Consider the following 72,089-nt stretch of genomic DNA (forward strand, 5'->3'; position numbering starts at 1 on the left):
GTCACAGCCAAGGAAAGGACAAGGACTTGGAATGAACAGCAAGAAGACCCAAGTCCAGTGAAGAGCTCAGAGGCAGCTAGGGGGCAGTGGATAGAGTGCTGGGTCTGAATTCGAGAAGACTCCTCTTCCTGAGTTCAAATGTGACCTCACACACTTACTAGCAGTGTGACCCTGGGCAAGGCACCCAACCCCATTTGCCTCAGTTTCCTCATCTGTAAAATGAGCTGGAGAAAGAAATAGCAAACCACTCACTCCAGTCTCTTTGCCATGAAAACTCCCAAAGGATTGGACATGACTGAAAACAATAGAACTCATGGAGGGGAATAAAACGTAAAAAGACTGGAATGGACCTTCAACAGGTAATGAGTTTCCCATCACTGGAACTGCTAAAGAAGAGGCTGGATGACCACTGAGGAGGATGCTCTCAACTGTCAAAGAGATAATTGTTTATGAGTTGTACCAGACAACTTCTGAGGTACTTTTCAACTGTCCGATTTTGTGAAATAATGAATATTTAATGAAAACTGAGGAGATATATGTGTCTTCCAACGTAGGTGGTTTGTTTAGGGTTTAGGAAACAATCACATTTGGGTTTGGTATTAGCTAAATCACAATTCTTTTTTTTTTTTTTTTTTTGTATTAATAAAAAAGACAGAAACCGCTCAGACATTTAAAAGGAATTGACAGGAGAAACAGTAAACGCAACGCGTCCCTCTGCCATTTGACTGCAACAGGACACCGTGAAGCCCTGAAAGAGCCTGGTGGCGCGTTGCTTCTCGGGAGTTGTAGTGCAGCACTGTCCCTGGGCTCAGCGCACTTTGGGCGGGGGAGACTCACTTTCCCAGCAGGCCGTGCGCGGCGGCCAAGCGGCGGGACCGAGGCTGTTGCGCTGGCGCGAGAGGCGGTGGTGGTCGCTGTGGCTTTGCCGGGGAATTGGGGTCTGGCATCCTGAGTGAAACGATGTCTTCGTTTGTGACCGAAGTGTTGGCGCACTCAGGACGACTGGAGAAGGAGGATCTGGGTACCCGGATCGGTCGCTTGACCCGGAGGGTGGAGGAGATCAAGGTGAGGACCGGGCGTGGGCGGGGGGAGGGGGACGGAGGACTGGCCAGGCTGGGGCTGGGGGTGGTGAGGCCTGACCAGGTGGGAGGGGGTACGGAGGGGGAAAGTGGGGATTAGGCGGGGGAATATAATAAATATAAGGCTGGAAGTAGGTGAAGGGGGAGGGGGAACACAGCAAATGTCAAGTCAACCTAATGAGCATTTGTTAAGCACTTACTGTGCTGGTCCTGTTTGCGTGGTGTGTTCCCCATTAGGTCCCTTTGAGGGCAGGGACATTCCCAGCGCTTAGCGCAGTGCCTGGCATATGTTGGACTTGTCACTACCCCATTTGGGGTTTTCCTGGCAAAGATACTGGAGTGGTTTGCCTTTTCCTTCTCCAGCTCATTTTATAGATGAGGAAACTGAGGCAAACAGGATTAAGCCCAGGGTCACACAGCTGGTAAGTGTCTGAGGCTGGATTTGAACTCAGGCAGATGAGTCTTCCTGACTCCAGGTGTGGCACTCTGTCCATTATCCCATTCAGCTACTCTAATAGGCACTTTAAACAGATATTTATTGACTGATTGGAGGTTTCTAAAAATAAGTTTTCCTTATAGTCAGATAAACATGCTTCTCAGCAGCCTCTACTCACTTCTTCTAATCTTGCCCTCTGGAGCCAATCAAAATAAACCTCATTCCCCTTTCACACGACAGCCCCTCAGATATTTGGAGACAACTATCTGAACCTCCATCCCTTTTCTCCTTTTTTTTTTTTAGGCTAAACGTTCTCTATTCTTTCAGTGGGTCTTTGTATGGCATGGCCTTTCTATCCAGTCCCCTCATCGTTCTAGTTTCCTTTCTCTGAACCTTTGCTCCAATTTTGGTTAGTATTTCTATAGTTCTTCCTGTGTGCCAGGCACTGGGTTAGTGTATGACAGGAATGTCAGTCTTACTCGTTCTGGTCAGTGCACCTCTCCCCACCCCAAGATGCAGCTTAAATTTGTGTTAACTTTTGGAGGCAGTCATGCTGCAGTGTTGACTCATCTGAATCTAATGACCATTTAAATACCCAGATGTTCTTCTTGTGTCCAGCTGTGCCTCTCCCATCTTGTACTCAGAAAGCTGGTTTTTTGAATCAAAGTGTAGAACTTTATCTTATCTCTGGGACTTATGATTTCATTGGTATAGGAAACTTCTACCAGTGATTATAAATACCTTTCAGCAACTTCTAGTCAGAGAGTTGCCTGAAGCACTGAAAAGTTAAGTGATTGGCCCAGAGTCACACAGCCAGTATGTGGCAGAGGTGGGATTTGATCCCATGCCTTCTTCACTCAGGGGCCAGCTGTGTATCTACTCTAGCACACTGTCTCTCTCTGTCTTAACTTTAATTTTATTAGATATGACCTATGCTTCTAGCATGCTGGAGATTTTTTTTAGATTTTGACTCTCAGTTATCCCTCCCATCTTTGTGTCATCTGCAAATTTTACATATAACCACCCATGCCATCATCTGAGTCATTCGTAACAACATCAAACTAAACAGATCTCTATTAAGTTCTACTAGAAACTTCTGCCCAAGTCGACATTGACTCTTTAATAACTATTCCAGTTATTTCACCAGTTCTAAACTAGACCACATATCTCTTCCTTTTGCCTATAAGGTTAGAATGTGAGGTATTGTTACATGCTGGGCCCATACCTATTATCTACCTACCAGTTTAGTAACCAATCAAAAAGAGGAAATGAGGTTAATTTAGCATGACAGGTACTTAATGAAACCATACTACGTCTTTATGATCACTGTTTCCCATTGTAAATGCTCACTAATCACACCTTTAATAATGTATTCAAGAGTTTTGTCAGGAATTGAAGACAAGCTCACTAGCTTATATTTTGGAGATTCTACCCGCTCTTGTGTTTAAAAAGAAAATGGGACATTTAATTATCTCCAGTCCTTTGGTACCTCTCCTGTTTGCCCTGATATTAAAAAAAAATCATTGACAGGCTCAGCAATCACATCTAATCATTTCTTTTTTAAAATTAATTAATTTTTAGTTTTCAACAATCACTTCCATAAACTTTTGAGTTTTAAATTTTCTCCCCCTTCCTGCCCCAATCTGTTTGCAATCTGATATAGGCTCTACATATACATTCCTATTAAACATATTTTCACATTAGTCATGTTGTAAAGAAGAATTAGAACCAATAGGAGGAACCACAAGAAAGAAGAAACAAAACAAAACAGAAGAAAAAAAAAGAGCAAATAATATGCTTCAATCTGCATTCAAATTCCGTAGTTCTTTGTCTGGATGTGGATAGCATTTTCCATCATGAGACTTTTGGAGATGTCTTAGATCCTTGCACTTCTGAGAAGAGCTAAGTCTATCAAAGTTAGTCATTGCACAATGTTGCTGTTACTGTGTACAGTGTTCTGGTTCTGCTCACTTCACTCAGCATCAGTCCATACAAGTCTTTCCAGGTTTTTCTGAAGTCTGACTGCTCATCATATCTTACAGCACAGTAATATTCCATTTCATTCATATACCACAACTTGTTCAGCCAATCCCCAATTGATGAGCATCACCTCAATTTCTAATTCCTGGCCACCACAAAAAGAGCTGCTATAAATATTTTTGTACATGTGAGTCCTTTGCCCATTTGTATGATCTCTTTAGGATACAAACATAGAAATGGTATTGCTGGGTCAAAGGGTATGCACAGTTTTATAGCCCTTTGGGCATAGTTCTAAATTGCTCTCCAGAATGGTTTGGATCGGTTTACATCTCCACCAGCAATGCATTAGTGTTCCAATTTTCCCATATCTTCTCCAGCATTTATTATTTTCCTGTTTTGTCATGTTGGCCAATCTGGTAAGTGTGATGTGGTACCTCAGAGTTGTTTTAATTTTCATTTCTCTAATCAGTAGTGATTTAGAGCATTTTTTCATATGATCATAGATAGCTTTAATTTCTTCATCTGAAAACTGCCTTGTCATATCCTTTGACCATTTATCAATTGGGGAATGACTTGTATTCTTATAAATTTGACTCAGTTCTCTATATATTCTGAAAACACTGGCTGTAAAAATTGTTTCCCAGCTTTCTGTTTCCCTTCTAATCTTGGTTGCATTGGCTTTGTTTGTGTAGACACTTTTCAATTTAATGTAATCAAAATTCTCCATTTTGCATTTCATAATATTCTCTATCTTTTGTTTGGTCATAAATTTCTCCCTTCTCCATAAATCTGACAGGTTTTCCTTGCTCTCCTAGTTTGCTTGTAGTATCAGCCTTTATATCTAAATCATGTACTGTACCCATTTTGACTTTATCTTGGTATATGGTGTAAGATGTTGGTCTAGGGCTAGTTTCTGCCATACTATTTTCCAGTTTTCCCAGCAGTTTTTGTTAAATATTTACTAAATAAATATTTGTTAGAATTGAAGAAAACTGAAATTAGAGTCAGGGAAACTCTTAGAATTAGAGTGGAACTCAGAAGTCATTTAATCCAACCTGCAGTAGACTAGAAATTCCTCTTTAGAATGTCACTCAGGAGCTATCATCCAGGTTCCATTTGAAGAGATGGAAACGGACAAGTATTTCTATAGCTCTTCCTGTGTGCCAGGCACTGGGTAAAGCGATATGCAAATTTTGCTACCTTTTGATGACCTCTAGTAATAAGGACTCTTTGTGTCCTGTGACCACCCCTTCCATTTTTGGGAAGATTGAATTTGGGATAGCTTTAGTTATTAGTAAATTTTTTCTTGTATAGACATAAAATATGCCTCTAAACAACTTCATGCTTTTGCAGAGCTTTTATAGAGCAACAAAACTCATACTACTGTTGATGCACATTAATACCCTAATATAACAGAAATATGTGTCTTTGTGGTGTGAAGTTAACTGGACATGACAATACCATCACTTACACAACCACCTTAAAAGGTTTTTTTTCCATTGATAAGGCACGTTGAAGTGTGGCGTTTTTGAATGAGCATTACAACTGATCAGTAATTGTCCCAGGGCCTTTGTAATGTTCATTTAACAGACCATATAAATTGTCTTTTTTTTCTGTGCATTTCTTAGATTAATATTTTAAGTTAGATGAAAGCATGTACAATTTATTATTTTTTAAAAAGCCTCACTACTGTGCTATAAGAAGTGATGAGCTCAGGGATTTTATAAAAACATGGAAAGACTTGCACAAAATAATGAAGAGCGAAATGAGCAAAACCAAGAGAACATTGTATACAATAACAGCAATATTGTTTTAAGAATGACTTTCAGCAAATAAGTCATTTTGTCTATTGTAAATATCCAAATTAACTATAAAGGACATATGAAGAAAGACGCTATCTGCATCCAGAGAAGGAACTGATAAATAGAAGGATATGTAGAATAATTTTACATATATATCTATTTTTGTCTAATGGTAGTCATCTCAAGGCGTGGGAAGGGGAGGGAAGAAAAAAAAGAAATTTACATGATAATTTTGTTGTATATATGAAAGGAATAGTGATAGTAGATTTGCAGTTTCATGTATAATCACATTTTTTATTGTACTATGTACTATGTTATTGTACTATGTAAAACAAGCACGAAATGCTTGTTTTATTCTATAAATTAAACATTTAAAAAAGAAAAGAAAAAAGCCTCATAACTATGTATTTCTTCTTGTATGTTTGATTATGTTTCATAAATAAAGCTTTATACATTTCAGAATATTTTTCTTGTGTGTACTGTAAGATACCCATTGTTTCAAAGAGAAAACTTTAAAACCTTAAAAAAAAACTGTTTAGCCTTATCTCTCACTTATGCAGTTGATTTTTGAACTAGTATAATACTTTACATATTTCCTTTTTGCATGTCATTTTATTAGATTTATCCTAGTTCTAGCTTTTTGAGATCTTTTTGGATCTCAAATCTATCATCAGCATACTAGTTATCCTTCCAACCTATCATCATTTGGGTAGTTGATAAGCATGACATCTATACTTTTGTCCAAGTTGTTGATAAAAAGTATTGAACAGAATAGACCTAGGGACAGAGCCCTGTGACATTTCATCTTCAAGCTGGCCCTGACTCATCAATCAGCACTCTGGGTCTAGTTTTTCAAACAGCTCGAAATCCACCTAACCATTTCCTATCTCCTAGTCCACATCTTTCCATCTTGTACAGAAATATATAAAGAAATCTTGTCAAATGCTGTGCTGAAATCTGAGTATACTTGGTCTACTGCATTCCTTTCATTTTTCAGTCCAGTAGCCTTGTCAGAGAAGGAAATGAGGTTAGTCAGGTGTAACATGTTCCTGATAAATGCATCTTGATGCATCATGTCATTTTCTACATGATCAGAAACCATTCCTTTAGTGATGCATTCCAGAATTTTTCATGGAACTGAAGTTACACTCACTAGCATGTGGTGTGCAGATTCTATTCTCTTTTTTTATTTTTAAGTTGAGACATTTGCTCTTATCCAGTCTGGTGTCCCCTCTTTTTCTGTCACAGTAATTTTTTGCTTCTGTTTTTGTTTTTTGCCTTTTTGGTGAGGCAGTTGGGGTTAAGTGACTTCCCCAGGGTCACACAGCTAGTGTCATGTTCCGTGAAGGCCAAATTTGAACTCAGGTCCTCCTGACTCCAAGGCTGGAGCTGTATCCACTGTGCCACCTAGCTGCCCCTCCCCCACAGTATTTTAAAGATCCTTGATAACAGCTTAGTAATTTCATCTATAAGTTTTCTCAGTATGCTAGGACATAGACAACTGGGAATGGTGAATTGAACTCTTTGGGAACGTCTACTCTACCACTCCTTTTATCTGGTCTTTTCCTTTCAAATGAGGTATACCTTTTACCCTTCTGAGCCTCAGTTTCTTAACCTATAAAATGGGAATAACAATACCTGTGCTGTTTATTTCATGGGGTTGTGAGGCAAACACTGTCTAACATAAGAAAACATAAGAAAATTATTTATGTGTTCCTTTTTACCTGAACACATGCATAACTGAAAATTGGTTTTAATCTGAGCTTGTTTAATTTAAAATGGGGCCATTTAAAATGAGTTCTCTATTTTGCTCCTTCTTCAAGTGTTTAGATAATTTCTGGGCAACATTAGGGGTCAGGGACCCTTTTGGGCAGTAATGAGGTTCAGTGATTCCATCTATCCTGTTAGTTTGTCCTGGAGACTTTAAGTTTGGGAGCGTTAAAAGACCTTGGCCTGAAAAAGAAATGTATAGTTGTTTGTCTGGAAGACTCCAGGCTAAGAGAGACCTTGATAGAGGATAATTCTTATAGGAATCCTAAGTCCACAGTGATCCACAATGATCTTCTCATTTTAAATTACAGGGTGAAGTCTGCAGCATGATCAATAAGAAGTACAATGAATTCTTGCCTAGCATGCAGAGTGCCCAGGACCTGGTAACCCAGGTGGATGAGCTATGTGGTGACATTGATCTGCTGAAATCCAGGGTGGAGAGTGAGGTAAGGACAGTAAGTACACCAACCTGACACTTGGTTATTTGGGAAAGGCAAATTATTCTCACTTAAGGTTTATTGTAGCAATATAATTCACCAAGTTGTGGCCACTTTGTGCCTCAGTTTCTTAATCTGTAACGTGAAAGATTTGCAACAAATGAGCCCTTCCAACTCTAAACTTCTTTTACTGTTCTGTGAAATCCTTGTCAAAAGTGAAAAATCAATGAATGAACAAAAGAAAGCATTTATTAAGTGCTTACTATGTGCCAAGTGTTGGAGACATAGAAAGAAAAGTCAGACAGTCCCCGCTCTCAAGGAGCTCGAATTCTAATGGAGGCAACACATATGGAAGGTTTTAGCTGCAAGTCTGACAGAAAAGTCCCATGGTCCTTGGGGTACAGCAGCAAAGTAGATTATAACACCTCTTCTTTAATTATCGTTTTCACTGATAAAATCACTTCAGTTTCTGATGTTGAACCATTTGATGGGACCAAGGACTTTGGTGGCAAGACGTTTCTTTTCTGAGTCTTCAGTAGCTGGGGCTGCAGCCCGTGTAGGAACAGTGGCCAGGCAGCATTTCTGCAAGGGGCTGATTCCCAGGATGTTGGCTGATGGCACCAGGCAAGGCTTAGGGTTGGAGGGAGATAACTGTTAAGGTGGTGGTGCCCATCTGACCTGCCTGCTACCTGTTGCTTCTTCTCTGTCTTTCAGGGTACCCTGCTAAAAATCCTCAAGTGGTATGCAGAAAAAAACTCGTTCCATTGGGCCAAATAAAAGCCTAGTTTTATTTCTTTCTCTTAGAGCCGTGGATAAAGTACTGGACCCAGGCCATTACTCTAGTCAGGAAGACGAGTTCAGATCAACCTCAGGCACTTCTGAGCTGTATGACCTGAGACAAGTCTCCTTGGTCTACTTCAGTTTCCTGAACTATGAAATGGGGATAATAATAGCACCTACCTCCCAGGGTTGTCATGAGGATCAAATTAGATAATAATTGTAAAGCCCTTAGCACAGTGTCTGGCACACAGAATAGGTGCTTAAATGCTTCTTCCTTAATTTAAGGATAGAAGTGCTTCTTCTGATGCATTCTCAAAACCAGTTTGAAAGTGGAATAAATAATAAAATTTTGTACTTATGTGGTGCTTTTACTTTTCAAAACATGTTTACATGAATTATCTTTGGTTTCAAGAAGAAATAGGCAAAGAGCAAGAAACTAAATAAAGAATCTCTCAGATGTTGATATGTTTTCTGTGGTCAGTACAGATTCATAGAAGCACAGCTCTCTGAGTTGGAAGGGACCTCAGACAAACTCGTGTAGTGTTGAAGAGCAGTGTATCCAGTGAGTGCACAACATTTGCTTGAAGGCCCTTTTCGAGAAGATGCCCACTACTTTCCAAGGCAGTTCATTTTACTTTTGGATAGTTCTGAGGATCAGCAAGTTTTCCTTTCTCACCTTCATCCTTTATTCCTACTTCTGCCCTATTAGGGTGAGCAAAAGAAGCTTAATCTAGTCTAGTACTTTAAGGTAGCTATTATATCCTCCACTAAAGTTTATCTTCTCCAACCCCATTTTTTCCAGTTAATGCTCATAGTAGGATCTTTAGGTCCTTTACCATCCTGGTTGCCTTCTGGATATTCTTTAGCCTTTAAATCAGACAATGTCTTCTAGATGTCATCTGACCAGGGCAGAATACAGTAGGCCCGTTACCTCTCTAGTCCTGGACACTGTTCCTCTTTTAATATAGCCTAAGATCTTAGTAGCTTTTTGGGCTGCCATAGCATAACTGTTGATGCACACTGAGCTTACAGTCCATGAAAACTCCAAGTCTTTTGCAGACAAACTTCTGTGTAGCCATGGGCATTTTGTATTTGTGGAATTTTTTTTTTTGGAACCTAAGGATAAGATTTTATATTCATTCTTTTACATTCCATTTCATTAGACTTGGCTTGGTGTCCTAACCCTCCAGAGCTTGTGGGATTCCGATTCTCCCATCCAACATGTTTGCTACGCCTACCAATTTAATGTTATGTACAAATTTGATAAACATATCCACTTAAGTCTTTATTCAAGGAATTGATAAGTGTTAAATTGGCACTGGACAAGGCCAAGCATAGATCCCTGGGATTTTCATCCAGAGACCCCCTTCCAGGTTGACTAATGATACAGGTTTGGGTGCTTTGAAGGTCAGTTCAGTTAGGTCCTTATGAGGTCTGGGGCGAGAAACTGAAGAACTACAGGACACAGTCAGTCAGTTCTGAATCCCCTTAACTATACTATTGTCTGCCTGACAGCTCCCTTTTTGGTCAACAGGAATAACATGAGACACTTTGTCAAATGGTTAGCAGAAATTTAGGTAAACAGTATTTTCTGTGATCCCTTAACCAGTTGAGTAACAATTTCTAAAAAGGAAATGAGGTTAGTCTGGCATGACCTGTTCTTGATGGAGCTGTGCTGGCTCCTTATTGTAAGTACTTCGTTTGTTTTTTTTTTTAATTTTTGTTTTTTTTGGTTCACTAATGATACTTTTAATGGTATTATTTACTATTTTTTTTTTAACCAGGAATCACAATCAGGTTTATTTGCCTATAGTTTGCAGTTTCTCTTCTCTACTCTTTTTGAAAATTGGGACATTAATCTTCCCTTATTTGAACTGCTTCTGTTCTTCATCATCTTTCAAAGACTATTAGCAGTGGCTAAGGCTTAGCCTCTAAGCAATCACATTTGCCAGTTTTTTTAAGTACCCTCAGAGGTGGTTTTTCTGGGACCAGAGACTTGAACTTATTAAGAGTAGCTAGGTACTTTATCATTATACAGTTAGCAAACATTTATTAAGTGTCTCTGTTGTGCAAGGCTCTGAGCCTGGCTCTGGGGATACAGAGATAGAAGGAAAAAATGGTCCCTGCCTTCAAGGAGCTTATATCCTAAAGTGAGAGACAGAGTGCAAAAACACCTAAGTGTAAGGTGATCTGAGAAGGGAGAGAGCACTCATGATTAGGAGATCGAGGGAGGCCTTGTGTAGAAAGTGGTACCTGAGTTGATTCTTGAAGGGAAGCTCTGGATTCACAAGTGAAAGAAAAGGAGAGGAACCCAGGCCTGGTAGAGAGAGCCTGTGCAGAGGGATGGTGCTGATGTCAGGGGAGAGTAGGGTTTTCCATTCTCTTTTAGAACATAAAAGTTTAACTATAATTTTCAATCCAAACATTTTCCTTGGAAGAGAAAACAGAAGCAACGAGTTGGGTGGTGTTGCCTTCACTCTTATCCTTGATTATTGGATGATCCCTCCACTCGAAGCTGTAGTCCTGTCCCTCCCCTGATCCTCCTCTTTCCCCAGTCCTGTCCCTCCCTTGATCGTCCCCCCCCTTCCCTCAGTCCTGTCCCTCCTTTGATCCTCCCCTTTTCCCAATATCCTTTCCCCAATATCCTTTCCCTACAATCTTTTTGACCTTTAACATTTTCTGACAGCCTTCCCTCCTTCTGTACTTTTGCACTTTCGACACTATTCCTACAGGACAGTACTTTTCTCGTTTGTAGCTTTTGCCTTCAGTTGTCAGTAGTGATAGAAAGCCTCACCTGTGCTCCTAAGTTCTTTAGTTTCTTGCCCCAGACTTTATAATTTTTAGCAATGCTTTCTAGATTCTTTATGATATAATATCATTTTTTTCCCTAGTGAATTACCAGAAGTGGGTAGTAGGTAGTCATCTAGTTTGACAAGTCTTGAAGGATTCTTTGTCACATCTTAGATATATGCCCTGGGAAGACAAGAGGCCCTTTTCTTTTAACAGCTTGACAAGCATCTGCCTTCATACCTCTCAGCTGGAAGACTTCAACCACCAGAACTCATTTGTTTTTCTGACACTTTCTGGATTATGTCTCACTTGACCTCACCTGTGGATCCATATTATCATTCCTCAGAAGACAAAGATCTGCTTTCTCCTCCGAGAGTCCGGGGCCCTCCTCTTCAGGAACATCCTTATAGCTATTACTTAGCTGCAAGAGTTCAGTGCTCCTTTTTCTCTTTTTTTGTGTGACATTTTCCCACCCTCCATCCTCCTGACACAGGTCAGAATCCTGCCTAGCCTCTTCAGATACCTTTTTTCATTTTGATATTGATGTCCTCATTTCATTAAAAAAAATCATTTTCCTTGAAAACCCAAAGAGTAGATGGTAGGTGTTCCTTGAGCTCCTTTACCTTGTTCTCCTAGGAAGGAGACCTAGCTGTATTCTGAGTTTTGATTAGTCGTTTGATTGAGGTAGACATACAAACACTGTAAACTCTGTTTAAGTTGTTCAAAAATTCTTCCTGTTCTCCATCCCTGTTCTCCATAAATAAAGTCTTCAGCCCTTTGTTGTTCTAGCTAGTAGCTCTGCTGAAAGATCTGTGGCAAATTCCTTGTGAAGGTCTTAAGTTGTTTTTCCATTCTAACCTCGTTGACACCTGGACAGCTAAACCTAACTTCCTTTCCCTTGTCTTTTTTTAGCTTCCTCTGAGTTTCCTTCTATTCCTCCTCCTCAAATCCTCTTTTCTTTTTCTTTTATCACGAATCCTTTTCTTTGGCTTCCTATCAGGTCTTCTGGGCAGCTCGATGATGAAGTGGATAGAGTCCTGGGCCTACAATCAGGAAGGCTCATCTTTCTGAGTTCAAATCTAGCCTCAGACATTCACTAGCTGTGTGACCTTGAGCAAGTCACTTAACTTTGACTCAGTTTCCTCTTCTGTAAAATGAGCTGGAGAGGGAAATGGGAGATCACTCCATTTTCTCTGCTGAGAAAACCCCAAACAGGGTCACTAAGAGTCGGACACGATTGAAAACAAATGAACAGCAACAAGTCTTCTACTGGAGTTTTTCTCTCTTCTTTAACTCACATCCTTTTCCAGTCCTTTTATATTTGGTGAAATTTAATAGGCTTAAATATAAAGTCCTTTAGTTTGGATTAATAACAATAACCTTTATGTGGTGCTTTGGGGTTTTCAAAACATTTAACAAATATAATAATAGTCAAAATAATAGCTCACATTTCATAGTGCTTACTGTGTGTCAGATACTGTGATAAGTGCTTCACAATCATTATCTCATTTGATCCTCACAACAACTTTGGGAGGAGGTATTGTTATTATCCTCATTTGAGGAAAATGAGGCAGACAGAGGTTAAGTGACTTGCCCAGGGTTACACAGCTAGTAAATGCCTGAGGCTGGAGTCAGAACTCCGGTCTTCCTGCCTCCAGGGCCACCATTCTATCCACTGTGCCACTCTACACTTTAGCTGCCCTAAAAACAGTAGTACAAGTACCAGATTGGAGAGATGAGGCTAGATAGAAATTAATGTCATATTAGTCTACTTTAATAGAAACATAGTATCCGGAGTGAGGAAGGCAATATATTGTCCCTCTGTGTAGTGTGATGCTGCTTCGACCAATATTGTTCTGGGTAAAAAAAAAATTTTTTAGATAAATTTTATTTTTATTGTGAACTTAGCAAACATCAAATAAAATGGGCATTTCCATTTGCATGGTAGAACAGAAAACGAAGAATGTGCAGGAAGCTGCATATATCTATTAAGTATAGCTTGCTTTCCTTTTAAGTATATAATAAATTCATCTTATAGCTTTCAAAACTGTCCTGCTTGTCTAGGCCTTTTTCCGCCTTTCCTTTTGTTCTTTTCTCTATGTTTTTTTTTAAAAAACATGCCTTAATCATTTTTTCCCTCTTTATTACCCTATCCTTATCTCCCCTTTCCCTCCTACCCCCACTTCTTTTGGCAAAACCAAAACCAAAGCCCTTGAAACAAATATTCACAGTCAAACAAAACAGTCCCACATTCTGTCTAAAAATGTATGGCTTTTTTGCATCTTGAGTCCATCACCTCTCTGTCGAGACAGCACATTTTGAAAGTACATTGATAAGTTGGAGAGTGGCTGGACAAGGGCAGTCAGCTTGGAATAGGACTCAAAATGATGTTTAAGGGGGCTCATTGAAGTACCTGGGGAAGAAGAGAGTTATTGGGGGTTGGGGTGGAGAGGCATGATAGCCATCTTCATGTTTTTGAAAAGTTCTCATTATAAAAGAGGATTTTTTTTTATTTGAAAGCAGAGAGAAGAACTAGGACCGATGGTGGGGATTACTAAAAAATGAATTTTGGCTCAGTATGAGGTAGGACTTCCTGACAGAGTTGTCCAAAACGGAATGGGCTGCCCCCCTCATCCCTAAAGGTGATTAAGAGGAAGCTCGATAGTCAGTTGTCAGGGCTGTTGTAGAAGGGATTCATGCTTCAAGTGGACCTTGGATTAGAGGGCCTCTGAGGTCCTTTCCAAGCTCTAATATTCTATAATTCTGTATTATATAAAGATCATTGATGATGAAAATCATGACCTTGAGATACTAAAGAACATTTAATCCTTTAAGAGATTCGTTATATTATTCTATCTTTTGCAAAGCACGAAATGGGACTAATACATTTTACAAAGATTTTCAACAATATTGGAAACAAATTTATTTTTTGCTGATCAGAAAATTGACTTCACAATACCTTATTCAGCAAACTTTCATCAGTGCTTCCAATTCCAATTCCAATGTGAATTCATGGATGTGAATATTTTCAATGCAATCTACCAGTCTTCCGTGCTTTAATAGACAATTTCATGAATTGCTGTGGCCAAAAATAGTATCTGTCTGTTGGCCGGGTTTCTGATGATTAACTGCTCCAGAGATAGCTGGGAAAGTCCTCTAACTTATGGACATGGAATCCACTGGGCTTCTTGAAGGCTTTCCAATTTGGTAGGGTGAGTAATTGCTTCTGTTCAGCTGACATACCTCCAAGAGCTCAGATTCACCACTGTGCCATCATAAAGCATCAGCATTAGATTTACTGGTTAAAATAAATTTTTAATAAAATGTAGACTTTTCTGTAATCCTGGCACAATTCAGGTAATGTTATTGAAACGCATTTCCCTATACCTACCTTATCAGTTAATAATGTTTGCATTACAGATTAGTTAAGCTGCTTCAAAATATTTCTTGTGCATTATGTTACACTGGACATGTATTTATAACATGTATACATGTTACAAAGGACATGTATTTTTGATATGCTAATTAGGTACAGCAGGACCTTCACGTATCCATTGCGGAATTTACACAACTGAGGCAGCAGCTGGAAAGAGACACAGTCGTCCTGAGCATGCTTAAACAGCTTCAAGAGGTCAGTGCAGTTGTACTGTGAATTTGGAGGGGAGCAGGGGTATTCATTCAGTTAATGAGCCTCATTGTTGAGGGAGGCTTTTTAGTGTTTTGAATCTTTTCCTGCAAAGCCACGGGCCTATATAAGTCACTCATATAAGTCTTTTCTTCTCTCAGTTTTCCACTGCCATTGAAGAATATAATTGTGCCTTATCAGAGAAGAAGTATGTTGCCGCTGCTCAGCACCTGAAAAAGGTACTAAAGGGTTTCTCCCTAAAATGGGTATTAATGTTGTTCTTTTAATTTTGCTTTGTTTTGTCAGCATAGAAAGACTGTTTTAACTTCTGCAGCCAAACTCTCTGTTTAACCACAGTGTCCATTTCACTACCAGGCACAGAATTGCTTGAAGTTGCTGAAATCCAGGAAAGGCTTTGAATTACAGATTTTCAAATCCCTCAGTGTGGAGCTCACGATCCAGAAGCAGAACATGCTCTACCACCTTGGGGAAGAGTGGCAGAAGCTGGCTTCATGGAGACTTGCTACATCCAAAGGTGATGCTCCCCTTCCTGGGTGGCTTTGTTTCCCATTTGCCGTGGAAAGGTGCTCTGTGTTTTTTATATTAAAGGCAGAGAGTTGTTTGCTCCTTCATCCAAGGTGTTGATTGAGTGCGTAGTTTGTTTAGCCCTGATTTTGAGGAGGAGGCCAGAGAGTTCTGGATTGTATTCGGACAGTCTGGATTACAGTCCCAGCTCTGCCATTTGCTAACTGTGTGCCGACGGGCAAGTCATCCCTCCTCCCTGAGCCTCAGGGTGCTCCTCTGCAGGGTATGCGTAGACTGCTCCCTCGTGGTTATCTTCAGGATCAAAGGAGATAAGATAGGTGGAAGAGCTTTGGACTATAAAGCACCCTATAATGTAGGTTGTTATTGTGTGAAAGAAATTGTAACCCTCCATCCTCTACCCACTCCTCTCCCTCACCCTCAAAAGAAGCTTACTGTGGAACTGAGCAGACCAGGAAAAACCATAAGAAAGGGTTAAGTGATAATGCAGAGGCATTTTTGTTGTTGTTCAGTCATTTTAGTCGTTTGGGGTTTTCTTGGCAAAGATATTGAAGTGGTTTGCCATGTCCTTCTCCAGCTCATTTTACAGATGAGGAAACTGAGCCAAACAGGGTTAAGTGATTCACCCAGGACAGCTAGTAAGTGTCTGAGGTCAGATTTGAACTAAGGTCTTCTTGACTCTAGGCCTGGCACTCTATCCACTGTGCCGCCTAACTACCCAGTCAGCAAATTAGTCAGCAAATGTTTAGTGAACAAGGCATTGGTTTAGGCAAAATAGACACAGGTAAAGATCCCTGCTGGTGAGAAGCTTACTGTATAGTTTGGGAGATAATCCAACAGACAATTTAAGAGCCTGAATGGGAAGTACAAAAGTGAGGACAGTAGGAGTCCAGAGGAGGGAGAGATCATGTATGTAAAGTGCATTTAAAACCTTAAAAGTACTATGTAGACATCAATTCCTATTATCATTATAGGTTGGAGTAGTTAATGGAATGTATCTTGGAGGAGGTTGACCTTGAACTGGCCTGTGAAGAATGGAGAGCATATGGGCAGAGTGGAGATGGAATGATAAACCTTCTGGGGGCAATAGTATAAACAAATGCTTACTCAGGGATAAGCATAGGATCATTTGACTGGAGCTGGAAGGGATTTAGATGTCATTTAGCCCACGCCCCACATTTTACAGTTGAGGAAACTGAGGCCTAGAGAGGCTAATTTCATACCCAAGGTCTTGTGAGTAGTTAGTGGGCAAGCTGGGATTGAACTGCTGTGATAATAATAAAATCCTCATCACTTTCCTTTGCAGCGTGCTGTCTCTTGAGGTATTTAGAGACAGTCCTGGTTGTGGTAGAGGGATCATGAACAGCATAGTAAGAAATAAGTTGGATAGAGAGAATCGTGGTAAATTGTGGGGAGCCTTGAATGCCAGGCAGAGGAGGTTTTGAACTGGAGAATGGCAGTAAAATTGACATTTTAGGAAACTGGAGGAGGAGATAACGTGGTATGATAGAACAAGCACTAGATTGGTCACCTCTGTTGATACAACAGGTGTGACCTTGGACAAGTCACCAGACTTCCTTGGCTTGCAGTTTTTTGCTCTGTAAAATAATAGGGTTGGACTAGATGTTCTCTGAGTTCTCTTCAGCTAGAGGTCTATTATCCTTTGATTTAAGGAAAGGAATACTAGAGACAAAGATACTGACAGTAGTTCAGTAGATATTAGGTTCATAGCATGTCATAGGATTTAGAGTTGGAAGGACCCTTAAAGATCTTGTCCAACACCTTTTATAGATGAGAAAACTGAGTCCCAGAGATTCTCAGTGGCTTACCCAGAATCAGGTAGTAAGTAACAGTGCAAGATCTTTATCATTTGTCAAAAAGTAAGTAGGGAATGGAGTCAGGTTGTGAAGTGTTTTCAGTTCACAGCTTTTTAAATAGTACTTGAGCCTTTATGTAAAAACATAAATGAGGCATTATGAAAGGACATTTCATTCTACTGCAACATTTTCTTGCATCTAAATTATTTATATTAAATGAAATCATCATTTTTTAGAGGAAATATCATTGTTTTTCATAACATTACTTATTCCAAAATGTTTCCATTTAGTTTATATCAGATATTTTGAAGGAAGAGTGCCTTGTAGGTTTTTAGGTCTCGTCTGCTGAGCAGACGCAGCTCATCTGAAGATGAGATGACAGCTGGATTGAGTTCTTTGGCAGTTACACACTTTACCCGTACAGTATTGTTTTATAGGCTCTCAATACATGGTAGGGGACAGCATGAAGGAGATAAAGAAAAACTGAGGCTTAGAGTTCCATTTTCGTCATACCTTCAACAACATTTAAAAGCATCTGTTGTATGCATGGCTTCATCTTTCAGCTCTCAGTTAATGTCATAACCTCACTCTGTTTGAAATGATGTCAAAAATTTGAGGCATTCTGATATCACAAGAACAGAATGATCACCCTTGTCTTTCTTACTCTATTTTGTGGCCCCTATTCCTGACAAATCAGTACTGATCCAAAAAGTCAGCATCAGTAGTGGTTCTCCGAGTGTGTAACTTAGGATGTTGTTGCCATTTTGCTGCTAGAAAGGTGCTCAGTGAGCATTTAGTCCAACATGATCAGTTGTTATAGAGAAGGATATTGAAGCCTTGAAGCTAAATATCTTTCCTTGGTCATACAGCTAGTCAGTGGTAAAGCTAGGACCTTCACCCCTTTCCAGTGTTTGTTCCATTATATTGTTCTCCTTTCTGCCTTGTTGTGGTACAAGTTCCTGCTGCAGCTCAGTCTCATATTTACATGGCAAGAAGGAGCCACATTGGTATGTCTTACTCTTCCCTTCTGCGAAATGCAGACTGGAAATATTTGGGAGTTGCATCTGTGTGACAGCTGATGATGTTTTGCTTTTTCCTTTGAAGTTAGCAGCTTGGAATCTGCCCTCCAGACGGAACTTCATTTGTGCACGGAACCATCCCAGAAAGAAGATGAGACCCCTTCCCCACCTATCACTTCTGTACTCTTGGCATTTGCTCTTGTTGGCGAGCTGCACACCAAACTTAAGTCCTTCAGTAAGTGGGTTACCTTGTTTCATGTGAACGAAATTTCAGAAAGCCTTAACAGAAGAAAAAAGATGGTAGAAACTGAAAGAAATTCTCTATGATGGGACTGCCATATAGATGATGGGATTTGGCCCTTGGGTTCGTCCATTTAGAATGGCCCTGTATAGATCATCTCTTTCATTGAGGCAGCCTAGTTCTTTTGTCTTTTGTTCCTGCAAATCGGTTTAGTTGGATATCAAAGAGTTATACTTGAATACTTCGTGTCTGTGATTTCATCAGTGTGGGTAATCCCTCCACTGATGCACACTGCCAGCCTGCCACGCTTTTGTGGACTGTTCAGTGAGTCGTAGGGACCAAAACAATGCATCACCAAGTATCTACCTGGCAGTGAGCTTCTCTGAACCTAACTAGGGTACCCCTTAGATGCTGATGTACAGTTCATCATGAGATCAGGTCGATGTTGGACCTGCCAGTGCTTTGTTAACATAGCCTTTGTGAAATCCTGGTCACCTCCAGGTCACGATGAAACATTGGACCTGGAGTCAGGTAGATCTGAGTTCAAATCTGGCCTCAGACACTTAGTAGCTGTGTGACTTTGGGCAAGTCACTTAAACTTTGTCCCCCTCATTTTTTTCATCTGTAAAATGGCACCTTCCTCAAAAGGTGGCTGAGAAACAAATGAAATAACAAATGAGATACAGTGCATTTCATACCTTAAAGTACTTTGTACATGCTAGCTATTATTATTATGAAATAAAAATCAGTAGATAACCTAGGAAACTCCACTGGGTAGCACCCTGTAATAATAGGGGATTATAGCATATATGTCTTTATATAACTTTAGATCTACCTTTGGTGAAATATTGATTTTTATAGATTTTTTTAGTAATTTAAATATTTTAGTGACTTTTAAAACTTTTTTTTGATTTTTTTTTTTAGGCCAGTTGCTGCTGAAATACATCATCAGGCCGCTGGTATCTTATCCATCGCTCCATGCACTGATTGACACCCGTCCTGATACAGTTGTCTTTCGATTTGAATCTGTGGCAACAGACTTGGAACATTCATCTCCACCTGAGGTTTTCACGAAGATCAGGCTGGTGCTGGAAGTTCTTCAGAAACACCTGCTGGGTATGTAGCCTGGAAATATTGTCTCTTTACTTTGGAACAGTGAGGTGTTGGGTCAGTGGATCGAGCGCCAGACCTGGAGTCAGGAAGACCTGAGTTTAAACCTGGCCTCAGACACTTTCTAGCTTTGTGACACTGGGCAAGTCACTTAACTTGTTTGCTTCAGTTTCCTCATCTATAACATGAGGATAATAACAGAACTTACCTCCCCAGTATTATGTAGCACCTTGCATTATATAAATGCTAGGTATTATTTTTATTATTATTTTTAAAAGATTTCTAATCTCCAAAGTTGGACACATACTAAAAGCCTGAATATACATAGGGACTGAGAATGTGTGTGGGGAAGCGGAGGGATGAAAGGGTAGTGGAGAGGAGGATGGGAATTGTGCCCCTGGAGTAGTACAACTTTGTTTCTCTTCCTGAATCACAGAATTATCAGTACCTAAGATTGTAGGTCTCTAGCAGTGTCTTAGTTGTACGATATGATCATAATCTACTTAATGACATTTATTGGTTCTAGGTAAACATGAAATTAGGTAAAATAGCATTATCATCAATAGACATTAAATGCCTACCCTGTTTTAGGCACTCTGATTACAAAGTAAGTCAGTGTTTTGTAAGAAAAATGTTATAAATGGTCAGTGCAAATGTGAGAGTTTGTTTGCAGCATTATATGTATTTGTTATATTTTTATTTATTGTGCAGTTTTAGGGGAGGGGAAGTGGATATGTCTGATAGTAAATGTGTGAAAATAAATGAAATAGGGGGGAAAAGATGAGACTAAATAGAGAATAAGATTCTCTATGGTAACTCTTCACTCTGGTTCATAGGGTTTGGCCCTGCAGTTCATCAAAGTAGAATTGCCTTGAATTTTTTTACCTCTTTATTGAGCTAGCATCGTTCTTTGATTATTAACTCCTGAAGATTAGCTTAGTTAGTTATCATGGCAAGGTTTGAGTACAATACATTCATGATGTTATTTCTAAACCACATTGGTTGGGGTAATGTTATGTGGAAAATACTATTATATTTGCTATTATCCTTGGATGTTAGGGAGCATTTAACACCCTAAGGCTCTTAATAATTTATCATAGTCAGGGAATCCTGTTTTAACTACAGGGAAAACAGGAAATGAAGTGTCCATAATAATGGTGATGAAAAATGGGGTAAATAAATGGAATGTTTCAATGAGGGAAAGCACTATCACACCAAGAGCTGTGTGCCTAGAACACAGAAAGCCAGTCAGTCTGTAAGCTTGTGTTTCATATTAGCAACATTGGTTTAACACTGATTATGTCTGTAACCCAGATTTCACGTGGTGTGGTTCAGTAGCACACTTGAAACATCTCCTGCTGCTTGACCTGTGTTCTGGTCACTATGCTGCCAAAGTAATCTTTGTTTGGGAGGTTTTGCTTTCTTGCTCTTATCTGATCATCTTTCTTACTTTGCTTTTGTCTTTTTTTTTTTTTAACTTTTCTTTATGTTGTCTTGTTGAATAATCAAACACTTTTAGCTGTGGATTGGAAAGAATTAAAAAACAGGTGATGTACTTAGAATTTGCCTTCTTGGAAGTCATAAACTGGGAATTCTTGTGAAGATAGTATCTACATAGAGCCTGTCCTATAGTTTTGCAAAAGTGCTAAAGGGAAAAAAAAAGGCCAAGACTTTGAGAAATTGCAAGTCAGCCTCTCTGTGAGGTTTCCTTGTCTTCATTGTTGACTCTTAAAAAGAGAAGAGCATACCTTTATCTTTTAAAATGTGAACCACTCTCTTACCATGTGATTCTCTCCTTGCTGGATTTTTTGTGACATTGCTGTTTTTTGGATTTACTCCAATTTGTCTGTTTTACCTCAGTCTCCTTTGCTGTTCTGTCATTCAGATCTCATTTCCTAACTGTGAGTGTGTCCCGGGGCTACGTCCTAGACATTCTTCTCTCTCTTCATTGTAATCAGTTCCCAAGGATTCAGCTGCAGATGACTCCCAAATCCAGCATTTTTTTCCGTATGATTTTTGATAGCTTGCCTTCTGAGAATGCCTAGTCATATGTTTTGATCTAGTTTCTTTTGAGGAATGGAACTTTTTCTAATGTATTTGTATCTATTGCATATATATCATGGATCTCAGACCTTTTTCAGAGAAATTTGCAGCGAAGATTTTTTCCCCCAGTTAATTGTTTCCCTTCTAGTTTTAATTACATTAATTTATTTGTACAAAAACTTTTCAATTTTATGTAATCCCAATTATCTATTTTATGTTGTGATCATTTTGTTTGGTCAAGAACTCTTCCTCATCCATATTATCATCACCATTTTACCGATAAGAAAACTGAGACTCAGGAAGGTTAAATGATTTTTTCAGTGGTTACACAGCTAGTAAGTGTACTCAGTAAATGGTAAAGCTAGAATTTGAGCCCAATCCTAATAACAATAATAACAACAGATATTTACAGAATTCTTTAAAGTTTGATAGCATTTTACATACATCTTTCACTACAACCTTGTGAGCTAGGTGCTAGAAATACTGTTATCTCCATTTTTTCAGATGAGGAAATGGAGCTTCAGAGAAGCTGGAGTGACATGACTAGTCATGCAGCTAGTAGGTGTCAGAGGCAATATTCAGAACTAAGTCTTCTTGACTTGAACCCCCTCTCCATTACACTACAGTGTCTTTCCAGAGGAGTACATAAGAGTTCTTTCCACTACGATCACATGACTGCTGTATTTATAAACAGCTCTTCAGCAATACATCTATTTCAGAGAATGAGGCACCATTATTATTCTTTTTTTTAAATTAAATTTTATTTTGTTTTCAAACAAAGATCCACCTTCTCCCCCTCACATCTCTTAATTGTCTTTCCAGTATTATTGTTACTGTATAAATTGTTTTCTTGGTTCTACCCATCTCACTCTGCATCAGTTCATATGAAGTGTTTCCAGATTTTTCTGAAACTCTCCCTCACATAATTAAAGCACATTAATATTCTATCACATTCATGTACCATAACTTATTCAGCCATTCTCCATTTGATGGGCACCTTCTCTATTTCCAGTTCTTTGCCACCACAAAAATAGCTGCTATAAAAATTTTTGTATATATAAGTCTTTTTCCTCTTTCTTTGGTCTCTTTGGTCTAGTATTTTAATGAATATCATTTAATCCTCACTCATTATTGGTACTGATTCTAAATAACTGAAGTAAATATAAAACCAAATAAAAGTTCATATGGTCTTGTGGTGAAACATGAGGATGAATACCATATTTGCTCCACATTGTTATTTTGAAGCTCTTTCTAAATTTTCGGTATTTAAAACACAGTTCCATAAGCTGTTGAAAATTACTGGAACCATTAAGAATGATGTATAAGTGGATCTCTGAATGGATTAATTCACTCAGCAAACATTTATTAAGTGCTTACTACAAAATCATTTCAGAGATTAATAGAAACTGCAGTTGTTCTTGTTATTATTGCTACTTATGTAGGACGCTGCTAGTTACTAGGTGAGATCCAAAATTTAGCCCAGAGGATCATCATAAGAAATACTGAACAAATGCAGCTCAATACATCTGGTGAAAGGACATGTCAGTGTGATCGATAGGTACAGGCTCAGAAAAGATAAAATTATTGGAGATGTAATGCAGGAGGTGAAACAGAAATATCTAGGTTTACTGTGATTAAGAAGGACTAATCACACAAAAGTTAAAGGAAAGCTTATAAAACCACTCAGTTTTGGCATGAAAGGAATAATAAAAACTAAAATAAGTAGCTGCAACAAGATTAAGGCGAGGAATGTATTTGTAGTTCCAGTTTTTAGTTTCTCGCTATTATGAAGTTATATAAACCGCATGTGACATCAGAGTGTTAATGACCAAGTATTGTTAGGTGCAATAAAAAGGGAATTGTTTTCTTTGTACATCCTCCTCTGCACCCTCCCAGTTTTGAGAAGAAAATCAAAAAAATTAATATCCTATGTATGCTCACCCCCTCTTGGCACACATACCTTTTATTCTACTTCTAAAGAGCAGCTGCTACTTCAGAGTAGGCTACTTTAAGCAAAAAAGACTTTGTTGTAGCCTGGGCAGGATTAAAAGAAAGGAGGCTACTATGGTTAGAAGAATGGTAAAGGTATTCAGTATATTCTTTTCATCACCTCCTTGTTTATCTTTGCCACGTGAATCTTACTAAGGCTAGGAATGTGGGACCTTTGCCCTTCTCTATTACAGTATCTCCTGCAAATCTTCTGATGATTCCACTCTTGTAACATATACATTTGAAAAGAAAGAGCAACTTAAACATAGTCAGTAGTCAATAAACATAAATACCTACTGAGCCAGGCACTGTGCTGAGCGTGGGGGATACAAATACAAAAGAGAAAGATGGTCCCTTCCCTCAGATTATAATCTAGTGGGGGAAGCCAGCATACAAGAAAGCTGAAAAGTGGAGTGGGATGGGTGGGGCAAGCGTAGATATTATGGAAGGTTGTCATGTGGAAGAAGGAATAGATTTGTTTGGTTCTGGAAGATAGTTTAGCTGGTGAATGGAAGTTAGCAGGAGACAGATTTCTGTACAATATAATGAAAAGCATCTTGTTAAAAAGTGGATTGGCCACCTCATGAGGTAGTGAGCCCGCTGTGATTGGATGCCTTCAAACTGGATGGTGGCTTGTTATGAATGTTGTAGAAGACATTCCATGCTTTTTGTAGGGCTTAGAGTTCCGAGGCTCCTTCCAACTCTGATGTATGGTTTCAGCTCCTTTTATGTTCAAATCTTATACCTCTTTGCATTGTGTATAGGAAGTGCTAAACAAATGTTCATTGAGGATTCTCTTAACTTTCTAATTGCTCCTCATCTCTCGAGGCATTCAAAGGGTACTGAGCCATGTGCTAGGGATGTTGTAGAAAACATTGGATATTGGATAGGAGGTTAGATTTAACTTCCAAGGTTATTTCTGACTCTGACTCCCTGATCTCATATGCAGATTATGGAATGATTCATAAGATCATAATCCTCTCATTTTACAGAAGAAACTGATGTTTATTATAAACCTGCCCAAGATCACAAGTAGCAAGTGGGAGAGCTGGGATTTGAACCTAGGTCCTCAGATTTCAAATTTAGCACATTTTCCACTGTACCACATTGCTCCATCCTTCTTTCTTTCTGTCATGCACAACTCCATATAAAACAATGTTTTGCTCTAAAATGAAGAATTGCTGTAGAAGGGGAGAAATATTAGGAGATTTAGGTTATTTTTCCTCCTATTAGTGTAGATCCAGTATTCTTTAGTAAATGAGGATGAAAATCTCAAAGAATAGTGAGGATTGCCAAAGATATTACAAAATTGGGTCCTAGTTGCTCGCATAATGACATTCTCCTCTTCCCTCTCTTTTACTTAGTATTGGAGAAAATTATGTGAATAAATGATAAAATGCATACTTATAATTTTCATTGGGGATTTTCAAACTCCCAAAAGATCACTTCTACAGTGTATCAGGTTGTAAAGTTTGTAAATTAATCATTAAAAACAAACTTTTGTTTTGCTGTTGTAAAATCGTAGCTCGGGATAGTGTAGTGTGTAAGCGGTAGCATATAAACTTGGGATATTATAGTGTGTAACCCAATAGAAAAGGTACTTGTGATCAAAAAGTAAGACTCAGACTGGCAAACAGGTCATGTGGTATCTGTCCACATCATTTTAACCAAATATATTGTCTAATTGATGGCTAATAAGGATTTTTTTTTGCCTGTTTGTTGTAGCAATTTAAAATTGAGTGATTAAATCTTGTCAGCTCTCACCTGGACTATTGCAGCAGTTTCCTATTTGGTGTCCTTGCCTCAAATCTCTTCCTGTTCGAGGCTTCCTCCATGCAGTTGCCAAAGTCATTTATCACTCCCCTACTCAGTAAACGTCAGTGGCTCTCTGTTGCCATTAGGATAAAATGTAAACTTCTCTGGGCTTTAAAGCCTGTCACATCCTGGCCTCAATCTACTTTTTCAACTTCTTCCGTTTACTATTCCCCTTCACGAGTGACATGATCTGGGAACATATGTGTGAGTATCTCATTAAAGACTGTTTGGCTTATTTAATTCCGACAAACAGAACAATATAGATGCCAAAGAAGTTGCAGTAGACTGTTAGTCCCCTTCCCAGGTGCTGATGTTCAGTCAAACTGGCTTTCCATTTCATGTCTTGTACATGACATCCCATGTTATATTTCTGTACCTTTGCTGTGAGTGCCCCCAGTGCCCTTAATCTGCTGCCTTTTCATTTCCTTTTCATAGAATCCCTTGTTTCCTTCAAGACTATGGTTATACACCATACCTTTTATACAGTGTCCTTCCTGATCTGCCCAATTGCTAGTGCCCTCTCTCACCAAACAGTTTTCAATTTATTTTGAATATGTTCTATAGGTACTTCTTCATATGTATTTATTTTCTCCCTGATAGAATATAAACCTCTTAAAGGCAGAAATTATCTCATTTTTATATTTCTATCTCTGGCACAATGCCTGCCACATAGAAGATTGCTTTTAAAATCCTTGTTGATTTATTATCACAATCTACACTATGAGAACTTGATTTACCTTTATAGGTGATGTATGGCATCTAGTAAAACAATAGATCTAGGATCAGGTTTTTTGTTGTTTTTTTTAAGTTCTGAGTAGGGACAAGTAAGAGACTCTTGGCAGGATGAATAAAAAATGGAAATGAGCAGAGTATGAAAAAAAAGACAGAAAAGAAATAGGTACATTTGGTGTAGAGTTGAAAAATTTTATTGATGATTCTTTTAGATATTACAAAGTACCCTGGAACTCATGAAATTTGAAGATGCATTCGTTACTGCCAAGCCCAGTAATGCTCTAAAGATTGTATGTTATACATTAGCCATTTAGCTCCCAAATGTAGATTAAAAGATTAACACTGTAATGCATGTAAGAATGCAAGAATAGTGGAAAATAGCCATTAAAAGAGTTATTGGGACAGAGTTAAAATAGAATGGGTGAACGGATTCTGTTCAATAAACTTGATATTGTGCTTTTGACAAATTAACAAAAATGCAGTACTTGTAGATAACTCCAAGAAACTATTTAGAGGGGTAGATGAGCAACAGCTTTGGCAGAGTTGCTGAAATGGATGTGGAAATTGAGGGACATTTTGGTAAGTAAAATTTATCATCTTAGCAACTGGAGAGCAAATGTCATCAAGTACCTGGGTGTCAGCTTAAATAGCAGCACTTATATACACTTGTGGAACCAAATTACAGTTCATTGGTAGATGATTAAAATGTAGTTGCCTAATGCCTTGTTTTTAGTTATGCTGTTTGAAGAACAGATTTCTCTGAGCAGCAAAAATATAATAATAGTAATTGTGGAGAATTCATTGTCCATCACATTTGGTTTAGATGGTGGTAGAATTGTCTGAACTGTTTCCTTCTACATTCACCCTCCCACCATCTTAACTCAGAAAATTCTAGAAGACTGACAGAGAGGGGATGGAGAGGGAAAAAACCCCAACAACCCAGGAATATGATACAATTTCTTACCTGGAAGTTTGCTTGTAAAGATATACCTTTTTCTTTTGAATTTAGACTTGCCTCTTGGTGATGATTTGGAAGATGAAAAAGTATCTAAGATTGTATTGGCAGAGATTGTGGGTGACATGATCTGGGAAGATATGTCTGAGTGTCTCATTAAAGATTGTTTGGTTTATTCCATTCCAACAAACAGCAGCAAGTTAGAACAGTATGAAGAGGTAAGAACAGAGATGCCAAGAGGTTACAGTAGACTGTTATTTGCTCTAGCTATATTTTCTTTTTTCTTTATAATTTGTTGTAAATTAAGAGGATGTTCAAATGAATTAAATTATTAATTATGAGCAGAGTGAAATTCTTTATGATATTTTCCCCCTATGGTTTTTCCTATTCCTTTTGGACATGTATTTTCCTACTTATAGAGTTATTAATCAAAGCCTTTTAAATACTGATCATTTGTAATGTCTGCCAGTTGTGAAATGCCTATGGATTTCTTTTCATTGTTCCCTGGAATGCCAAAATGCACCCATGCATTTTAAAAGATCTTTGCAACCTTGAAATTACTTAGACATTTCAGTCGATGATGTTCACAAATAGTTTAATTATGGGGAAAAAAGGCTCTAAAATGACCAGGCCTATGAATTCACACATCCTCTCCATGTGCTGGTCATTCCTTTTTGCTGTTTTTGTTCTGAATGAAATTTTTCTTTGTTTTACTTTTTCATTTCTCAGCCTGTCTCTGTTTGTCTTTCTTCTTTTTAGGTGATACAGTCCACTGAAGAATTTGAAAATGCTCTTAAGGGCATGAGATTTTTAAAAGGAGATACTACTGACTTGCTGAAATATGCCCGGAATATCAATTCTCATTTTGCTAACAAGAAGTGCCAAGATGTGATTGTGGCAGCCAGAAACCTAATGACTTCAGAAATTCACAACACTGTAAAGGTCCCAGTGTTAGAATTTTTATGGTATATTTGGGAAGCAGTTAATTGGTGAAAGAATTCAGTTTACAATTTTTAAGTTTTTGCTCAGGCTGGTATGATGTTTAGAAATTTATTTCAGTATACACATGTGACAGATATGCATAGGCCTTACATAGTTATGAAGTCCCATGAATGCAGCATTTTGCAATAAACAAGCTCCATCAGCACTCAGGTTTATGACTGTTCAAAACGAAATTTTTGTGGTTTTTGTATGTAAGGTACTAAAAATGACCCTGAAAGAGTCCTAAAGAATGTAACTTATATTCAAGATCACTTCGCTCCTTTACATCCTGCACATTTTTTTCCTTAAGTTTTAATTTCTTAATCACATATCTGTTGAGTGCCTGTTATGTGCCGGGCTTCTTAAAGCCAATTTTGATAAAACCCAGCTTAGGATAAAGAGGAGTTTCTTTTAGATTCATTTCCATTTGGTTAGTTTTTGTTTCCACTATACACGTGATTGAGGTCTTCTACATGTCTCTGGTGCTTCAGTTTTTCTTACCCACTTTTTTGTTACCACTCTCCCACTGTGTCCATTCTAGCATAAAATATTCAGTAAACTATTTAAATTATTTTACTCCAGTTCAAACTGGAGTAAAATAATTTAAATAGTTTACTGAGTATGGGTATGAATCATAGGAAGAACGGGATAGGTTGCAGGTATGAAATTGTGTTATTCACTTCAGCTTGACTCATGGATTCATGTAGGTCAGGTTTTTAAAGTTGTCTTACTTGGTCACAAAAGATAAAGTCCTTTCTTTTCTGAACCTCAGGTCTACCCTTCTGTCCAAGGTCAGAAGTACTGTCCAGGAAAGGTCCTCTGAGCTCTTCTGAGCCTGGCTTACATTGAACGAGGTTGTCTTTTGTCTGGGGACAAAGCCCATAATTTTAGATCCCCAAAGTGGCTTCCATTGCACTAACTTTTCATCCCTTTTCTACAGACTTCTTTGGTGTTTCCCTCTTTCATGACCTTGCTCTAAAACGCTTTCCCTTTTCTATCTCCAGTTTCCCTGAAAAATGTGTTCAGGGCTCAGCCCCATGCTCATCACCTCCTGGAGTTTCCATTCTCAAATCCCTTCATGAATCCACCTCTATCTTCCCGAGACTCACGTGTTTCAGCTTCATGTCTTCTAATCTAGTTTCTCTCTTCAAACAGGAATTTTTACAACTGAATCGTGTTTCATTTACTCTAGCTCTGATTGTACTTGAGCTTCTCAGACTCCCTATTATTTGAGGATGGAATAGTGCAAATAAGTAATTGCTCAGATGAAATGAGCATACTGTTGAGGAATAGTCTATGTAAATATTTTGGACAATTAATGTGATATTATAAGATAATAATGAATAAAACATTAGGCCAACTGTAGCTTTAATGATTGAGCAGGATGATTCCTGAAGATTATTTCTCATGTATGGATAAACTATCCTTCATGTAAAAGCTAGGTCAGTTTCATAGCTTTACATTCCTAAATCATTACAGACGAGAATGTCTGTATTCTATACTGTAAGTGGGTTTGCTTGTTTTTTAATGACACCTTCTGCCCTATGATTGATACTCATTAAGGCCCACCTGTATTTACTTGATCTAAAAATTGCCCTGTAGGAACCATGACTTTTTTGATAGAGATAACCTGTATGGAACCCTGCCACATTATATGCTTGTTTCTGAATTACTTTGTAGACACTAAATATTTTATGTTTCAATCTTAGATCAGTCCAGAGTCTAAGATAGCTCTGCCAGAGTTGCCAGCTCCTGATGAAGGTAACAAGCTCAAAATGCAAAAAGCGTCCAAAAGTCTGCACAATGAGATGATGAACTTAGACACTGAAAATAAACTGGGTGAGCATTCTTTCTCTTTGCCAACATGCCGGATCAGTGAATCTGTTGAGAAACTGATGGAGCTGGCCTATCAGACTTTACTGGAAGCAACAACTAGCAGTGATCAGTGGTAAGAATTCTGAATTTTTTGCAGAAGTTTTTGACTTGTTCAAAACTGATATCTAAATCAGAAGTGTATTAAAGAGAACGTCAGTCAGAGTTTTGTTCTTGGGGCCAGACAGAAGTCTCTCCCTTACTTAAGGTTAGTTTCCTGGCCCCCCAGCCAGTGACCACATGAACTTTCTTCTCTTTGCCATTGCTTAGGATTTCTGCCCTAAGGGAAATTTTTACTTGCCCCTACCCAGGCCTGTCAATATTCCCAGTCTCCCATCTGTATTTTTTCTCTTGCCCCCTACATCCCAGAGCATCTAGAAGAGAAGAAAGATGGTGGTGACCTCAACCTAGTCATGGCTAGGAAGTGACCCACCCTGGCTAGGGTGTCCACCCCTATGTAGCTACTTACCAAGCAGTTGATGGCACAGTTGGATATGGTGCTGGGCCTAGAATCAGGAAGACCTGAGTTCAAATGTGACCTGAGATACTTAATAGCTTTGTGTCTCTGGGCAAGTCACTTAACCTCTTTGCCTCAGTATCCTCAACTGTAAAATGGGGGTATTAATAGCACATAACTTGCAGGGTTTTTGTGAGGATCACATAAAATATATTTGTAAAATTTCTCAGTGCAATACCTGGCACATTATAGGTGCTTAAGAAATGTTTATTAAATTGAATTGGGATAATGAGTCCATTTCCATTTATATCCTAACTCTGGAGACACAAGGTTGTTTTGGCACATAAACGCAACTATGGTTGTTTCTGAGCTATTAGTTGGTTCACTTTTAAAAGCAGTAAATATTGAGTGATCCGGTTAAAGAGCAGGAGAGACATAAACTTTGTTGTCTAGGACCCATTATTCTCTCTTGAAAGCATCCCAAAATGTGTTCCACATTTACCACAGAATTTCTTAGTTCTTTTTTTTTAACACTTCTAGCTAAGGAAAAGAAATGGTGCCCCTTAGACCAGATTGAATTATAGGCCAAGTTTGCAAAAGCTTTAATCCATGTGTTCTAGTTATTGTTGTTTTGTATGCAAATAGTAAAAATCTATTTTGATTAAGGCTCAGTTTTGATTAGGGTTTGGCTTTATCAGTTTGTTGCTACTCCTGGGCTTCTATATCAGATTCCTTTGTACATTGGCATTCTTTAATCTTGTACTTCTCGAGAATGCACACTCATAGCAAGGTGTAGGCAATTGTCAATGAATTCTGTTCTGCTCCAGTTTGGTAGGTAGGGAAGGGACAGCTGTTCTGTCTACATATCAAAGCATATTTATTAACATTTCTTTAGCTTAATCATGGCTGTGATATCCTTAGATGTCTCTAGAATCCACAGTGTCTGGCTTGTTGGAAGGGAGGGAGGTGTGGAAGTTTGTGTTCTGATCTGGTAACATACACAAAGCTGAACATTGCCCTTTATATGAATTTTAATAGTAGCTTGAAATTGGAAGAGAGAGGATGATTCAGATGCCATATTGGAAATGTTAGTTCATCCTTTTGCATTGTGGAAAGAGGGGGAAAGATGGATGCTGAAAGTCAGACTGTTACTGAAAGAGCCAAATGAATGCCTCTATTGATGCCTTGCCCTTTCCGGTTAGCGTCAGTGGGAAGGTGACGTTTGCTTGAGGCTTAGCTCCATTTGTTACTGAAGAGATACTTTGGGTGCTGGAGGGCACAGAATGATGGAGAGAAAAGAGGCTTTGGATCTTTAATGCATCCATTGAAATTGTTAGCCAGTCGAGGTTAGTTAGCAAGTTATGGCTGGCAATTTATATCCAGCTAGGTTAGCTGTGCTTCCCAGCAGTATGGAGTCAACTGTTCTTTGCAATCGGAGTCTCCCTTGGGCTGATGACTGTTGCTTCAGATATACTTTATTGCATTTTTTTTTTATTTCCGACACATCATTAGCAATGAACAGATTCCATTTTCCCTGAAATGATTGCATTTGGAAAAACTGCCTTTCATTTAAATTAATCTTTTCTCTCTCCAGTGCCATTCAGCTTTTCTACTCAGTGAGGAATATCTTTCATTTGTTTCACGACGTTGTGCCAACATATCACAAGTAAGTACTGAGCAGGAAGAGGAGGATGTGCCGCATGCTGCACCCCAAGTGTACATCTGAAAAGTTTGCTAGAAATCACTTTTTGGCAGGTCCTGTTCTCTCTCTTTCCCTTGACACACATCATTTCAGGTCTGTGTTGTCACGGACAAGATTTTGGTTCTAAGGCTTTATTTAAAAAAAAAAAAATCATACTTAAGAATTCAGCAAACCTTTGAAAGCACACACTTAAAGGAAAAGCACTCAAGCTCAGTACAGGCCTGATAGTTTCAGGCACCATAAATGCATTCTTCAGGCTCTGTACCTCTTCTTCCATTTGTGCCATGCTCACTCCATGGCCATTTCTTGGCTCCTACTGCATGCACTTCTATCAATGGGAGGATGTTGGGAGAAAAGGGAAAACACAGGTCTGAAATACTGCTTGTTTGCCCCTTTGGCAATGGACTTGGGCATGTGATTGAGAAGAATGGAGGAAGAATTCTTAGTTAGTCATCTGGTTCTGCTGCAACTTTTGTTTCTGATGTGTAGCAACAGTCTCCTTTGGCCACGATGCTGCTTCACTTCTGAGGGTCCTCTTGGATGAGCCCAGCTTTGTCTTTTGGGAAGAGGGAGCTCATCCTCATATATATAGCTCTTTGTATTCCTCTAGTGTCGTTTTCTGTAAAGTTCAAAGTATTTTCTGTTTGCACCTGAGAAAGTGCTAACTACTTGGAGAGAGGAACATTATATAAATACTCATTCACGTTTATTGCTATGAATAAGAAGTAATATTTCAGAATGTATTCAGACTTTGAGGAACACTGGCAGGTTATATCCTGCCAATTAAGTTTTACTCTGAGCCTCAGTTTCCTTATCTGTAAAATGTTGGGGTTGGACTGAATGGTTTTCAAGGTCCTTTCTAGTTCTAAATCTGTGTATGGGAGATGTACAAGTTGAGTGAGGCTGGGTAACCACTTTTTAGGAATGTTGTTAGCTAGATTCATGATTTTGGTACAAGGTGAACTAGGTGACCTGTAAAATCCCTTTCTATCTTTTAAAATTCTCTGATTCTGTGATTTAAAAAAAAATAAGATAATACAGTTCTAAAATCTTTTTAGTCCATTGGAGTGAAGCAGCTTGAAGAGGTCAAAGGATAATGTCTATGAAAGCACTTGTTGGCTTGAAGGTTCTCAGTAAACACAAGTTAGGATGTCTGGATGGTAGGGGGAAAAGGGAAAAGAACACTAGCTGTGGAGGCTGAAGACTGGGATTCAGCCCCAGTTCTGACATTTCTTCACTTTGAAGCTACAGGGAAAGCATTTAACTTTTCTGAACCTCAGTTTCCTCATCTGTAGAATGGACATTGCTTGTATGACCTAGCTAACAGATGGGTTGTAGGTGAGGCACTTTGTAAACCTCCAAGCTCTGGTATAAGTGGGGACTCTTGTTATTGTCAACAACAACAGTAATAATTTGGAGGGTTTTTTTTGATGTCTTATTACTCTCATTCCATCCTTCATTTTTTCTTCCCTCAGTCTGTAGAGGGCACCACTTTCTTTCCAGTTCGAATATTCCCAACCTTAGATTCCTCCTTACCTCTTTACCATCTTACTTCCTTACCTTCTTACTTACCTCTTCTTTCTCCTTCAGCCCTCTGTCTCTAATCATGTGCCAGATCTTGTTGATTCTCCCTTGAAATGCCTCTCCCATTGATGCCTTTCATTCCAGTTACACAGCCGTCCCCATAATTCAGGTCCCTGTTGCCTCCTGTCCCAACTCTTGTGATCCCCACCTCATGTCTTCCCCTTCTCCAGTCTGTCTTCCACGTAGCTTTTAGCTTTCCGCCCAGGCCTGATTGCATCGCTTTCCCGATTAAATAGCTTCATAAATACCAATTCCTCTGTTTGTCATTTAAAGCCCTTCACAACCAGGCTTCACCCTTTTCAGACTGATCTGACTGTGTTCCTCCTGTCCTGGCCTACTTAATATTGCTTGATGCCATTCCATCTCTTCTGTCTGTGCACAGACTGCCTCCTGTGCCTCAGTTTCTGTCTCTCAGCATCCACCTCTTGTAATTCTTAACTGCCTTCAAGGCTCTGCTCAGGTGCCACTGCTTACATCAAGTCTCTCCTCTTGTTCCCAATTGGTAGTATTCTCTCCTCCCTAAGTTACTTTACATTTATACACACAAAGAGCTGTAGAGCTGGAAGGGACTGTGGAGGCCATTTAGAACAACATCCTCCCAATTTACAGATGAAACTTAGGCCCTGTAAGTTAAATGACTTGTCCAAGGTTTACGGGAAGTAATCAACAGTGGATTTGAGTCTCAAGTTGTCTGACTATATAAATAGTGATTCCTTTCCTCCTTTCATTCAGCCATGGGGGCAGCCTCAGGTCTCAGCTTTAATCTTGGCCAAGTTGCTGGAGGAGCAGGGTGCTGGTACTTTAAGCTCAGAACCTGTGGGGAGGAACTTGCTGCAGTTTGACAGGAGGCAGGAAGACCATATCTATGTATATTGAATTTATCTACTTGTGTACATGTTGTGTCCTTCCAGGAGAATGTAAGCTCCCTGAGGGTAGGGCCTTCTATTGTCTTTGTGTCCCCAACAAGACACTGATCACATTGCTGTGCTTAAAAACTGCTCATTGGGTTGAATGCTGCCCAATAAATGCATTGCATTTTCCCTTTGAGGATTTTTTTTCCCCACTGTCTTGCAGATTCACTATTTTAAGACCTTTCTTGGAAACTTGCCAGATTTGGCCTCCCACTCTTCACAGTTGTCTCAGTATGTATTTAACTGTTTGTGTAAACAAACCATTCCTGTTTATCTATTTAAAGATTGACCCTTTAGTAAAGTTTTTGTCAGCATAAACTAAAAAAACAAACAAACCAAAAATCTAGCTTTTCAGTCTTCCAGATTTAATGATTTGTGATTTAAAAATCACTACACACTTAAGTCTCAAAGATTCTAAAGATTTGTCAGCTATATGTTTTTAATGACATGTGAATAAAATTACTTGCTCCTTAGAAAGAAGAATCATTTTGTAATATAAAGGATTTGTAAGCTTATATTTCACTAAAAGGGATTGATCTAAAGCAAGCATACCTGTTGTCATCTTACTGCAGAGGAGAAATCTGATTACTTTTAATTTTTGACACACTTGTTGGTTTGAGTTTGAAGTTCACATTGTGTTAGCCACTTAATCATTTGAATGAAAAGATAAGAAAGCCCCTGACTGAGCTAAAAATCACATCCCCAGGTGATTTTATCCAGACATTTGATCTTGGTGGTATTTCTGTGGCCAGGAATATTCTTCACTCTTTAGACGCATCAAATTTCTCTCTCTCTCTCTCTTCTGGCTTTATGATATTGGGAATATTTCCTAGATGGTTGACTACTGACTCTTAAGCTTTTTTGTACTCTAGACTTACAGTCAATTGAGAATTAATTCATTGAGTATTTGCTATTGTGGGAAATGCAGTAAACGTTTAATATTAGTTCCTGCCCTCAGGAAGCCAAAAATTTAGTTGAAGAGACAAGAAACAATTATTGACCAATTAAGTGTTAAGCCCCTGTTAAACTGACTGTAATTGTTAAAGAGTTTAGAGAAGAGAAAAGTCAAGCTTGTGTTGACAACTGCATTCACACTATTAAATTGTAAAGGCCATCATGTACAACTTCATTGCATTTTTTTTAATTTAAATTTTATTTTTTTCAATGAACACAGATCTGCTTTTCCTTCCTATCTTTCCTTTCCCCATTGAAAAAGAAAGAAAAATAAAATCTTTGTAGCAAATATGCATAGTCAAGCAATAAATATTCCTATATTGTCCATGTCCAAAAAATTTATGTCTCAATGTACATCTTGAGTCCATCCCTTCTTTTTCAGGAGGTGGGTAGCATATTAGGATTCCTCTGAAATTGTGGTTAATACTTGTATTGATCAGAGTTGTTAAGTCTTTCAAAGTTGTTTGCTTTTACGATATTGATGTTATATAAATAACTCTGTTCTCCTGGTTCTGCTCATTTTACCTCAGTGCCTACAGATCTTCCTAGGTTTCTCTGATCCATTCATTTCTTATAGCACAGTAGTATTCCATTACATTCATATACCACAACTTGTTCAGACATTCCCCAACTGATGGACGGATCCCCTTAGTTTCCAGTTCCTTGCCATTACACAAAGGGCTGCTGCAAATAAATGAATGAATAAATAAATGTTTTACATATGGGTCCTTTCTTTGATCTCTTTGGGATGCAGTTCTAATAGTATTGCTGGGTCAAAAGGTTTGCACAGTTTAGTATTTTGGGACTTAGTTCCAAATTGCTCCCCAGAATGTCCAAACCAGTTCACAGCTCCACCAACAGTACACTAAAGTACCTGTTTCCCTCCAGATCCTCTAACATTTATCATTTTTCTGTTTTTTTTTAATCAACTGCCATTCCGATGGGTGCGAGATAGAATTTCAGAGTTGCTTTAATTTGCATTTCTCTAATTATTAGTGATTTAGAGCATTTACACTTCCTGTTCATGTCATTTGACCATTTGTCAATTGAAAACTCACTGCACTCTTTGTGCAGAGCAGTCAAGGGATTTGTTTTCCTTATCATTTACCCATATGTGACTAATGGTTGGTTTCTTCCCTCTCTCCATTTCGTTTCACTCAGGGAGAACCTTCAAAAACTTCCCCAGCTGGCTGCCATTCATCACAACAACTGCATGTACATTGCTCATCACTTATTGACTCTTGGGCATCAATTCAAGTTACACCTTGCCCCTGTTCTTTGTGATGGCACCACTACTTTTGTGGATCTTGTACCAGGCTTCAGGAGACTTGGTAATTTAAGCCTTTAATATCATGAAGGCATGATTGATGGCATAGAACCTCAGCTCACCATCTTTGTAAATTATGAATGAGAGGGTTGGAGATGGGGTGGTGGTCTTGAGCTAGATTAGAGAGTGTATGGTGATTTAATTTGCAAGTATGAGTGGTTATTTAATTTTACAAAGTGAAGGCAGCCTTTGTACCGGTGTACTTTTCATGACATGATTTCATGGTACATTAGAGTTCCCAACTGTATTGCAAGCGTGCAGTGAATATACCAGATCAGAGTTATGTCAGCAGAATGACATGTAATGAGATTTGTATTGTGACAATTCCGTTAGCATTGTTGGTAATGGCACTCTAATGTCAGAGCTTGTTCTACTGCGAAACCCAGGAGAGCTTTCCCCTCACCCCCTTAAGCTGTTCTTGAGATTATTAAAAATCAAAGGAAATGAAATGTGGTATAAACTAATATATTTGCTATAATGATAGCCTGACAAAAGCAGAAAATCTATACAGATCACTTAGTCTTTCAATTTCTGACTTTTCCCTTAGGTGGTGTAGAGATACCAGAATAATATATAGCCTCGCCTGCTGTAGAAGGGGGTACTTGAGTAGTGATTTTTCTTTGCTGATTCTGTCTCTGGGCAAACCACTGCAGATGGATTCTTTATTGTATTGGGAGAAAGTGGCTAATGTGTTAGAAGTTAATTTTTGGTGAACTTCTTGGTAGATTTATGATGCTGTCTGGAGTTTGTCTCCAGATACACAGGACAGGTCCCTAGCTTCTCTTCCTTCCCCCTTTGTTTAAAAGCAACGTGCCGTTAAGCAGCTTCCAGTGTCCTCCTTTGTGTCTTCTTTCTTGTCACAGGGACAGAATGTTTTCTGGCCCAGATGAGGGCACAAAAGGGGGAGCTTCTGGAACGACTATCAAGTGCAAGGAACTTTTCAAACATGGACGATGAAGAGAATTATTCTGCAGCAAGCAGAGCAGTTCGGCAGGTGGGAGACTCTGTAACTAGCTGCCTTCTTGCCCTCAGAGGGCCTTTTTTATGTAACAGAGAAGATAGGAAAACCAGCTTTGTTGGTGAATCTTCATGTCCTTTATGACCACATTTAAGGCCTCTCCCTTTATCTTCTTGTCCCATAGGGCCAATGGGATGGGATAATCTGTTCTTATCCAGGAGGGTGATTAATATGTATAAGTTGGTAACAGTGAGTAATTGAAGGTTGGATCAAGGTTTGGGGAAACTAGAATCAATAGCTTCCAATTCTGATCCATCCTCTTCTACCCACTACCTTACTCCAAGGACTTAAGGTTTCTTTTGTAGTTTTCCCATCTGTGATATGGGGCAGAAGTGAATGAAGGTTAAGTATTTAAGAAACATGTGTTTTTGATTACTTCTTCCTCTAGCTATGTGAAAGTATGGCCTTAGAAAGTATTTTAAATTTGGATCTGAAAAAAAAAACCAAAACTGAACTCCAAAGTAAATAAATGTGTCTTGCTACCAGGTACTGCATCAGTTAAAAAGACTTGGAGTTGTGTGGCAAGATGTGCTTCCAGTAAATATATATTGCAAAGCTATGGGGACCTTACTTAACACAGCCATTGCTGAGATCATTGGCAGAATCACTGCCCTAGAGGTAAGTGCCATGCTATGGCTCGCCAGGTGTCCAGCTGGAGTGAGTTCTTTCTCCACACTCATTTTGCCAAGGATAATGAGCAACGTTTCCAGGTTCCATCACTCAGTCAGTAAAACGACTGCGTGTCTTATATCTGCTCACGTAGGTGATCTTTTCCTTTGTTTTAGTTTTAAATTTGACCTTCAACCCCCAAAAGATGCCTGTTCCATACTGTGTACCAGTTTGAATCATGTGTATATATATGTACAGGAAAATTGATTTGGCTCTGCCAGCTGATGCCACTGAAGCATAAATTGCCCAAACCCTTACTTGTGATAATGTTCCCTGCTCTGTAGCAAGCTGTACCACATTCTACTGAAGAAATAGGTTTTTTTCAGGCAGGCAAAATAAATTGCTGACAATCTGTTGAAATGTATTTACATGTCATTCTAACTTAGGAATAGTGTCAGGAAGCTGATGAAACCTGGTGTCTGACATGGTGTGCTAAAACTGGTTGGAATGATGTATTGTTTCAGCTTAACATACTTGGAGAGTGCGCACCAAAGATTCATTAAACCTTTTTCTCCACCTTCAGTGTGACCCACTTGTCTTCTTTCCCTTTCCATTCCCTTTTTGTTCAATGCCAGGACATCTCTACCCAAGATGGCGACAGATTGTACTCTTTGTGCAGAACAATAGTGGAAGAAGGACCCCAGGTGTTTACACCATTACCTGAAGAAAAAGAAAACAAGAAATTTCAAGAAGAGGTTCCTGTCTATGTGCCAAAGTGGATGTCATTCAAAGAGTTGATGCTGCTGCTACAGGCAAGCTTGCAAGAAATTGGGGATCGGTATGTATAACTTTTCTCTGGAGGCACGCACCCCTTTGTATTAACCATTAAGCCATAGTGCTTTGCTTTGCTCCTTGACTTTATCAAGACTTCAAAGCTTTTCCTTTTAAGTAATAGTTGAGTTCTTTCCTTTGGTAAATTGTGTCTGATATCTCCTTACTGCTGCAGCCACTTTTTTAGATTAGGTAACATGCAAACCCCTTTTTAATATTCTTTTGGTCTCTGCTAAATATTTGGGGATCTAACAGGAATAGGCAATGAGCAAGATGTTGACTACAGTCTTCTGAAACTTGAATGAAAATGACAACTCCTTTGAATTAATTACAGGGATTTCTCACTATAATGAATATGAGTTATGTGTGTGCAGTGTGCACGCTGCCTCCCAGAGACTGCTGGACAACTTTTCTGCATGAGGTTCAGTAGCTTTCAAAATTTAAGCACCATATAGATACCCTTCTAGAAAAGGATTCACTGTTTATTTAATACTGAGAAAGGCATTAGCAAAAGACAACTTCCTCTGCTGTTTCCTTTTTACCACCATCGTTTAGTCTTGTTTATGTCCACTGAGTGCATAGATTGTAGTGTATGTTGTTATACAGTAGTTACGGTTCAATTACATAGATGCAAATGCTTTTGCTGTCCTATTGGCAGTCTCTCTCTAGGTATGTGTGTTACATACCTCTATTGCTAGACATCATTTTGATTATCTTCAGAGGCTACTTCTCTGTTGGTTTAGTGGGATGTGTCTTGTGATTTGAGTTGGTCTTAGATTCTTCTCTCTTTGTAACCACCTTGGTGACTCATCTCCTTTGATATGGCTATGGTAAACCAGTGAGCTTAGCTGTATCTGAATTGATTTCCTTAGATTCCCCATCATACAAACATGTAAACGATATTCCTACTTACTGTGTTAAAGTACTTCTGATTCAACACTTACTCAGGAAAAGGTTTTGACCTATAAGCTTCATTTGTTATTTACCAGACCACTGTGAAAGGGAAAGATGACTTGGGGGCAGGAATGCAAGCTCCTGTAGACTTTTAGGGGTGAAAAACCCTTGGACAACATCTGTAAAGCCAGTGTTCTCCTCTAGACCAAAAACAAAGAAGAGTCTCTTGGATATTTTAGAAAAGTCATTGTTATGCTTTTACCAGAAGAGTAGCAAAGATTTTTTTCCCCTCTTGACGGCATTTCTCCTTATTCTTACTATGTTTGTTTTGTTTGTGCAAAATTTTTATCATATAATCAAAATTGTCTGTTTCGTCTTTGCAGTCTCCTCTGTCCTTTAGTTATGCATTCTTCCTCTGACCGTAGTTATTAAGGGTTTATCTCCTCCTATTCTCTTAATTTTTTTTCTGATGTGACCTTTTACTTGTAGGTGATTATCCATTTAGAATTTATTGTGGTATATGGTATATCCTGCTGGTCGAAGTCTACTTTCTGCCATATTGTTTCACACTTTTAGTAATTCTTGTCAAATAGTCCTTCCCTCAGCAGACTGTGTTCTTGAACTTATTAAACACTGAATTACTGCATTCATTTGCTTCTAGGTTTTACGTGTTGCTGGTTTGCTTTTGAAAAATAATAGACTCCTAGCCATGAGAGTTGAGATGTCATAAACAAGTTCAGACAGACTGAGTGATTTCAGAGTAAAGGAAAACAGACTGCTTCAGCTATGTAATTTGTCGGCCTCTGTTCTCTTTCTCTAGTGACATCCTTATTTACTTTATCCCTCTTTGCTTTTGACCCTCCTTAGAAATGGTTAGGAAGATCAATAAATGCCCTTGTTTCTGGTTAAAACATGCCCAAAGCAAAATGAAGAAACCCTTTCCAGTTGTTCCTGTCTTGTGCATCCAGTGGGAAATCATCTGTTGTATCTTTTGTTTTCCAGGTGGGCTGATGGGAAGGGTCCCTTGGCAACTGCCTTCTCCTCTGGTGAGGTGAAGGCTTTAATCCGGGCCTTGTTCCAGAACACAGAAAGAAGAGCAGCTGCCCTTGCTAAAATTAAATAGCCTTGTTTTCCCATGGAAGCCGCACCGTCCTTGTAAGGAATCTTCTTCTGGCATCGTTACTTATGCCATTCTTTGGAAATGCCTATTAATTTTGATGAACTTCCTGCCAGAATATCATGGAGTTTGACTTTATATAAGACTGTCCTACGTTTGTGGCCTGAAGGAGATTTGGCAGAAAATGTGCCACATCAGCAGGACAAGAGAGGAGTGAAGCAGGGCGCCTCAGGGGACTTCCTCTTATCTGTGGGAAAATACTGTTTTCTTCTGCTTCCAGGGCCTTTTGGGAGCTGTGTCCCGGAAGGAAGTGGCCCCTGATTCCAGACCAAGAAATCAGGGACACTGACTTAGTGGAGAACTGGCATCCACTTCCCTGTGGGAAGGCTATTTTTTGAAGGGAGTTCACAGCACCTTAGTTGGCCTGACAGTTATTAGGTGGACTTCCTGTATATCACCTTTCCAATAAATGATGCTTTTCAGAATCATGGGACTATTGTGTTTGGAGAAGGACCAACAGGCTTTCTGAGGCATTACGTAAAGGAAATCCTTTGTTAAAATAGAGGAGCCACACTAGGGTACTTGGTGATCTGTTACCTTCTCTTCACTTATGCTTATTGGGGATCCTGTTATCCTTTAAGCTGTCCAACAATGCACGTTGAGAACTATGCATTTCTTTAATTTGTTTTTCCCCCTCTTAAGCATCATTAGCCACTGCTTTTTTAGAAGCATTTCATCCTGTATCTGGAATTTTGGTTGGATTCTGAATGTTTATACGGTGGGAGCCTAAGAAAGCTGGACTTTAGAACTTGACCCATGTTCCTGTGAATCTCATTTGTATTTCATCTCATTTTATCCTGTGTCATGTTTTAGGGAGGGCACTGGCATCCATCCAGAAGACAGCAGGAATGTTGAGGGGACTCAGGACCTAGGAGAATCAGCTGAAAGAACTAGGGAACTTTACACTGTCAGAGAGGTCTTAGTGAGGACACAGTAACTGTCTTCAAATATCTGAAGAGTTTCCATGTGAAAGAAGGATTAAACACAGCGAAACTCCAAAAGGAGAATTGTGACAATAGTTAAAGCCTTCTGGACTTGGAATGGCCTGCCTTGTGAGGCAGTGAGTTCCCTGTCATTGGAGGTGTTCAAGTAGAGGCTGGGTGACCACTTCAGGGGATGCTGCAGAGATTCCTTCCCTGGGTGGGATGTACGACTAGGTGACCTTGAAGATACTTTCCAACTCTGAAATTCTGTGATTGCATCATCAGTGTCAAAGTTGAACCTTTGTAGTCCAGAAATTTTTGTTTATTTCATGACCAAGAATTTGTTAGTAAGAGATATTAACAAACTTCTCTAGGTTGTAATTTTGCTTACTATCTCCTCTGAGCTAGCGTCAGAAGTAAAATTGGCTTTTATTTCTCATCTTGAAACTGAGATATACAGAAAATTTTAAATGTTCTTTCTTCCCCAACCCCTCCACTTAGTGCTTACTTAGCTCAGTGCCCAGCAGTGGTGGATGTTTAATAAATGCTTGTGGGTTTGATTTCTGCTATTTGCTGGTACTTAGGTATTTATTGCTGTAATCACCTCTTTCTCACATTGTCCCACAACTGTTCTCTGAGTTCTTAGAAATACTCCCTTCTCTTCTTCCTGCACTGTCCTAGGCAGGGCCAACCTTCCCTCTTAGGTTGGCCCTCTCATTCACAGGGCTGGCTCAGCCCTTTTCACCCAGTCATTCTGACTACTTTCCTTGCTTTCTTTTCTTACTCAGGGGTCAGAGAGGAACCAGAGATAATCTGGTTTCTCATTGGAATAGCAGCCAATTGTAATTAACTAAGGATACTTATTGTGGGACTGTTGCAACTCAAAGAGAAAAAAAATTCTCTGAACTAACTTAGTATCTCACAAGCATTCTAGCCATCTTCTTAAAGAGAAAGAAAAGGTCAGTTTCACATTTTGGGAAAATGCCTTTTTTTTTTTAATTAAACATCATTTCAGGAAGCATTATTATTTAAGAGACTGAAAAAATGGGTTACCAAGGACAGAAAATAAATGCCTCTCAGGCCTGTTGCACAGAACAGCGATTTATTTTGTTCAGAAGTCATTTCTGTTATCTGACAGGTACAGTGCTTTGGAGGAGGAATCTCTTACAGCTGAAAAGCACACTCTACCTCCATTAACGTAGGAACTGACAAGATCGTGTTTCTTGTTCTCAGTAGGACTTGGCCCCTTCAGTCTGTTAATCCCCAGTGAATATTTTTGTATCTTATGGTGCATAAGATAGGAAAGGCTTACACTCTGTCTCCTCTGTTTTCTTGGCTAAGGTGGTGATTTGACAGCTGGTAAGATGTTTGTTAATCTTGATGAGGTAGCCTGTGAATTGCTTGATAGAACAAATAGAAGTCTTATTCTACTAGCAGCCAGAAGCGGGACCCACCCTGAGGGACTCATGATTAGGAATCTCATTGAGGAAAGGATTGGAACCCAGATCTGTTAACAGGATTACCAAAGGGAAAAAATTCTTTAAAAGAGGTCTGAGTTAAGCAGTGCTTTGAGAAGAAATCAGACTCCATATAGAGAGTGAACTTGGTTGGAGAGTTTGAGAAAGGGTATACAAGGAAAGGAGGAAAAACTGAAAAGTATTATAGTAAAAATTAGCATGGAGTTGGGAATCAGACTAGGGTTCCAGGCCTGCTCTTAGCTTACTGTGTTACCTTGAACAAACCTATTCATTTCACTTCTCTGTGTCTTGGTTCGTTCATCTGTAAAATGAAGAGACTCGATAAGATGGCCTTTTGGGGTTCTTTCTAGCTCTTAATTTTGAGACTGGGATCCCCAGAAATGAGGTGCTTATGCTTTGATTTAACAATGTGACAGGCCTGCAATACAAATCAATAAAGTAACTTTTGAAGAAAGAACTTATCAGTGTCGCTCTTGAGCTCTGAATCTGTCCCCTTGGTTGGAGGTACACTATAATTGCAGAGTAGCAAGACCCAGTCAAATCTGAATGCTCTTAGATTTCTAGGAGACACCATTCAGAAATTGAGAGTTTGGGTGCACAAGTGTTAGCCTCCAGGTGGCACTGTTTCCTCAGATCTGTAAGCCCTCTGCAAACACCCTACCTCCCCAACCCCAGGTCTACAGATATATCAGGCCTGGCTCTGGTCGTGGAGCGGGGCCCCAAGCTTTCTTTTACCCCCACCTCAAATGTATTTTCCCTGTGCACACAGACTTTGGAAGCAGCTCCAAGAAGAGGCTACTTGGCTAAATGAATGCTGTTCAGTTGTTTCTGGAAACTTTCTTAAATAGTTCTCCCAGCTCCCTTGTGGAATAGTTATTTTAAGCAATAATTTTCATATTGATAACATTGTTAGCCCATCTGATTGCCATGTGTGAGTGTGTGGTGTTGTGTATGTGTAGATTTGTGTCTGTCTAATTAGCCTCTACTGACGTCCAATTCAGGTGTATCATTGTGGCATGGCTGTGACTGGGTCCTTGAAGGCTCTGCCAGTCTAGAAGCCAGAAAACCAGTCTATAAAGCTAGTTTGTATGTAGGTCTGGTGACAAGATGTCTCTATTGTCAGAAGACTGACCTAGTTAAGAGGCCCGTCAGCTGATGTTTGGCTATCCGGTGATGAATTTTGGTTATGGCAACTCATGAAACTTTCCTGAGGCATTGAAGGTTTACAGTCTACATCAGTGGAGGGATTGTATACCTTTATGAAATCACAGAGCTTTTGAAGCATATGAATGGATTAAAAAGCATTTATATTAAGCACTTGATATGGTCACTATGTTAAGTGCTAGAGATGCAAATAGAAAAGTGAGACCCTATTCTCAAGGAACTCATTCTAATTGGGAGAAACAACACATATAGGAAGGTTTAGTTGCAGAGCATATTGATAGGTTTAACGGTCCAACAAAAGGATAGATGAAAAGGCCCAAAGGTCCTTAGAGTGTATCTGTTGGGCACATGGCAATCCTGAGGATCCATGAGGCATTGAGGCAGCGCTGATGGTAAGGCTGGTGGGCCTTAGGGCAGAGGTGGTCCTTTGTCCTAATGGAAGGATTTTAGTTTACTGATTCCCTGCTTATCTAAATGGTATGTGTAATTACATGGTTAAAACTGGAAGGCCCTGAGAGATCATTGATCCAAATTCCTCATTTTACAGATGAGAAAACAGGCCCAGCTTGGGTAAGTGATTTTCCCAAAACCACAGAAGTGAAGTTAGTGGCACGAATAAGAAAAAAAGTAGCTATGAGAGTTACTTACCTAAAGTGGGAAGAATTAGACACATCACAGGTAACTACATGACTGCTAAACTATCCCTAGTTAGGATTAACAAATATAGTAAGAAGCCTGTTGGAAATTGCCCCGTGTACAAAGTGTCAAGGCACAATGGCATTTTCTAAATTAGATTTTAAAGTTCAGGTTCTCCTTATAGAATTAGTTTCTCAAATTACTTTTTGATACCTTCTAAAACATGCCTTATCAAAATTCTTTTCTAAAGCTGTTTGGCAAAAGCCTAGCTTTAGCTACTTTATTTAGGTAAAATTAGTTTTGTTCTGAGGCAGAATGTTTTTTTTGGGGGGGGGATGGGGCAGTGAGAATTTTATGACATCCATTGGCCCCTGGGTATTGCAAAGAGACTTATTCCACAAGATGTCAGGAAAAAGAAATGATTGTGCCATAAATCTCTCCTCCCTTTTACAGCCAAACTAGATAAAAACATCCTAGAGAGTCAACACTTTTGACTCTCTTTCCTCTCCTTTCACTTTTCAGCCTCTTGACTTCAGACCTCAGCACTCTCTGCTGTCTCCAAATTTGCCAGTGTTCTTTTACTTGCCACTTCTAATGACCTTCCCCCTGCCCCCTCCCCCCCAGTTCCCATCCTTCTCAATCTATCTGCAGCATTTGGCACTGCTGACCATCTCTCCTAGATATTCTCCTGTCTTTGTGTTTTCCTAACTCTGCTCTCCTCTGCCTGGAAGCTCCTCTCTCTTTTTTGGATCATCATTCATGTCCCACCCCCTTAACAGGAGTGCCTCAAGTGTCTATCCTAAGTTGTCTTTGCTCTACATATCCTCTTTTGTATCCTGTCATGAGTTAATAGCTATCACGGATTCAGTTATCATCTCTATGCAGATGACTCTCAAATATATATTAGAACAGCCACGTAGCATAGACACATTTTTTTTATATGTGTGTATGCCTATATACACACACATATGCAATCCTGTATCCACATTTCCAGATGCACGTGTTCTAAGTATCTCAAACACAATATATCCCAAGCAAACATTATCTCCCCACCTCCCAAAACAACAAAAACAAAAACATTCCTGTTCCTAACTTAGTTATTTCTGTCAAAGGCACTGTACATCTAAAGTAAATACAAGGAATATACCAAGTAAATACAAAGTTGTTTAGGGAATGGGGGGGTACTAGAAAACCGGGGGGGGATCAGGAAAGGCCTCATGTAGGAAGTGGAACTTGAGCTTTGAAGGGAACCAGAGATTTTATGAAGTGAAGATGAAGAGGAAGCACATTCAAAGTATGAGAGGAAAGCATGTACAAAGGCAGAGACTGCAAAGGGAATATCATGAATGGCTGACATGTTTCCCCTGGTAGAATATAAGTTTCTTTGAGGACAGAGACTCTTTTCATTTTTGACTCTGCATCCCCATCAACCTAGCACAGTGCCTGGAACATAGTAGATGTCTACTCAGTGCTTGTTGATTGATTTATTTAGTTGGATGTAAGCTTTTGACTCATTTATAGGAATCTGGAAGCCTGGCTATCTTGGTAAATGTTTAATATGAGGAGCTAGGTGAATATTCGTCTTACTTCTTTGAGCATCTGAGACCATTGGTTGAAGAGCAGGCCCAGTGGCCTAGGAATAGAGATTCTGGTACTAACCTAGGATCATCAATCTAGATCAGGAAGGGATGCTGGATTCCATTGAGGCTAATACTCTGATTTTACACATAAGGAAACATCCCCAGGGACACTAAGTGACTTTCCCAAGGTCACACATGGGTCATAAGCAGAGGAATTTGAACTCATATCCTCTAACAACAAATCTAGTACTTTCCCTACTGTACCACACTCTTTATGATGTTTGTTTGTTTCCATGCTACGGGGTTTATTTACAATTTTTGAAGATGAGAGTGAACACTGTTCAGAAGCCATCTGTTTATTAATCCTTTCTAGAATTTTGCTGGGGATTGACGTCAAGCTTGCTGGTCTGTCATTTCCACAGATGCACCTTTTTCTCCTTTGTGAAGATCAGGACATTTCCTTGTCTCCAATCTTCCCTGAACCTTTCTTACCTCTTCTTTTTTCTACAGTTTCTCACAAATCACTGTCAGTGGTTCAGCAATCACGCCTGCACATTCTTCAGGAACACGGGAATGTGATTCATTTGAGCTTAGAGACTTAAACTCATGGAAAGGAGCTGGAGCTTAGTCTCGTACTATTTCCTCACTCACCTTCAGCTTTGTTTTCCTCTTCACCTTGTTTCCCTACCCTTTGTAATTTGAATATCATTCCCTTAGATGCAGAGGTAGGAAGCCAAACTCAAGTCTAATGGTTCTTTGTTGGTGGTTAACCTTATGCCAGGAGCCTCTCACATAGCAGAGCTGTCCCTTCTTTGTTTTTATTTGTGCTGGGCTTTAGCCTTCTCGATATTATTTTTACACATCTGTTCTACTCTTTCATACTCACCCTTTGTTAGGAACCCTCTTATCCTTTGTACCAGCCCTTTAAAATAAATAATCTCATCAGGGTTTTCTGTGCAGATAAATTAGCATCTTTTGATCATAGGATCAGAGATTTAAAGATGGAAGGGTCTTTCATGGTCATCAAATCCACCCCCTCATTTTCTACGTGAGGAAACTGAGGCCTAAAATAGTTAAGCGACTTGCCTAAGGTCAAACATGCAGGAAATAGAGCAAGGATGATGGATTAAAGATCTTGACTCCAAATTCAGCCTTCTTTCCATTGTACTGTTCTGCCTCCATGACTCCGTTTTGGTCTGTATCCCCAGGGCTCAGCCTAGCGGTTGATGTAGAGTAGGCACTTAATAAATGCTTATCGATTTTGATTGGTTGATTTTGATTTGATCATTTGCCATTCTATTCTCAGAAAGCCAGGGATGATAGGCTTTAAAAAAAAATTATGAGTGGCCCTTTAAGAGCCTAGGCCATAGGATCATCCACTTGTCAGTCCCTGAATGTTTTGAAATCTTCTTTCCTAGGGTCTAGGGTATATATCTGTCTGTACTCAATTTTTCATTTCTTTGGTTATTAGAAACTTTAAAAGAACATGGTTCCTTCCAGTCAAGGTTGCTGTTACTTCCATATACCAAATAATTCTTCCTTTTGGGTCAGAACTGTCTGAAGTGCCTGTTGCTATTATTGCTTTTTTTTTTTTTACCTGAAGGATGAAATTGTCAGTAGGGCAAGTGAAAAAAAAAATTATCAGGGTTTCAAATTTTTTTTTGGCATGAAATTTCCGATGGATAATCTCAAGGTTATTTCTTTGCCGTGTCTTGCTTATGTGCCAGTTTTATAATCTGTATCAGAAGATACTGCCCATATCCTCCTTCTGGCCTTTTGGTCTCTAGTATTTTTACCCAACAATATCACGTTTGTGTCTCCTTTTATGATAGTAATAGATAACATTTATATAGTACTTGATATATATATATATACATATATATATATATGATTTAATTTGATCTTCATAGAAACTGAGAGATTACTTGACTTTGTAAGGTCATCCAATTAGGAATCAAAACCAGAATTTCTCTGGCGTTGGGTCCAAGCTCTTTCTACCGTACCACAATGTTTCTCTGTTTCTCTCCTTCCCTCCCTTCATCTCTCTCTCTCTCTCTCTCTCCCTCTTTCCCTCTCTCTCCTCCCTCCCCCACTCCTGTTTTTAAGCATTCAATTTTGGGTCATTGAGAACTTGATGAGGAAATTTTAGTTTTTATTTTCTGCTAGCAAAGCAGATTTTTAAAAAGAGTGTAGCATAGATGCCCCACAGCAAACCATTTTGACAGTTTTTTTTTATGCAGATGGCCATAGCCTTTTGGAAAGGGATCATGTTGTTCTTTGGTGAAACAAAACAATAAGCATCTCTTCTGATTTTCACTAAAATGTGTCTTCCTAGAGGGCTTGAATTGGCAATAGAGTGATATTGAATATTCCAGTTCTAATTTGGAGATACTTTAATTTCATTCTGTGGCTTGTGAGCCGATGAAAACTGCTCCTTCTCATATCTCCAATTTCACCTAGCCAAGCCTCAGTCTTGTACCAGTCACACCATTTGCTACCTTCCTTCCTCCATACATGCTACTGAATGAAGATGGGGGAAAATGACACAACTGTTAGTCCACCACAAATTTATGTTATACAACCTCAACTGGGCTAGGCAGTCTTACTATACCTCCCTCATCAACTCACTCTCCATAGCATTCCTTCCTTTTCATCCCTCTTCAAACATCCCCTGGGTCCCTCTCACTCCACCCTTAGCTGACAACCTTGCCTCATATTTTACAAAAAAAAAAAAAAAAATTGAGGTCATTTGCCATGAACTCCCTCTTCTCCCCTCCTCATCATCTTCTGTCACTCAGGTGCCTTCTGCCCCTCTTACCTCCTTCTCTCTTGTTTCACATGAAGTGGTCTTACTCCTTACCAAGGCTAATCCCTCCACTTGTTCAAGCGATCCCATTCCATCCTGTCTCCTCCAACAGATTGCCCCCTCCGTTTTTCCTACTTCGTCACTTATTTTCAATCTGTCCCTCTCACTGGCTCACTTCCTACTGCCTATACACATATCCATGTCTCCTTTTTCTTCAGAAACCCTCCGTTGATCCTCCCATCCCTGTAATTATAATCCTCTATCTCTTCTGCCCGTGGTATCCAAACTTGAAAAGGCTATCTATGATAGATGCCTCCATTTTTTCTTCTCCTGTTCTTTTCTTAACCCCTATATAATCCAGCTTCTGACCTTACTATTCATTTTAAACTACTCTCTTTAACATCACTAATGATCTCTTAATTGCCAAATCCAGTGGTCTTTTCTCAATCCTCATTCTCCTTGATCTCTCTTCAGCCTTTGACATTATTGATCATTCTCACTTCCTTGATACTCTCTTCTGTCTAGGTTTTCAGAACACCAGTCTCTCCTCGTTTTCCTCCTACCCGTCTGACTGCTACCTCTGTCTGCTTTACTGGGTTCTCCTCCGGGTCATTCTCTCTAACTATAGGTGTCCTTCGGAGTTCTGTTCTGGGTCCTCTTCTCTTCTCTCTCTATACTACTCCATTCTGTGATCTCATGAGCTCCCAGGAATTTAATTAATATCTTCATGCTAATGATTCTTAAATATGCCTATCCTGCCCCAAACTCTCTATAGACCTCCAGTCTCATATCTCCAAGTACCTTTCATACACCTCAAACTGGATGTCCAATAGGCATCTTAACTCAGTATGTCCAAAACTAAACTCATTATCTTTCCCCCTAAACACTCTGTCTCCCTCCTGACTTCCCTGTTACTGTTGAGGGTGCCACCATCCTTCCAGGTTCCTCAGGCTTGCCACGTCAGTGTCATCCTGACTCCTCACTCTCTCTCACCGCCCCCCCCCCCCCATATCCAGTCTGTTGCCAAGGCCTGTGAATTTCAGATTTCACCTTTGCAATATTGATCTAATACACTACCTTCTCTCCTCTGATACTACTAGCACCCTGGTGCAGGCCCTCATCACCCCATGCTTGGACTATTGCAGTATTTCACTGGTGGGTCGGTGTATATCAAGTCCCTCTCCATTTCAATCCATCCTCTACCTGCCAAGTTATTTTCCTAAAGTGCAGGTTGACTCTATCACCCCTTTACTCAGTAAATTCCAGTAGTTCTGTATCACTCCAAGGATTGAATGTAAAATGATCTATTTGGTACTATGGTCCCAGGAAAAAAGTTTCCCAGAAAATCTCACCCTTGTCCTGGGTGGGGTACTTCCAGGTAAAAACATTTTAAAATACATTTCCAGAGGAAGCCCTGAAACAAGATTATATTTATTATGGAGGGCATTCTGATGCCACAAGTGGCCCAAACCTCCAGAGGTCCAATAAGTTTACTCTTGGCCCGAGGGTCCAGTTTGTCAAAATCAGAAAGCAGCATTTTTGAGTTGGAACTAGGGAAGAGTCAGCTTTATGCAAATTTCTCCTCATTCATTAGTGATTTCTCTTCTCTCCACCTTATGCCCCTGAGGCCAGTCTACTGAAAATGGAAAGAAAAACATTAGACATAACTTTGTGAGAAGGGACTTTGTATGCATGTACTGCCCCTGAAGCTTATAGCCTTTCATCTATGGACCTTTTAAGATCCTACTCCTTGAAGTACCTTGTAAAATGATACCGAGTTCAATAATTAGTCTGCAGAAGGAAGAACCAGAATTCTGCCTCCTCTCATTTTTCTCCATCTGTTCAAATCCTCACCCTTCTTTAACATACACCTCAAGACTCAGGACCTCCTCCTTGAAGATGGCTTTGGCTGGTGCTGCCGTCTTTGGACCCATAATCTACTTCTAATCCAGGTCTTTGTAACTTGTAACAGCTGTTGGTCTCAGTTCTCCCTCTGAAGCCTCACAACGAGGCTTAGTCCCTTTTTCACAATATTAGAAGCCCTGGTTTGTGTTTTCACTGGACCCTCTTCTATAGAATAAACAAACCCCATTCATTTTGTTGACTATTAGCACTTGGCTTCTGATCTTCTCATCATTCTAGACCACCTCATTTTGTTCTCTTTTTTCACGGGTTGTTTCTTTAACTCGATTATAAGCTTGTTGAGCACAGGAAGAAGTGTGCTTCTTTGTTATCCCCCATCTTGCTTAGCCCAGGTCCAGACACACAGTAGGTTCAATTAATACCTGTTGATTAATTAGCATACAACTTCAGAGGAAGTCCAATGAAGAAGAAGGAAACAACACTGGATTTTCAATTGGAGAACCTTAGTTCAAATCTGGGCAAGCCACTTATTTACCTTAGGCCTATCACTTAACGACTCTTAAAAACTCTGTTTTCCTATATAAAAAAAAAAGAGCAGGTTGAACTTCTAAATTCCCTTCTAGCTCTAAAACATAGAATCCCACTGATTTATTGAATAGTATGCCCTACAAAAAAGAAAATAGGAAAAGACCCTAAGGTCAATAAAGGTAAATGTTGGCAAAGTCCTAAGCCAGAATCAGTCAATAATAATAACTAGTCAATAAACATTTATTAAGAGCTTCCTATGTGCCAAGTGCTATACTAAGTCTGGGAATGGGAGAAAAAAAGCAACAGTTTGCTTTTGGAATGTTAATGATCACCTTTGCCACAATTCTACCATTTTACTTTGGATCCAAGGGATTCTTCTTTACTTATCTGTTTATTTATATAAACACACACACACACACACACACAGAGCAAACTTGCTTATCTAGACTAGAATTCACAGAACCTAAAAGCTCTAATAATCCCACATATTTTTACAGTGCTGTTCTGTGATAATTGATGTTCATAATAGGGTCCCTGAGGCACTGTGAAATATGGCAAGCCTTCTGAGTCATCAGATGAAATTATGTTCAGGATAGTTGGCATTTAATGTATTTTATTATATTCTAATGCTTTGCAAATTGGTACTCCTTACATACATGATAACACTCTTAAGTAGAATATTCAGTTAGCCAGAACACTCCATTTCCTAACCACACAGGATAATTCTGTAGTGAATTATTATTATTTATAATTGACATTATTACTGGGAGAGGAGGCTTAGAGAGGGATTAAATTATAAAAGAATTTTTTTGCTACTGGGCAAAACTGTGAAGGTAGCATGGCTGATATTCTTCTGAAGGCCCAGGTAGTCATCAGGTGATCTGTCTATACCTTTTGCAGCATTGCAATTGCTGAGTAACCTTCTCTCTAGAATCAGGTTTGGATATTGGAGCATTTTAGTCATAGGAACAAGGTGGAAAAATCCCTTTAGGACAAGGATCTGTGGACGCAGATGGAGAGAAAGAGCTTTCTGACTAGAGAGAGAAGAGAGCACGAGTCGTGCTCAATGGGGCAGAAAGAATCTTAGAGCCGAAACATTTGTCATAATGTCACGATCACACCAGGGGATGTGCCAATATCAAGCTAATGTACCATTTTGTAGTTGTTTAAAAAGCAATTCCCCATCATTATCATAGGTTATCTGTCATACACAGCTAGCACCTGGGGTTCCCTGGAGACAGTGCAGTGATATGATTTTGCTACAAGTCACAGCCTGGTTTAATGAGAGGCAATGCGGTATGGTCAGCTGGAGCCTGAAGATGAGAGTTGGAGTCCTGGTTCTGGGGCTTTCTAACTGTGCAACCATATGCAAGTCAGTCTAGTTCCCCAGGCCTTAGTTTCTTTATCTATAAAATAGGGATGATCGATTTCCAAGGGTAAAGTGCTATGTAAATGCAAGCTTTTACCTAACCCTTCCCAGCAATACAAGAATCTAAGACATCTCCAAAGGCCTCGTGATGGAAAATGCTATCCGCATCCAAAGAAAGAACTATGGAGTTTGAATGCAGATCAAAGCATACTATTTGCTATTTTTTTTTCTTCTGTTGAATTTTGTTTCCTCTTTCTGGTGGTTCCTCCTATTCGTTGTAATTCTTACTTATAACATCACTAATGTGAAAATATGTTTAATAGGAATGCATATGTAAAGCGTATATCAGATTGTGCGCTGTCTTGGGGAGGGTGGTGGGGAGGAAGGGGAAGAAAAATTTTAAACTCCAAAGCATATAGAAGTGATTGTTGATAAATCAAAACAAATTAATAAAAAAACAAAAAAAAATAAATGTAAGATTTTATTCCTGTACCTTAAGGAGCTGTCTTCATTAGTGCCTGAACTTCTTCTACAAATGCAGATTGCAGCCCCTCTTCTATCATTAGATGGTTCTGAGATTGGTGCTAGAGAAATCCACTCCCCCACAACCACCATTGGAACTTAACTAGGCCGGTCATCAGACGAGAGGCATACAGGTATCATTGGGCACATTTCTAGAGACTTTCCAGCTTAATGGTGCCCTCCTGAACTTGTGCTCTATTGGCATAGTCTTCAAGAGTCCAGGGTCATCTCCACACCACACCATGATAAGACATTGAAATAGGACCACAGAGGAGAGATGATGATTCCCAAATATTTACTTGCAAAATGAAAGGAAAGTATGGCAAATAGAAGTGTCACTTGCCTTACAGCTCTTCCATTCCTCTTTGACCTCCCTCATTCCAAGAATGTCCTTCTTCTATGGTTCATTAAGACCCTGACTGTCAGATGTGGACTTGTGACCCTTGGCAGTGAGCAGAATTTTTTACCCTACTAGGCCAAAAAAAAAAAACATACCAAGAAATAGCATACCTGACGTTATTCACAAAGCCCAAGTGGCCTTCCATAGCAGTGACTATGGTGAGTTCATACATCCCTACAGAAAGGCAGGTAGCCACTCAAGGAGGCTGAGACTTTTCATCATTCAATTTCAACCTTCCCTCCATCTTCCAGGTTTCAGATGTGCATTATCTATCATTCTTGCTCTTTATCCTTTTCCAGGACTGAAAAAATCAAATGTAGTTCAGGGCTATCACCAAGGTCCTACCTGACAGACACTTTCACTTCTCTCCAGCTGGATCCTACAGTTTGTGCCGCTTTGTCTGAGTGCTCTAAAAGCTTCATTTACATTTCATTGAACTTTTCCTATTGTGCCTTATTGTCCATGTCCATGTCCATTTACTTTCGATCTGTATTATGAAAAGTAGTGAGGGAGCAACCTTCTAACTGGTGTTTGCTAAGTGGAGTAAAACTTGGGTCAATAGACCATTGCTAGGTTCTGATTTAATTAGCAAGGTTTACTGCAGCTATTGCTTAGAAATATTAGCTGATAGATCATGGCTTCAGTATTTCAGTGAATCTGTGATCTCAATGATGTAGGGATTACCTCGAATGGTACCAGGACATGCTTTCTCATCTCATGTGTGCTTCTTGTCTACATCTTTCTATAAATCCATCATAGTGGATCAGTTTATGATCCTGAAGTTTGTTTGTTTGGTTTTTTTTTAACATTTCATTGACATAAATCCAGTACTTAAGCATCCCTGGAAACATCCCTGGCAGTTTCTTGGGGATGCCTTGAATTGTATACTGACCACGTGTCCTTTCTACTCTTTCAATGTTACAAGACATTATTGAGGATATGCATGCCTAGAAAGGGAGCAAACTAGTCAAGAAGAAAGAATGAGAAATAATTGACTATTTTTGTCCTGATTTTGGCATTAAATACATGAGAGACCAAAAAGGAAGGCCAAATGTTGTGTGCCCTGCGTCTTTTACCATTAACTGTCGCCTTGAGAAAATATAGCAAAGGTCAAATTCCTATGCCTGGAATTTCCCTGTATTTTTTAACCTCCTTTGTCCCTTCTGTCTTGGGTCTACCACGATGTGTCTTTCAGAAAATTTACCTTATTTATGAAGCTTTCCTGGATTTCATTCAGCTGTAAAGGAGATGAGATCTTTTCCTTGATGCCTTTCTTTGTATCTTCATTACTTAACACAGTGCCTGGCACATAGTAGGTACTTAATAGACATATATTGACTGCATGACTGACAATGACAGTAATGTTAACTGAAGCCTCTAGCTGGTTGTGCCTCACTCCCTGTAGTTCTTCTGTCCTCTTCTTAAAAAAAAATCAAGGCAATTTGTATGGCAGAGTACTTGTTGGGGTGGGAGGGCATAATGGGAGCTGAAAAGACCAACAAAAAGTGATGCATGTGTTCATCTTCAGCCTCAGAAAGACATATCAAGTTAGATTGTAAGAAGATAAGGTGAAGAACTATAGGCCGTGAGTGTAGACCACTCTTTTGGGAAGTTTGGCAGAGAAGAAGAAGAAATGAGACATAGGATGATAGCTTCAGAGAATAGTAGGGCTATATTTGTTTTTGTTTTTTAGGATAGCTGAGACCTGACCATTTTTGTAGGGTGAGGAAGAAGCTAATAGGGTGGGGAGGTGAAAGCAGCATGAGTGTGGGGAATAGATCATAGGATTTATCCCTTCACAGAAGGGATCTTAGAGAGTGTCGAGGCCAACCTCTGAATTTTGCAGATGAGAATGATTTATGGAACAGGGGCTTAGAAGAGATGGAAGAGAATGGTACAAAGTACAGGCAAAGGGGTTAGTTTTGGCAGGGAAGAGAGCAATGTCATCTTCTCAGACTGGAGAGAAGGCTAAGATTTTGAGAAGTTAAGAAAAATCAGCAGAGTTGAAAGTTGTATGTCACATGCCTTCTAAATTAAGTCTGAAGTAAGTTCTGACAGCGGAGTTGGGGGTTTGAAGAGGAAAGAGGAGTTAAGAAGCAGCCGTTGTGGAGGATATGAGATACAGTCAACAAAAGATAAATAAACGGGTTACTGAACAGTAGTGTAGACCCAGCAGAGGATAGGTAGCATAAGTGTGCAGTAATACCATTGCTCAAAGAGCATTCCTCCCATTCAGTCAAGACTTAGAATTCCCACGACTACTTTCTTTCAGTGTTCCCCTTAGTTGTGTTCTTACCCTTGCTGCTAACCCCTGAAGTTCTTATGTTTGTTGTTCTCAAAGAGTACTGATGACACAACGAGGGGGTGAGCTGGATTTGAGTGAGGCAGAGCCATGCAAAGTAATCAGCCTCACTCCTTCCTCCAGAGTCCTTAATCCATGTAATTACTTTTTATTGAATAATAATAATACTTTTATATACAGTTTACAAAGCATTTTCATGTATATTATGTATATTATGCTCATTTAACTAATTAGAAAACTGAGACTCAGAAGGGTTGTTACTGCCCTAAGGTCACACAGTTTGCACATGGCAGTGGCCTACTTCATGCTGTCTCATGTGTATGGCATGGATTATTTACTCTTCTTTCACATATTGGTTTCATGAGTTTTTGGTGTTCAGGCTCTTGGTATGAGTTCTAAAAGGAATGGATCTTTTTTTTTTTTTTTTTTACAATGCCTACTACCTCACCCTCTGTAATTAAGCATATGATGAGAGGTTTGGTGTGATTGATGAAGGCCGGCCTAAGAGAATTAATGAGGATCTGTGAAAAGATGATAGAAGAGGAGGATGGGAGATGTTTTATTGGACAAGGGGAAAGGAAAATTATCTCAGAATTGTCTAACTACCCTGCCCATACCAGACATCGATTTAACCTGCTCTCTTGATGCTGTCATCCAAAAGCAGATGTTTCTAAAGAGTTATTTTTAATCATCAGAAAGATTGATATTTCCCCAACTCCTCTGTGTCTTAATTAAAGCAGATGAAAAATGACCTTTATGTACAAAGATGACACTATTGACCCATGATGTGGGGAATTATTCTCATTGTAAAAGGCAGTGGAGAATTATGCAAGTTTAAATGACTCTAAGATAAATTAGAGTTTTATTGAGCAGGAAAAAAGCATTTGCATAAAGTAATTCATGTCAAATTGTAGTATAGTAGAAAGAGTCCTGGATGGGGAGGCAGGCCATCTGGGGCCTAAGATTTAGTCCCAAGTTTGCCACTCACTGGCCATGTTACTTTGGCCAAGTCCTAACTTTTTGGGCCTCAGTTCCTTCTCTAAAAGGAGGTGGTTTGACTGGAGCAGAGGTTCTTAACCAGGGGTCCATTAACTTGTTTTTAAAATATTTTCCTAATTGTATTTTGGTATAATAAACTGTAATCCATGTATTCAACATTTTAAGCATTTTTAAAGAATTTTTAAAAAGAATTTTAAACATTCAAAAACATTATTCTGAGAAGTCCATACTACCAAAGGGGTCCACAACACCCTGGATTAGATCATCCCTAACATTCCTTTCAAGTGGACTCCAATGTAATATGCATTGACACCCCATCTTCTGGGATTCATACTGACATCAAGGCAGAGGTGTGCTGCTCTCCCTTGTGACTACAACTTCCCTGCTGTCTGGCCTTGGGCTTTCCTAGAGCTCCCCAAATGACTCTTCCTAGGGCTTCTCTAGCACTGGAGTCCCTCCACAGAACCATTTCCTGTGAGCAAATGCGACTCCCTTCCAAGGCCTGAGGTAAAGGGATTTCTTTCCTCTTAAAGGGAAGATGACCTGGTTCCTATCCCCATGTCTTGCCTCTTTCTTGGCCACTCCTGTCCAAAACAAGGACCATCTTAGATTGTTCAGCAAGCAAATACGGTTTCTCTAAGAATCTGAGAAAGTTCTGGCCTACACCTATCCACTGCCCCCTGCCCTTCTGCCAATTGTTTACCTCTTGGCCACATTAAGAAGGTATAATTAGAGGCTAGATGACCTCCAGGGCAAATGTTGTCCCAAATTTCAAGGCAGGAAAGTGGGTGGAATTTGCAAGCCAGGGACTTGGATACCTGGCAAAATTCTGGAATAGATATCTTATAAAAGGGATCATTTATGAGTGTTTAGAAAAAGTGATTTCTAAGACCTGGCATAGCTTCATAAAAAATAGACCATACTAGAACATTGTATAAAGTAACAGCAATATTGTAATGACAATCAACTGTGAAAGACTTGGCTGGTCTGATCGATACAATGATCCACAGCAATTCCAAAGGACTTAGGATGAAAAATGCTGTCCACCCCGGGAGAGAGAACTGATGAACTCTGAGTACAGACTGAAGCAGACTTTTTTCACTTTATTTCTCTTGCTTTTTATTTTATTTCTGCAACATGGCTAATGTGGAAATATGTTTTGCATGACTTTTCATGTATAATGGGTATCATATTGCTTGCCTTCTCAGTGGGTTGGGGAGGGACTGAAGGGATAGACAAAATTCAGAACTCAAAAAAAGAATGTTAAAAAAAATAGGCCATGCCACAGTTGCAGTGTTGACTATTTGTCTAATTGTTTTTTGTTGTTGGAAAGGGTCAGTGGAGCAGGGAACTGGTATTAAGGTAAAATGAATGTAGTATTAAAAACCAATACAACTATTAAAAATTTTTTTTAAAAAGAACAAATCACAAAATACCTTAATTCCCTTTTTGATAGAGTTCTAAGATCAATGGAGTTCTATAGACACAGTAATACTAGATTTCAACAAAGCATTTGATAAAACATTTTCCCCATCCTGTGGGCAAGGTAAAGAGATGCCTTGGTGAATTTGGACTTGGTTGATTCACTGGACCAAAAGAATAGCCAGTGGGTTAATGTTTAACAAGTTTATTAGTGACTTAGTTGAAAGTATAGATTATTGAAGTCTCAGACAACATGAAGCTGAAAGGGATAGGTAACGTGTTAGGGAACAGAGCCAGAATCCAAAAAGATCCCAATAATGTTATAATGATAGTCCAAATCTATCGATGAAACATAATAGGGAAAAATTTTGAGTCTTTCACTTCGGTGAAAAAAACAAAAACAAAAACAACAGACATCAGAAGCACAAAATAGGAGAGGTGTGGCTATGATATAGCAGTTTGCTCTAGATATAGTTCAGGCAACATCTTCAGCGTGAAACCATTCTTGATTCCCCCAACTGCTAGTGTCCTCTCTCCCAAACTAACTTGTATTTAATCACTTTGTATATATTTGTATTTATTCACTTTATTTTTTATGTTATATATATTTGTATATATCCTTACTCTCATTCCTTCCCATTCTCCATTAAAACGTACTCTCTTTTTCCATTTGGGGTTGTTTCATTCCTTGTACTTGTATCCTTAGCGCTTAACCCAATACCTGGCACATAAATGGTGCTTAGTCAATGCTTGGATTGACTGATTAAAGATCTGTGGGATTTAGTTGACTGCAAACCCAATATGATCCAATGGTTCAGTGTGGCAGCTTAAAAACCCTAATGTAATATTGGATTACAGTGAGTGAATGAATGATTGAATGAATGAATGAAAAAGCATTTATTAAGTTGCAGGCACCATTCTATCTGAGAGGCATAGAATACAGAACAAAAGATAAGGGTCTTTCTGTATTCTGCCCTCATCAGAATATATTTGGAGTACTTTATTCAGTTCTGGGAGCCATGTTTTAGAAAGGACATTGATAAGCTGGAATATATCCAAAGGAGGGCAACCAAGATGGCAGGGGAGAGTTGGGACCGTACCATATACCATAGGAAGATTGGTTGAAGTAACTGGGGTTGTTTAGCTTAGAAAAAAGACTAAAAAGGAACATGATAGCCTTCCTTAAGCCTTTGAAGGGCTGTCCCACAGAGGAGGGATTGGACTTGTTTTGTTTGGCTCCAGAGAGAATAATTAGGAACAATGGATAGCTATAACAGAGGAATATTTAGGCTTGATGTAAGGAGAAACTTCTTAGCAATTAGAGTTATCCCAAAGTGTAAGGGGCTTCACTGAGAGGTGGTGAATTCCCCCTTACTGAAGGATTTCAAGTGGAGGCTGAATGACCACATATTAGGGACATGATAAAGGTAGTTACTGTTTATGTATCGATTGGACTAGATCACCACTTCCAGCTGTGAGATTCTTGGCATTCTTCCATTCAACAACTCCAATTCAACAGGCACTTATTAATTGCCTGTTATGTGCAGAGCACGGTGGCAGGCACTGGGGGTACAAAGATAGGCATAGTACAGACCCTATCCCTAGGGAATCTACTACCTAATGGCCGGGGTGGGGAGGGGGGGAGGAGAGACGCAAATATCTATGGTACACAGGAGAGGGAGACAACTGCCAACAATAAAACTATCAAAAGTAAATCCCATGGATCCCCAATTCTGGGAAAACATTTGATCCGTGGGGGGGGGGGTTGCCCAGTTTTATATAATTTCTCCTGCTATCTAGTATTCAGGTCAGGTTATCCTAGAAAACACTTAAAAATTAAAATTTAAATGATTAAAGAGCTGATTGCTACATTGAGAGAACTTTTTTTTTCATTAAACATAAACTTGGGGATATTTTTACCCATTCTCTTCATTCAAAAGAGAGTGAAATGGTAATATGCACTTTGGGTTATTTTTATACAGTAATGAGCTTGGAATAAGTTAATTGGATATATCATGTTTCAACCTCATTTTCCCAATCTTTACTCATTATCACTACCAGTTTATCTGACTTAAGATTGCTCAGCTCTTCTTTGAGAAAAATCGTTCCCTAGAGTCCCAGACAGAGCTGAGTGTCAAAGGGTTCCTTTGGTGACGTAGGCTAGTGTGGGTGCCCCTTCTCAGACCCAGCTGCAGGGAACCCTGACAGCTGAAGGAGATAAGAAAAGGTTATGGTTGGGGGTTGGGGTGTGTGGACAAATCAGTATGTTATGTTACATAGGTAGGGAATAGATGGGGGATAAAGGGATCCATTGTTCAGAGAAACAGGGTGGAATGGGGAATGCATTGCCTATGAAGACCATGACCTACTTATCTCTAGGTTTTCACCACTGGCTTCTCCCCATACCCACTGCCTCCTTTAATCTTCTCCACCTGGAGTTCATCTTTCTCAGGTGTTATGATACATCCTGTTCCCCCTGGAATCCCAGGTGTGCTGAACTGTGGAAAAACAGCACAACCATTGTATGGGTGATAGAATAGAAATGCAATGAGAAAAGGTATGTAAAATTCTTTAAAACTTAAAGTCTTTAGAAAACTTAGCTGTTATTGTTATTATCGAAGAACTGCAAAAAGCACCTTAAAATCCACTTTTAAAGACAACTTCAATGAAGGTTGGAGTCTTTTCGAGACAAACTCTGGGGACGTTGGACCTTGACACGCTAGTGTCTGTGGGAAGAAGGACTCTGGAACGCCATCTTATGGTGGGAAGACAGGAGAACCCAGGACCTGGGAGATTGCTGCCATGGGAAAGAGCAGGCCGGGCTGAGGGGATGCTCATTTGGGATGCAACTAAGGTGAGGAAGGAAGTCAGTATATTGTAGCTTCTGATTTTAAGAGACTATTCTTGCTAATTCCAGGAAACAAAGCTTCTCTCGGCAACCAAGGTACATCTTTTAAATACCAACATTCTACTGGAGTTTGTTGAGTGAGTAAAATACATGAAACCCAATGGTTTTTGAAGAATTCAAAATTAGTGTCTCTCCCAGGGCAACACTCTGAGAGGCACCTCATGGGTGTGAACAGCCTGCAACAGATAGTTGTTATTCAGTCATTTCAATCTTGTTCAATTCTTCATGACCCCATTTGGGGTTTCCTTGGCAAAGATACTGGAGTGGTTTGCCATTTCCTTCTCTAGCTCTTTTGTAGATGAAGAGACTGAGGCAAACAGGGTTAAGTCCCTTGCCCAGGGTCATCCAACTAGTAAGTGTCTGAAGCTGGATTTGAACTCCGGCCTTCCTGACTTTGGGTTTGGCACTCTATCCATTGTGCCACATACCTGCTTCATGACAGATAACCAATGAGGAACTTGGAAAAAGAACAGGAGTAAAAGATATCATCAGGGAAATATATGATAGGAAGGGGAGATGGGCTGGACAGGTAGACAGCTGGAAAGCTCCACTATTATCTTTGGAATATCAAGAAAAAGTAAGAAAGACCCCACAGCCTCCTATGTTGAGCTTATGAGAGGGCATGATCAGGACTCATAGGGTGGGCAGGCATGGCTGGGTTTGATCAGTGCCATTGGAGGGGACATCCAGATTGTTGAGATTACACCTCCACTTGAGAAGAATATATTTTTGTTAACTGAGGGCTAACCTTAAATATTTCAAACTGTTGGAGTATAAATGCTGTCAACTCCCTCTAAATTTCTATACCCTGGGCCCTTAATCCTCACTCCTGTTGGCAAATAGCCTCTGTTGCACTCAAGACAACCAGCCTGGACAGCCTTTGGCAACTTGTGACTAAAGTGAGGGCACAGGAGAAGTCAGGGAGCAGAATTATGTTTTGGAGGCCAGTGGTCCCCATGATGTTGCCCCCAAGTTTTTGGGTGGTGTATTTTAAAGCATTTAAAGCAAAAGTAGGATATTTTGTACTTTTGTTCCACAACCCTAGTGAATTCCTTGATCTCCTCAAAGAAAAGAGGAAAGGAGAAACAGCACCTGATGTAAGAAAATCATATTTTCCAAATATCGGGATCTCCCGGGTTTGTCCACAGTGGTGACATTCCATGTGCATTTGGCATCAAGTAGATTGAGAGGAACTAGAAAGTGAACAATACCAACCTAGTCATTGCATTTATTATATCCCCTCTTTGTCTCTGGGCTCTCACTCTCTAGTGAGTAGTGGGGCTTTGGCAGCTAAGTAGGGAGTTGAGAGGAGAATGTCAAGTGGAAGTGTTAAGATTCAGCAGCTAAGGGAAGGTACCACAGACAAAGTCTAGGACTCAGAGGAAGAGGGTATGTGCCATATTTATTGGCCATTGGAAGCTAGAACAAAAGATCTCAAGATCACAGAGAGACTCCAGGATAGGATGTCAATAGACTCTCCCAGGGCCCAGCCATTAAGTCCACTCCCCCTACTCTATAAGCAGGAAAGAGTTGGAAATCCCTGTCATTGGAGGACTCCCAATGGAAAGGCATTGGCCACAGGAACTTCAATTGCTACCCAGTCCTGAGTCTTTGCATTACGTTTGTGAGGAGGTCTAAGACTCAGATTCAGAGTATCTGAATCTTCATCTTATGATCATCCCTACTGGCATGAGTTGATCATCAGTTGAGAACTATGTTGTATCAGCTATACTTCTTTGCCCAATTTGTACCAGCTTGAGAGAGTTGATTGTTAAATTTTCATTGTGAGAGCAAAGTGGGGGTGGTTACGTGGTGCAGTAGATGGAGCACTAGCCCTGGATTCAGGAGGACCTTAGTTCAAATCCAGCTTTAGACACTTACTAGCAATGTAACCCTGGGCAAGTCACTTAACTCAAATTGCCTCAAAAAAAAAAAGGAAAAGAAAAGAAAAGGCAAAGAGTATAAATCAGGGCTTGATCTATTATTTTTGTTGATTTTCTAGATCTAGACCTGAGAAAGCAGTGGAGAAAATATTAACAATGCAGAATAAACTTAAAAGTGAGTCACATGTAAACATTTTTTCCTGGACAGTTAGTTGCTTGAATACCACTATCTTTCCTAGAACACCTGGGTTTGGGTTGGCCTGTGTTCTGCCTGGGAATTCCCTTGTGTGGGGACTCCCTGGGTCTAGGAGAAGCTATGAGGATGTAGCCACACAGCAGATGTTTTAGTGTGCATCATTTTATTGCTTTTGTTATTTCTATGCCAAACAAATACTTAAGTATATTGGGTCTATTCTTAGTCAACAAGCTTTTACTAAGCCCTTACTATGTGCCAGACATGGTGTTAAGCTCTGGAGATACAAAAAGAAAGACAAAAACAGACCCTGCTTCCAAGGAAGTTAATTCTAATGGGTGAGACAACATCCAAATACAAGGTATATGCAAGATATATACATAATAGGTGAAATAGGTCTGAGGGGGAAGGCATGAGCAGCTGAGGGAGACCTTGAAAGGCCTCCAACAGAAAGTGGGATTTGAACTGTCTTGAAGGAAGCCAGGGAAACTTAAGAGGCAGAGGTGAGAGGGTAGAGCATTTCAGGTGTAGGGGCAGTCAATTCAAAGGCATGTATATAGGATGTGTGTTTGTGTTCAAGGAACTGCAGGTAAGCTAGCATTGCTGGATCATAGAAGGTGGGGAGGGAATTAAGGAGATTGGGAAGGGAGGAAGGGTTCAGGTTACAAAGAGCTTTAAATGTCATGTAGAGGCCTTTATATTTGGTCCTGGAGGTAATAGGGAGCCATTGGAGGTCATTGAGTGGAGGAGGACAGTGATATGGTCGGGAAAGGATGGATCAGAATAGAGAGAGACTTTGTGGCAACAGGACCATTTAGAAGGCTAGTGTTGTAATCCAGGTGAGAGGTGATGAGGGCCTAGGGTTGTGGCTGTGTGAGTGGAGAGAAGGGGACAAATACAAGAGATGTTAAGAAGATCTGACAACTAATTGAATATATAAGATGAGAGTGAAGAATGGAGGGACCACACCAAGGTTGTAGGCATTAGGGACTGGGGGGGGGTGTCAAGGTGCCCTCGATAGTGACAGAGGAGGAGGGTAGAAGGAAGGGTTTGGGGGAAAAGATAATAGATACTTTTTTGGAAGAGAAATTTTATATAGCACCTACTATTTGCCAGGCACTGTGCTAAACTCTTTTACAAATATAATATCTCATTTGCCCCTAACAAGAACCCTGTGAGGTGCTATTATTATTCTCCATTTTATAATTGAGGAAACCGAGGCAAGCAGAGGTTAAATGGCTCAGGGTTGCACAGCTAGTAAATGTCTAGGGTGGGATTTGAACTCAGGAGTTTGAAACGCCTACAGGATATTTTGAGATGTCCAAGAGTTGGTGGTAATGTGGAACTGGAACTCAAGAGAGAGGCTAGGAGTGGATATACATGTGTGTGTGTGTGTGTGTGTGTGTGTGTGTGTGTGTGTGTGTATACATATATGTATATCTATATCCATTCCTAGCCTCTCTCTTGAGCTCCGTATACATGTGTATATATACATATACGTATATCATCTGCATAGAGTTATTTGATATTACGTTCATCCCAACTTTTTGGGCCCCTTTCTCTCATCTATGAAATGGGGGTGATAATATTTACTCATACTAACAGAACCACGGAGGGGCTGATGGGGACACCAAGAGAGGGAGTTAGGAAATCCGGGTTTAAATTCCAGCTCTGCCACATATCGGCTGTGTGATCTTGGGTAAGTCACTTGCTGTCAGCCTTGGGAAGTGGCAGGTTCTCCTTCACTGGAGGTTTTTAAGCCAGACCTGGATGACTATCTGCCAGGGAAGTAGAAGGGCTTCTCGTAGAGATTCAGGTTGGCCCCTTCCACCTGTGAGAGTCTGTGAGTGCATGACTGACCTTTGGGCTTCAGCTCCCTCATCTGTAAAGTCAGCGTTGGAAAGGAGGGAGTTGGACTGGAAGGTCACTGATACAAGTCTTTTTTGACTCTAAAATCCTATGATTTGAGGTGTCCTATACCGATCAGGGCCAGGCTGGCTCTAATCACTGAGGATGTCCCAGTCTTCTTCAGGAATGGCTTTCTCCTTCACTGGTTATTAGGTCCTCAGAAGACCCGTCAGTCACTTACTGTTTGCTAGGAGTTGAACTCTGGGCTGAGGATATGAATTCAAGCAAAAAGAAAGATAGCCACTATCTTCAAGAAGTTTACACTCTAATGAGGGAAGATAACATATAGAAGAAAAAAAACAGGGGGAGTGAGTGAGGTGGGAGACATGGGGAAATGGTGGCAAAATTCAGAGAATGAGGGATGGCTGACATGGGTCATCTCTCAAAACGACCACCCAGAAATCATTATAATCTCTTTGTAGGAGTTCTATATACTTTTCCTGCCTCCTAAGAATAGAGAACTAAATATGCATGTGTTCGAGTGGAAAATAGGGAGATGGGAAGGTAAGAATAAGGGTCAGAAATCTGCTCACTGATCAATCAGATGACAAACATTTAGTGTCCTCTCTGTGCTGGGTAGTGTGGTGTTGTTCATAGAGCACAAGGCCTTGGAGTCAGATAGATCTGGTTTAAGGTCCTGCCTCTGACGTGTGTACTGCTTGCATGAGTCAGGGCAAATTACTTCACCCCATCAGTGATCAAGGTGACCCTCTAAGACTTTAAGCTGTGGACCCAATGCTGATCTGCGTGGGTAGAACCAGCGTCCTCACAGGTAGCTTCTCACCATACCGATGATGCCATAGCACTGTTCTCTGCCATCAGCATTCTCCCTCTGCCCTGCTCCTTCCCCGCCAAAAAAAAAAAACAAAAAAAAACAATAACAATCAGCATTTTATATATCACTCTAAGGTCTGCAAAACACTTTATATGTATTATCTCATTTGATCATCGTAACAACCCTGTGAGGTAGGTGCTATTATTATACCCATTTGGCAGATGTGGAAACCAAGGCTTAGAAGTTTAAATATTAGGAGATAATGAATAATAGCTCCCATTATATGTTTTACAAAGAGTTTTCTTCACAACAACCTTTCAAGTTAGATAGTGCAGATCTTAACACATATCACCCCTTTTTAAAGATGACAGAGCTAGGGCTCAAGGAAGTTAAATTTTATGTTCACCTAATACTGTCAGTGTTTAGTTGGGATCAGTGTAAGACCTTCTCTGAGCCTCTGAAGGCAGGAAAGGATTGGAAAGACAGATTTTAGATGGGAGTCACCAGTTAGTTCAGCTCCTATCCCATCTGTCCTTTCTCCTTCTCTGGGTCAATTCCATATGCCCAAAGAAATCACCTAACATTTGTGCTCACCAGGCCCAGCTGCAGGTCAGATGGCATTTCCTGAATCTCAGACAGTACTGATGCTCAGTCCCTGTGAGTGTGGGGGCATCTGAGTTCCCTCCTGCCATCACCCACATATTATGACAACTACCCCTTCCATCCAAATAGAGAGCTGGTGAAGCCTAGACACCTAGAAGCCTAACTCAGAAATGTCAACAAATGCTAATATTGCCTTCACTCCATCTCCAGACAGACGTCATTTAGAAGGGAAAATTTGCCCAGCGCAGGCAAAGACTGCACACTTTTTGGCACGAGGGACCGAGTCGCTAGGCAACAGTCCACCAGTCATCCCCCAGCACCCTCCCCTTTCCCTGCCCTTTACTCCCCACCCCCCAATACTCTTCTCTGTTTCCTGGCATCCAATTAGCATCTGGAAGGGTGGTGATCGTGGCCAACCCAGCCCTCCTTCCCCCTTGTTGGAATAGCAGCCCAACTGAGGGCCCATCTGGGAGGGAGGGCCTGGGGGATCTAGGGAGGGGCGGCAGATAAGAGAGGCAGAGAGCTGGCAATCCAACCCAACTGAGGATTCGGGGTACATAAGCAGCCAGCAGCTCCTGGGGAGCAGAAGACAAGTCCTGTCGTGACAGATCCTGAAGCCTTAGAGTTGAGTGTTAACTGTCCTCTCTCATATGGTAAGATCTGATTTATTTATCCTTTCTTCCCCTTGCCCTGCCCTCTCTATTTGTTTCAGAGTTGGGGGGAAGCTCCCCAAGTAGCTCCAGGGATGGGGTTGAAGTTGGCATTCTTTGCCTTCTGAGGTTCCGTATAGTCAGGCCCCCAACCCTAATATAGCTCCACAGGCCTCCCTCACTTACTTGGTGATTTAATCACTCTTAAGACTGGATAAGACAGTCTCAAAGTCAAGCCGTGAAATCAGGTTTCTCCACACCCATCAATGTCCCATTTCCAGTGTGATGCAGTGGATGGAACACTGGGTTTGGAGTATGAGGTCTTTTTCAACTTTAAAGTGGTATAATTAACCCGTCACACAGCTAGTCAGTTTCTGAGGTTGGATTTGTATTCAGGTCTTCCTGACTCCAGGCCCAGCACTCCATACACTGTGCCATTTGGTTGCCTATCTTTCCACGGGAGCGGGTGGCATTTCATTTCTCCCCCATTTGTGGGAGCTGATCCTTCTCATAGGTCTCCCAAGAGCATTTCCACGGGGCTATTTATAGGCTGTTGACCTGAACAAGGCTGATGAGAGACAGACATTTCCACAGATCTACTTGCTTCTGCCTCCTCAATCAGATGGAGGTTACCAGTCTAAAGTTCAAAGATGGAACAGAGCTGTGAAGTCAGAAGGCAAAACTAGGCAAGATGTTTGCAAAAATAAGGGAAGATGTTTCTAAAAACAAACAATCCTATTCAGTAGAGGGTGGGAGAGGTGCTACTGGACTGGAGAAAGACCAACATTGTGATTAAAAACAAACACAACAAAAACAAAAGAGTGGCATCTGCAAACCAAAGGCCAGGGAACTTGATTTTGATTCCTGGCAAATTACAGACAATATTCTTTAAGGGATAGTTACCATAGACTTTTAGAGTTGGAAGGGACCTTGGCAGTCATACAGTTCAACCTATGCCTGAAAAAGATAGACAGCACAACCCCATGAACTCCAGGCCCTGGTTGTGGACCTCCAGGGAGGGGAAGCCTCCACCTCCCCAAACACTGCTGTAATGATTGGGAAATTGTCCTTATATCAAGCCTAAGTTTGCCTTTTTCAACCCTCCTACCCATTTTTCTCAGTTCTGCCCTTTGGGGCCAAATAGAATACTCTAACCCCTCTTCTATACGAGAGCCTATTAGACATACTATTTATTTATTTTAACATTCATTTTTAAAAACTGTGAATACTAAATCCTCTCCCTCTCTCCAGCTTCTCCCCCACCCACTGAAAAGGCAAGCAATATATCAATTATACATGTGAAATCATGCAGAACATGTAGTTTACGTGACAGTCTTTCCGATTGTTGAAGACAGATTATCACGTCCCCTCAACCTTCTCCAGGCTAAATGTTCCCACTTCCTCCACCTGGTTCTGACATGGCACGAACTCAAGGCTCTTCACCATCCACGTTGCTCTTCTCTAGACCTCTAGCTTATCAATATCGTTTCTTTCTCTGGGCATGGCAGAGTACAATCCTTATTGAATCCTTGCTCCAAGAAGCTCTGCCTCTCCTAATGTGGGCTGCTGGGTCTGTTCAGGGAAACGGACATTCCAGGTTTACAATAAGGGGAACCCCTCCAAAAACAAACTTTACATATACCTTGATAAGAGGACCAGCTCCCATCAATAGGGAGCCCCCTCTAATCAGCCAAATTCATGGCTGCCTGCCATATCACTCTGCTGACTCAAAACTGAGCTGGTTGACCACTAGGAGCCCCAGATCTTTTTCCAGACAAATTGTTCTCCAACCATGCCTTTCCCATTCCGTACTTGTAAAATTCATTTCTTGAACGCAAGTGTAAGATTTCACATATATCCCTATTACATTTCATCTTATTAGGTTTAGCCCAATTTTCTAGCCTGGAAAGATCTTTTTTTTCTTTTGGATTCTGATTGTCATCCATGCTTATTATCCATGCCTCCCAGATTTGTATCATCCACAGCTATGATCACACAGTTATCTATACCTCTCTCCAAATCATTGATGAAAGTGTTAAATAGTGGAGAAGGAAGCAGTGATCATGAAGGGCCAGACTGGGTCCTATTTCTCTCTCTTTCTCCTTCCTTTTAGAACCCTTCTAACCCAGTTCTGTCTGGGCAGCCTCTGTGATTAGGGCACATGAGTAGCCAGCTGGTCCTCTGCTTAGATGAGCTCACCTCCTCCAGGCCTGGTTGGAGGCAGGTGTCTGACCCGTCCCAGCTCTAAGCAGACCCCCTTTGGTGTCAGCTCTCCCTAATCAGCAGGCACAGACAGCGTTCTCTTCCTGTTCCAGAATCCCAGGCCCCCTGCTGGGCTCGTCCCTTGGAGGGGGAGGGGATGCCTGTCCCTAGCTCCGTGCTCATTGGCAGAGAAGGGATGACCGACCTGCTCTGAGCCCCGCCCATCCCAGGGGCCGGCTCCTCCCCCTGCCTCAGGTCCTCTGGGGGATGCCTGCGCTGCTCGTGGGCTCATGGATCTGTTTAGGGAAACTGGCATTCCAGGTTTACAGTGAGGGGAACCTCCCTCAAAAAACTTTATACGTGCCTTGATAAGAGGAGCGGCTTCCATCCATGGACAGAAGAGAAGGGTCTGAGAGTGGCCGAGGCTTGGCCATGTCTGTGGGCGGAGAGGATGGAGGCAGGAGAGAGGAAGAGATTGACAGAGGACCAGAGAAGGTGGGAGGGGCTGGGTACTCAGGGGGCAGGTAAAGAGGAACGTCTAGAGCAGAGGTTCCCAAAGTGGGCCATACTGCCCCCTGGGGGGTGGTGGTAGCCTGGGGGCAACTGGGGGCATTGAATAAAATAAGGGGGTGGTGGAAGCATAAGGAAAGAGGAGAAGATCAGAAAATTTTTAAAAACCATTCAAACATGTTTCATCTGTTGTTTAACAGAGTTAAAGTCGTAGTGATTACATTATTTTCCAAATTAACAAACAAAATGCAAGTTATAACTGATCAGTGGTCAAGTCTGCTGATGGGTCTTAACAAGCAAGTGTTGGCAGGCGAGCATGTTCTACGTTTTCAAGAAGTCCAGCATGCATCAACAAGCATATGTGGGTATAATGACTTGTTTGTAATACCAACATTTTAGTGCAGGTAAAACCCTCCACAAATTTACAATAAATTATTAAATTTAAGGTGTGTCACATAAAAATATTTTATATATTTTTGAAATGACTCAGCTTTCAAAAAAACTATTAAAGGGTTTAAGAAACCCAGGAGGGAGCTAAGGAATTTTTTTTTTAAAATGGGGAAGTAGACCAAATAAGTTTGGGAACCTCTGGTCTAGTGAATGGGTGAGGTTACAGACAAATGCTAAGGTGGAGAAGAGGGAAGATAAGGGGTTATATGATGCACAGACTGGACATATCCCAGAGACCAGGCAACCAAACCATCTGCTAAGAGTGAGGGTCACAGAGTGGGGCTGGGGGCTCAGGGATGGGGGAAAATGTTTGGAGCAGCTGCTGTGGTGAATGATACATGAAGAAAAGGATCACCAAACAATAGCCAAGGAGGTAGTGGCATGCTTTGGGAGCTTTGGACCCTCCCTGGGGTTCTTGACTTGGAGGGGGGAAGTCTGAACTTGTTTTTGAAAACATTTTGATAACTATATTTCAAGAGAGTTATATCTGAGGCAGCTACATGGAGCATTGGACCAGAGTCACAAAGACCTGAGTTCAAATTCATCATCCTCTGACACTTACTAGCTATGTGACTCTGGGCAAGTCACTTAACCTCTGTCTCAGTTTTCTCATATGTAAAATGGGGTTAGTAATAGCACCTCCCTCATGGGATGGTTGTGAGAATCAATGAGATAATATTTGTAGAGCATCTTGCAAACCTTAAAGCACTATTTACTAATTATTATTAACATATT

The 72,089-nt window shown here is 40.1% G+C and overlaps 2 protein-coding genes across 4 annotated transcripts in view; both read left to right on the forward strand.

Moving 5' to 3' along the window:
• The first annotated feature begins 872 nt into the window (after window positions 1–872).
• ZW10 (zw10 kinetochore protein) lies at window positions 873–42,772 on the forward strand. 3 transcript variants are annotated; one of them, XM_027847335.1, is made up of 16 exons: window positions 873–1,065; window positions 7,379–7,522; window positions 14,604–14,705; window positions 14,861–14,938; window positions 15,075–15,234; window positions 18,164–18,313; window positions 19,244–19,435; window positions 27,018–27,181; window positions 27,723–27,905; window positions 29,654–29,892; window positions 31,868–31,939; window positions 36,586–36,755; window positions 37,615–37,745; window positions 38,256–38,387; window positions 39,014–39,216; window positions 41,106–42,772. In XM_027847335.1, the coding sequence occupies exons 1-16, from the start codon at window positions 961–963 to the stop codon at window positions 41,224–41,226; spliced, it is 2,346 nt and encodes a 781-aa protein (XP_027703136.1). In that variant the 5' UTR covers window positions 873–960; the 3' UTR covers window positions 41,227–42,772. The 3 variants fall into 3 exon arrangements, with proteins under 3 accessions (XP_027703136.1, XP_027703137.1, XP_027703138.1); XM_027847336.1 differs by having other exon boundaries at window positions 27,723–27,899; XM_027847337.1 differs by having other exon boundaries at window positions 7,379–7,513.
• A 25,306-nt stretch (window positions 42,773–68,078) lies between these two features.
• The window catches only part of TMPRSS5 (transmembrane serine protease 5), a 16,207-nt gene continuing 12,196 nt past the window's right edge, over window positions 68,079–72,089 (forward strand). The window contains exon 1 of the mRNA XM_027847356.1: window positions 68,079–68,195. Within this exon, the coding sequence (XP_027703157.1) occupies window positions 68,193–68,195 (3 nt within the window). The 5' untranslated portion in view covers window positions 68,079–68,192. The remainder of the gene's footprint in view (window positions 68,196–72,089) is intronic.

The sequence above is a fragment of the Vombatus ursinus genome, unplaced genomic scaffold (assembly GCF_900497805.2).
Source record: "Vombatus ursinus unplaced genomic scaffold, bare-nosed wombat genome assembly UNPS02015398.1, whole genome shotgun sequence".
Taxonomy (NCBI): domain Eukaryota; kingdom Metazoa; phylum Chordata; class Mammalia; order Diprotodontia; family Vombatidae; genus Vombatus; species Vombatus ursinus.

Coding starts and splice junctions, on each gene's coding strand:
- ZW10 (XM_027847335.1), top strand. CDS start 961: ATGTCTTCGTTTGTGACCGAAGTGTTGGCGCACTCAGGACGACTGGAG. Junction 14,706..14,860: donor TGCTTAAACAGCTTCAAGAG/GTCAGTGCAGTT, acceptor TTCTTCTCTCAG/TTTTCCACTGCCATTGAAGA. Junction 14,939..15,074: donor CTGCTCAGCACCTGAAAAAG/GTACTAAAGGGT, acceptor TTTCACTACCAG/GCACAGAATTGCTTGAAGTT.